The sequence below is a fragment of the Mytilus trossulus genome, unplaced genomic scaffold (assembly GCF_036588685.1).
Source record: "Mytilus trossulus isolate FHL-02 unplaced genomic scaffold, PNRI_Mtr1.1.1.hap1 h1tg000244l__unscaffolded, whole genome shotgun sequence".
NCBI lineage: Eukaryota > Metazoa > Mollusca > Bivalvia > Mytilida > Mytilidae > Mytilus > Mytilus trossulus.
The window spans coordinates 1,355,330-1,421,417 of record NW_026963317.1 but is presented as its reverse complement, the minus strand read 5'-3'; the positions used below and the strand labels follow the sequence as shown (position 1 = coordinate 1,421,417).

Sequence of the window (66,088 nt, the reverse complement as noted above, 5' to 3'; positions counted from 1 at the left end):
ATTGGGTGGTTTCCGTGACAAGAGCAAACTTATGTTCTTGAAAACTAAGACGGATATATTGTTTGGTTTTGTATAATGTACCGTGATAAGGACTATATGGAAAACGCAGAATTCTTTTGACATAAAAGACCTTTCGATTTTGTATGTGAATGATTTGAATTATTTTTTTTGAATTTTAATTTCACAAGCTTCTAATGCAATTATCGCTGTAAAAATAAACTTTAAACATCGTGTCTTTATATATATGTTTCTAATAAAACATTTAAACAAACAATTTCTTTGAAATGTACGACTCTTGTTAAGAAATAACTTTTGATCAGTATCGTCACCGAAATTGTTTTATTGTTTATTTTCTCGACTTTTCCATGAGAAGATTGCATTTCTACTGCTTTCGTTCCCTCATTTAGAGTCTAATTATCAGGTATAAATACAGTTTTAATACATGGGAATGCAGGACGTACTAAACCCTTCAAACATTCAACAAAAACATGCTTTTTTTTCAAACATACATACGCTTATTCCTTTGAGGGCCTTGAATAATTTTTAGGCGAATAAACTATAGAACTTAGTGATTGTTTTCGTTTTTGTTTTTTCTTCCTTGCTATTTAAAAAAAAAACTTTGCACTGGGAACCCTCTTTTCTTTCTACACCTACGCAAGTGTGATTCTATGGTTATTCACAGTTTATCATATTCACGGAAAACAATTAAAAAATAAATTGAATTGCTGAAAGCAACGTTTTGTTTCATTAATCAATATTCTGTACATTTAATCAAATGAATTGTTGAATGCATAATATGTTTCTTGGAAATATTTAGTCGATCTATTTCAAAATCGTCCAAATAAATACGTATTAATGGAAAATAAAGGGGGCGTCGATGGAAGTACAGTTCTTAATCTGATGACGATCAAGGTTAGTGTCGTAGATATGTGTCATTTTCAAAGTGATATGTTAATTATATACGCCAATATTAATGAATTGGCAACCAAATAACACAACGATATTAAAATACTTTGAACAACAAATAACCCAAAGCTAAATAAAACAACTTCTGAAATAAAACTCACACAAACTCAGCAAATTAATCGCAAAAAACTAATATATACAATTATGTAATAACAGACAGTGCAAAATAACCTTTACCTGTTGACTAAATCACGACTATCATCATTTTCATAAAAACACCCACTGTATGGATGGTAACACTTAAAATTGGTCTATAACTAGATAACTTTGAAAATAATAAAGGCAACAGTAGTAATTACCTCTGTTCGAAGTTCATAAATCGATTGAGAAAAAAAAAACAAATCCGGGTTACAAACTAAAATTGAGGGAACCACATCGATTATAAGAGGAGAACAACGACACAGCAGAAACACAAAACTAAATGCGAACAATTATATTGAAACAATATCGAATCATTGATTCCTCTACTGTGGAACATTTAATATTGCATAAACAATTGTATTCTTGATTTTCCTGTAAATATATCGGGTGGCTCCTAGACGTACTAACTGAATTTCTGTGAAAAAATATTCTCAAGTAGTTGGAACTTGTTGACATTGCGTTAACATAACCTTGATTAACGTTGATTGAATATCATAACAATAGATTTACTTTCCACTTCCAAGATTTATCAAATATATGGTTGACTATTGACTTATAAAAGAAGGATTAAATGTTTGTAACGCTGCTCCAGACGAGCGATTGGTCTACATGGATAAGTCAGTGAGGTTCGAAACAAAACTGAAAAAGAATGACTGTTATAAGTTATGGAATGTGTAAGAAGTGGTATATTTGGATACATTAGGTCCGAGAAGAATAATTTATTTCAGGTGTCTGTCAAAAGAGATATTTGACCTACATGGGTATAGGAATACCGAAATCTTGAAAAGGTGAAGCAAACACATAACTGGAAGAAACACTTAAGAAGAACAATTAGAAATTTAATCATTTTTCCATCAGCTTTTATTTTGAGTACCAAAATATATGACGAGACTATTTTATTTTCAAAATTATCAATTTCCCCCAACTTCACCTGCACATGTGATATACATTTCCAAACTCAATCGGTTTTCCAGAACTTGCAGATGTTACTCTGACTAAATTAACTGTTTCCTGAACTATTGAAATACTAAGTTTTTTCTAATTCAGGAATATATTCCCTTATATATTCCCTTTGACTATTTTACTAATTGTGACTGTTTATTTAACGCATCATGTTAATGTAGCGGAATTTGATGAGACTGTTATTAAAGTGAGAGGGTAAGCGCTATAGAACCAGGTTTAATCCACCATTTTCTACATTTGAAAATGCCTGTACCAAGTCAGGAATATGACAGTTCTTGTCCATTCGTTTTTTATGCGTTTTGGTTTTTGATTTTGCCATGTGATTGTGGACTTTCCAAATTGATTTTCCTCTGAGTTCAGTATTTTTGTGATTTTACTTTTTAGCTGTTTTTCGCAAAACTTTTCGGGAATATTTGGTTTCCAATGCTCTTGGACTTCGTTTGGCCATTTAACATTGTTTGATTTGAGCGTCAATGATGAGTCTTTTGTAGGCAAAACTCGCGTCTGGCGCAAGTGCTAAATTTCAATCCTGGTATTTATGATACGTTTATTTGTAAAACTTTACCAGTGTTTTGAGCAGAAAGATGATCAACCAGGGTTATGTAAAAAAAAACGTTTCCTTTCCTAAAATAAGTGCACAAGAAGGTACCGAATATTCTAAGGCATTCGGGAAAGGCAATCATATTCTGCCTAAACATTGGTCCCTGTCTTATTGTCCATTGAAAGCAAAAGTCTGTGACAGTTCACCATATAGGAGCAGAGGAATACCACGGTGGGTATGGTTGTCCTGCGAAAGAACGTACTGTGCTGGTGATTTGGTCCTGACTGGTGCTGGTGGGTCCTGATTCTGTGCTGGTGGGTTTGTTTACATTATATCAGAATTGCAATAAAACGACTGTGTTGTTGCTTAATTTTTTTCTGATGCGTCACAAGTACCATGCAAAGTATATTACAACAATATTATATTGCAAAAGTCGTGCAAGTTCGTTTAACGGAATTGTCCTGACGCGGTGCTGGTGATAAGAAAAACGGTCCTGATTCTGTGCTCCGATGTCCTGGTTATGTGCCTTTATATTTTAGTTAAAAGTGGCATATATTCAAGATCATTGATGCTGTACTGTTATTGACTAATTAACTGTTGTCTGCTTTCTTGAAATTGACATTGTTTTGAATCCGTTTACTGTTATTATGCAAGAAAAAATACCCCTATTTTTTTTTTAAATTAACTGTAATCTTATTTATTGGCCTGTTAATAGAACCCTTCTTGTCCCCTTTTAAGATAAGAAAATATGTTTACGATTTTCGGGATTACGATCATTTTGCAAGATCACCAAAATACGTTGTAATTTATACAATACTTATATAAAGTAGATGATGTGGTATGTTTGTTGTCAATGGACAAGTTTCCTTAAGAAACCAAAGGAAGTATGTGTTAATAACCATACGTCATCGTAATACCTTCAACAATAACCCATTAAATAAAAATGTAAAAGGTTACCGTTTTGCATAAAAATGGAGAGAAAAAATATAGAACAAAAAACTTTCTGAGCGTTTGAATCATATGTCTTTAGCAGCTTAAATCACATTTTTAAGTGAACAATTGAGTGCTGACTATAAGAATGACGATAGTATTGCTGGTTTGGTTGTTTGGATTTTTTTTTTGGGGGGGGGGGATAAGTAAGAGCGAGGTTGCAGTAAAAGTTTTAAGCTTATTATAGTTTCACGTAAGATTAAAAAGTTGTATTTTAAAAGAAAAATGTATCTTATAGCCATTTAGATTCACTTGCTGTATCTGTAAGATTTTTTCAACATAACTTTTTTATCTGAACGGTTATCAGGTTTTTTTTTCGAAAGTTCGATAGAACACTTAAACAAATCACTATTTTATGAAAGGGCAGACTAGAATATATCAGAGAATGAAGACGAGATAACCTAGAGACCACTATAAACAAAACTAAGATTTCTTAGCTTTTTCATTTCAAAATTCCAAAATAAATAAATATTTTTGATAAAGAATTACGGGGGAGGAAGTGAACAATGTGTCCTACTTTACTATATTTAAATATTTTTATGAATAAAAATCAAATGTGCCTTAATTATAATTGAAAATGAGTAAATGGAAAAAATACCTAACTAAAATACACTTTTATTTTAATATTGGTAATATCACTAAGCTTTTAAGTTTTGTGTGTCAAACACACCATCTCTGTAGTAATGACTCCATACTAATTTTTTCACTTCATCCATTTTTTTCTGCATTTTTTTATATTGTGAATTCTTAGTATTATTATATTTAAATGTAGCCTTAATTTATATTTAAAAAAAACGAATCTAAAGCCAGATATATCAAACATTTTTGTTTCCATGTATCCGTTTTCCGGACAGTAACAATCAACGTAAACACGCCTGGAAAGTAAAATGCGTACTCGGCTGTCTGTAATCGACCATTTTTAGACACCCTCATAAAAAACAAACCGGGGTGGGGGTTCAGAGATGCAAATTAAGTACTCAGATGAATATCTTATCTTTTCGTGTATGGTTTATGGCCCCTTCTGTGGCTTGTCAATTACGAAATGTGCAAACTGCAAAAGTATCAAAACAGCACAGACAATGAATAATAGTGACATAATTTTGTACATATATTAAGGGGAAACTTCTTGCAAAGCATTATTATTTATAGTTCATTACTGTTTTTAGCAGAAAAAAGAGAATTTGGTGAAAAGAAAATCACTATTTTTGTAGAAAATTCACAGACGTTTGTTATGTTTAGCATTGGATCAACGCAAGGGTACATTATCCTTAAAAATCTATTTAAAAGTATTTGAAACTAACGTTTGCTTTGTTAATTGTGCAAAATTCCCCAAGGGTTACTGGGAAATAGAGATATGGTCACTTGGTCTTCTCCTGACCGGCAGTAAAACGCTTGCCGAAGTGGGGCGTCCGTTTGGCTGTGCGGGATGTATCAAGTTCGCAGTCGCGTCCGGTCAGAATGGGGACGTTAAATCCGATGTCTCGTGTAAAGAGAGTGCCACGCTCTTTGCACGTTAATAACCCTTGCAGCAACTCTTTGAGGGGTCCGTAGGTGGCCTGCTGCAAGGCAAAATTTCTGTTCCTATCCAATACATCCTCATTTTCCAGTGGCAGTCCAAAATTCCACGACTATTGGCCTCTTTTATGACAAGACCTACCTATTGTATTTATTGTGAACTTGTTCTCATCCTGAATATGCATAAATATTTGCCACTGGACGTTCAGCAACCAACAATCAATCAATCAATAGCTTCATACTTCCAATTGAGTTTAAAAAAGAAATTCTTAGATTAAACACCTACATTTAACTTTAAAAGGTCATAACAGTTTAAAACAATACAAATCTACACACACAAACAAACTGGTTTAATTTCAAATGGTTATCAACCTGAATCGCTATAAGATCATATATAAGCTCACCTGTGTCGAGGGGTCGTGTGAGGTTCAGGTATTGTCTTGGCGTCCGCAATTACAAAAAGATCCTTTTTGAAATTACTTGACCAAATGTTACCAAATAATTTTTCAAGAGTGAATCTAGGAAAAACAATATTCATCAACAAACATGATCACTGTCTGTTAAAATGTATTCCAGTTTTTAGATACAGCCGATTCCATCGAGTATATAGGCAAACATAATATCTTTGGTTAGCTTGCTTGTAAGCTAAACCGTACCCTCCTTTCGAAGTAGCCTGGTCCTACAGACAGAAAGATGTGTCATTTGTCGGACTAGTATACTCTTAAAGTAAGGTAGTTTACATAACCTAACAATGACTTTTCTGTTCATCAAGCAATATAACCAAAGATATTCCCTTTGTCTTCACACTCATTGAAATCGGCTTTGATATTGCAAAAGTTCAAGCAATTAGGGCAAAACTTTCCGAGTAAAAAAAATCAAAATGTCTTTCCACTTTGCACATTTCAGAACATTCAGATCAAATAACGAAACTGGGTCCAGCAAATTTATAAGTAATTTAAGATTTTGACCCTCACAGTTTCCATTCACCTTCCATTCATGATCATTAAATTGAACTGTAAAACATTTCTGTATACCTTCTTAATTCCTTTATAAGTCTTATGTAAACATAATTATGACAATAACTGTTGTGAGCACAAGATTCACTGCACACTTTTAAAGTTCTGCTTCATCAAACATTAAAATGTGAACTTAAGTTTTGAGACTTTTAATCGACACGATTGAGATTTTTGTGTATGAGAACATGGTTTATCTATTAGTTGAAAATGCGGCTTTGAACTAGCTTTCAGTACCTGCGAGCATTCGTTGTTCAATAATGTTGTCTTTATTTAATTATTTAATGTGATAAATTGTTGTGTTGGTACACCACTGTAACAATGGAGGAGGAAATGAGGAGGGTTGGTTGGGTGGAAGTTGGGAGGGGTATGCGGAGCGCTGGAAAACATGTATATGCGGCATGGGCTTTGATCATTGTTGAGGCATCAATGTAAGGGGCATTTAATATCTTAATAAAACCATTCTTATTTTAGATACTATATATTGTTCTCTAATATTGGACGAAAGATGTTGCCCTTTTATGTAATTATGTTATACAAGTTACGATCATTTGAAAACACATATTAAACAGCCAAATGGATGCACAAGAGCTAAATAGGAGTAATAGATCCTATTGTCAACAATTAGCTGCACAATTTTATTGATTTTGTAACATTTGTTTCAAATATGACCAACTTCTAATCCAAAATCACCAGCACCGTATCAGGACCCACCAACACAATGACAGGACCCACCAGCACAGTATCAACATGAGTAAATTGGGAAAATGCTAATTTTTATAAATTGCAATGTTTTTTTACAAAATAGTTTTGTCGTGTGGATTGCGGTATAGAAAGCGGACTCTATGAGCATTTTTGTTTTATTTTTTCAGTTCGAGATTTTCTGAAAATGAGCATTTTTGTGTTACGCTTACTGAAACAGTTTAGAGGGTCAACTTTTCAATGGTTTATATATGAACCCATAAGAAACAAAATTGAAAAATCTCAACTGTTTTCTTCCATTTTTTATTAGTGAAAACGTCAAAAACCGTAATTTTCGTCTTTGTTTACATTTTTTCATTGATCACCAGCACCCGTCAGGACCGAATCACCAGCACAGTACGTTCTCTCGCAGGACAACCATACCCACCGTGAATACAAAAAAATGGAACATGTCTGTTGTCATCTGTGACCAAAACAATCGATTACGGTCAACCAAATCATGATGGTGTCTGTAAAACTTGTCGCTGACTTTTAAGGTTACCTATGTTTAAAAAAACAGAATAACATGATATACTTAAGACTTTTAGTTTTGTAATAAAAGGAAATTACAATAGTCTTTAATCTGACTGAATAGTATCCAGTGAGGCAGTCAAAAAGTCATTTACTTCCTATGAATTTGAAATATTAAGGAAACTTTTTTCCATCACATTGCATTGGAATTCTTATTTTTTGTACAATAAAGACTCACACAAAAAAATATATGTATCTAGAAGACTTTACCAATAGTTGTGTCAAAATTAAAATAAATCACATCTTTCACGTAATCGAATTTTATCTAAACCAGTGTTATCATATTAGCAATAAACATACGAGCAGTTCTTTCAGAGTCTCATTTAAATCTCAAGAGGCCTATTGCTTTACTTTATAAGTATTGATGATGTATTTATCTTCTTTAAGCTTGTCGTGACCATGGTTTATGTATAATAACTCATTTTATACATGGCAAATTTCATATGGATTGAGGCGGTTCAGACTTGTCTCATTTGTCGTCAGAACCACAGGTACATGTACAAGGATACACTTTTAATTAAAAGAACAAGTGTTGTATTGTGATCTGGATAAGTATCCTGGATTTCACAATTGGAATTGACTCATATGACGGCCAAAAAAATGTATCAGCTATTTTATGATTGATTATGTTATGTTATCATATATCAAAGAGTTCTAAGTCATAAATAGAACGTAGCGTGCATACTTTATACATTTTTAATTGTATGTGTTTTTTAAGGACAAACTATAATTCAATTTTGGTTAAGGTCCGTCATAGATAAGGAGCTGTGTCGCATGTATGTCCTCTTCGTTTTATCTGATCTTCGACGTTTTAATTATGTTTTTGTTTTTTTGGTCAGATATTGCAATTTCATCCGTCATTTTAGAATTAAAATAAAAACCTACAATGTGTCCGTTTGAATTGCGGCTTACACTACACATTCGGAATTTTAATAATGATCTTTGATTAGGAACTTTTGTTTTTTTTATTTTCTTCGGAGTTCTGTAGTTTTGTGATTTACCTTTTACAACAGTATTTTCAAATGCTAGTTCTTCCATGTTCAGGAACGAACAGGTGTCACGGGCATTTGTTTATTTATGTAAAGTCCGTATTTATCCATTTCTCTTCTTCTGGATTCATACTGTAAACGTTTTTACACTTAGGTATATCCCGTTATATGCATATTTAGTAAAGTTTCACCAAATTGAAGATTGAAAATTAAGTGAAACAGATGTCTAAAAGAGTAATTGCATGTATGATACTTAATTGACAGAGAGCGTGCTTCACACAAACAGTTCGAATAGAACTCAGCGTCTCCATTCGAACAGGACGTCACTGCGTATATATACATTCAATGCAGTTTAACAAACTTTAAAACAGCGCCGGTATTTTTATGAAATTATCCATGAATCGGTCTATCACGCATAGAAATTGGTCAAAATATCGGAATTTGTGAATCATGAATTTTTATAAATTTCCTGTTTACAAAACTTTAAATTTTTCGAAAAACTAAGGATTTTCTTATCCCAGGCACAGATAACTGTAGCCGTATTTGACGCAACTCTTCAGAATTTTGGATCCTCAATGCTCTTCAATTTTGTATTTGTTTAGCTTTATGAATATTTTGATATGAACTTCACTGATGAGTCTTATAAAGACGAAACGCGCGTCTGGCGTGTTGAATTATAATCCTGGTACCTTTGATAACTATTTACCTGACGATTGGCATATACAAATACTTTGGATATGAAATAATGAGCAACTAAAATTATTTTGGGGAATTGCAGGATTAGTGACGATTATGATGTTGGTGTTATAGAAATGTCATCACTTTAAAATTTCAAATCTAACTTGATTGTGACAAAACAGAATAATACTGCTGCTTATACAAAATACTGTGTAAGTTAAAATTCAGCTCACAAATATTTAAGCCTCATTAATATGAATTGGCTGAATACTTAATGTGTAATTTGTACTCAAATTGTATTGTTATTCAGTGACTGATACCGAAATTTCATGTGGTGCTTGTAGACGATTCTAAGATAACTAACATAATTTTGATTCAAAATATGCACCGACACTATAGTTTGGAGATCTTACATTATCTAAAAAAAGTAATAGTCCTTTATTTTTAAACAAATAATGGCACCATTTCTTATTACAGACACTTAATTGTATTTAAATACTTCTATCGTGGTTGTTATTGAATATTCTTACAATCAATTATCTTATATCAATTTAATTGAATTCAATAAGTGTACTATAATTTTTTTATAACTATTTTGATGGATCATTTGCATATGAACACTACAGATTGGTTTCGAAGCGAATGCAATTAAATTAATATAAAGGATGTGTTACAAATAACGATGGTTAAATAATGTGTTCAAATATAAGATGTCTTATAAAGTTTTTAAATTTAAATTAAAATTTTAATGAATTGGGGACATCATCCGGCAAAACCTGTTCGCCCATTCATAGACAAATATGCCAATTATATAGAGGACAATGATTAACTTCCAGACTATTCAACTTTACACGTGTGTGTGTTCAGACTATGTTTGAGTGAATGTCATTTTCAAACGTGTGCTATTTCAAGCATTAGTAGCTACTTTATCTGAAGTTCAAATAAAGCGGCAGTTATTTCATGCCAAAACTGTACGTTTTGATCTGAGCGTCACTGATGAGACTTATGTAGACAAAACGCGCGTCTGGCGTCTTAAATTATAATCCTGGTACCTTTGATAACTATTGTGTTGAAAAAATCAAACAAACTTCAAATCTGAACAACAGGCCAAAAAAGTGAAGTTACAAAAATACGGCACTCTGAGGAAAATATAATCGGAAAGTCCATAATCAAATGTGCTCTCCTATCATAGTTTCATTAACTTCTTTATTGGTGAAAGAAATCTTTCGACAAGGGTACTACAGTGATCCCAGGCCCCCACGCTTTCCTTTCAAACATAAACTACCTACATATATCCGATATTGACAAAGATACAGCTGTGCATAGAAACTATTTGATTGAAAATATGTAGTACTCTCTTGTATGATCTTTCCGACCGGGCCTGCATTAGTGAGTCCATACCTTAAGGGAGGAGGGTCATAGTTTTGCGTGTTTTATATGGACTTTTTATTATGTAATTGCATTAAAAGTATAGTGTTGTACATTATAGACATTGAAACACACACACTCATAAATTATTGAATGTAGTATCAAGGACGATTCACCAAAATGTTGTGCCATAATGGAAGAAATCTTATCTTTAAAATATTGAAATTTAACACATTAAAATAAGAACATTAATTACCAATAATGTGTAAAGGTCAGTTTATGATATTGATACAACTTCCTGGTTAACTCTGGTCAAATCTTCAAAGTTGCATCCTGACACTTCCGCAAAAGTTTTATAGACCAGCGTTATAAGATTATTTATAATCATACCAGTGGTACTTTAAGAGTCTTATTCAAATCTCAAGTGGCCTTATTTCATTATTTTATAAGTATTGCTGATGCATTTTTCTTCTTTACGCCTGTCGTGGCCATAGTTTATGTATAATAACTCATTTAATACATGGAAACTTTCATATGGATTGAGGCGTTTCAGATTTATCCCTTTTATTGTCTGACCCACAGGTGCAAGGATGCACATTTAATTGAATGGATCTGCTTTGAAATCTGGCTAAGTATCCTGGATTTTACAATTGTAATTGACTCATTTGACGGTTGAAGAATAGCGAACCGTCAAAAAAATCAGCAGCTATTTTATAATTGATTATGTTCTGTTATCATATACCAAGGAGTTCTAAGTCATAAATAGAACGTAATGTGTATGTTCTATACATTTTAAATTTTGCGTGTTTATGAAGAAACCCTATAATTCAATTTTGGTGAAGACCCTTCATAGGTGACGAGATATGTCGTATTTATGTCCTGTTCGTTTTCCCCGCTCTTTAACGTTTTTTCTATGCTAACATTGTGTTGTTTTGTTAGGTTCGAGTATTTCGTCAGTTGCGTCAGAAGAAAAATCATCTAAAATCTGTTGGTGTGAACTGCTGCTCAGACTTCCCATAACGAATTTTGATAATAATCTTGGAATTTGATGAGACTGTCATACAAGTGAGAGGTTAAGCTAGATATAAAGTCAGGTTCAATCCACCATTTTCTACATTAGAAATGGTCTGTACCAAGTAAGGAATACGTGTTTGAGCTTTTGATTTTGACATTTGATAAGGGACGTTCCGTTTTGAATTTTCCTATGAGTTCAGTATTTTTGTGATTTTACTTTTTACAGTAATATTATCAAACGCTCTATTTTCAGATACAGATACGAACATATGTAACAGGTACATATTTATGTATATGAGATCCGTTTGTATCCGTTTCTCTTCTTCTAGATTCATACTGTTAACGTTATTGGACTGCAGTATATCCCGTTATATCCATATTCAGTGAAGTGTCACCACATCCACAAATTGAAGATTGAAAATTACGTGGAAAAGATATCTAATTAGTTTTCCAAAGAACCAGGATTATAATTCAAAACGCCAGACGCGCGTTTCGACTAGATAAGACAAATCAGTGACCCTTTTTTAAATGACCACATAATTGATATTCATGTTTTCACCTAGTTCTGACTACTGGGCTGGTGCTACCCTCGAAGACGAGAAGTCCACCAAAAGTGGCATCGACCCAGTGGTATAAATAGTTATCAAAGGTACCAGGATTATAATTTAATACGCCAGACGCGAGTAAAGAGTAAATGCATTATGGTCTTTAAAAAACAGAGAGCGTGGCTCCACACAAACAGTTTGAATAGAACGTCTTCATTGAAACTGGGCGTCACTGCGTATATATACATTCAATGCAGCTTAACCGACTCCAAAACAGCACCAGTCTTTTTTGTCTGAAAATATCCAATGAATAGGTCTATTGCGCATTGAAATCGGTTAACTATCCGTAATATGTTACCAATAAAACTAATTAAAAGCTTTTCAGTCACCAATTACCTGTTCCATTAAAACCTAGTGTAAATATTTTGAAAGAGTTATTTCTACGAAATACTACAAGTGATTGTTCTCAATTTAATTGAATTAATTGGTAATACTTTGTTTCATACAGAAATTGTTGATTCAGCAAATTATATTTATAACGAAATTAACACACTTTTTCACAATTGTGTTGTTGCACTCTTTGACAAAGTGAGTAAACAGTCCTTTGATATATGAACAATATAAATGCATTATCGGAAAAGATAAGGATTTAATAATGTAACAAACAGAAATAATACCTGTATTCGATTTGCCGATATTTTCTCCTTAAATAAGGGAGAGAAACGATACAGATGGACACTTTAAAACAAGAAGTCGAAGAAAATCGGACAACACCATGATTATAAACTCAGATGAACTGAAATATTGCGAACTAGTCCTGTGCATTGTTCAAACTAATGCGTTTCCGAAATTTTAATTATATGTGTCATTTGATATTAGTAAACGTTGGTAAGGCCGCGAAGTCCAAAGGTGACAATAGAATGCAATTGGGAGGTCAAATTTAAAACATGTGATCATGACATTTGACACATGTTAGGAAATATATTTACATCTCTGCACTTCCATTCAACAATCTGAAGAACGTAAAATAACCCGGCATTTTGCAATGCTAACTATTGTCATTTGCAAGTGTCCGTTCCAGTCTTAACTTTGACGCAAATCATGAATTGTGTTAATAGTTAAATGAGTTGTTATCCAAAATATGCCAACAGAAGACCAATGGTTTTTTATAAAGTTAAGCACATTTGTTAAGTTATTTTCTATGATTAAAAAAAAAAGGAAACCTGGAAATGGTATTTGTATTATAAACAGATGTGATTTTTATTAAATTTGTGCTCAAACACCATAAAATACCACTTCAATTTTTTTTTAAAGTTCTTTTATTTCTTCTTTGGAAAAATTTAAGTTCGCATAGCCATTAACTGTGCTTTTCACTAAATAATTTAAAAGTTGGTGACTATCTTGAATGCATGTTTCCCATCGAACAACAGATAAAGGATACAACTGATACAGTTAAGTCTGTCTCATATATTGACTTACATCTAAAAATTGACAGTGCGGTCGGTTGAAAACAAAAGTTTACGACAAAAGAGATTATTTCAGCCACCCAATTGTAAACTTGCCATTTCTACTACATATCATTTTCAATCAGTGCCTCCATACGGAGTATATATTTCCAAATTGATACGACATTCCCGGGCTTGTATTTGCTATCATGATTTCCTTGATAGATGTTTGCTCCCAATGAAGCTATTAAACTTAAAGTTCGAAATGGGAATTTAAAATCATTCCTTCATCCATTTTATGGACGCCATCACGAGTTGGTTTACCGTTATGGAGTATCTGTTTCTCAGAAATTATCGGATATGTTCCTTATATCGTAACTACAATTTCGTTCCCTTTTCACTATTGTGACCTACTAAATAAGCCTATTTACCGGGTTTGAAATAACACGAGCAATACGATAATTGCAACATTAGGAGCAGGATTTGCTTACCTTTCCGGAATAGATGAAATCATACCCAGTTTTTTGCCGGGTATGCGTTGCTTAGTGTTCAATTTTCTATGTAGTGTCCTGTGTACTAACATTTGTATGTCTTTTTCTTTTTTAGCCATGACGTTGTCAGCTAGTTTTTGATCTATAAGTTTGAATGTCCATCTGGTAACTTTCGCCACTCTCCATTGAATTGTTTATTCATTCGTTCTGTGTTGTTTGGTTTTTTTGGTGTCGGTTATCTAATTGGCAATCATACACCTCTTCTTGTTTTACATATTAGATGTATTTTGCACTCCACAATATATTCACAAAAGCCTTCAACCCATGGCAAGTAGACGAAATGCGCGTCTGGTGTATTAAAGTATAAGCCTGGTATATGCGGTAACTATTTTGACAAACTTATTACTTATCCATTGTTTGATTTTTTTTTGTATATTAACCTATACAGAAAACTGACAATATAAAGTAGAAACCACCTGTTCTACTCAAGAAATTCACTTTTTATAAAAGGAACAATTTTCGATGGCGTTTAATGATAATTTGCATTATACATAATAATTGATTTTGAAATGATGATCTTTGTGCCTTATTTCCCTCTAGAGACTAACTTGTTCGTCACGATTATAATGCCTCGTATGTATAAAAAGAAATGTTATCACTTTAAGATTGGAAATCTAAATTGATTTCAACAAACGAGTTGAATACCGCTGATAATGTAAAATTTGGTTTTAAGACAACAAAAAATAAATTTCCATGAGAATATTGCATTTTCTATTGATCTCGTTCAACTGTTAAACTACTACATACACGTATCCCACACTAGGAGTCTAACTATTAGATTTTATATCCTTTTTTTATTTTTTATTTTTTTGTGTGTCTTTTTTTATTGCTTGTCGCTTAAGTTTGCATTTGAAACCCTCTGCTATTTTAACACCTACGCAACTATAATGCTACGGTTATTCACAGTTTATCATATTCATAGAAAACAATAAAAAAAAATTAAATTGCTGCATGGAACTTTGATAACATTTTGTTTCAGTAATCAATACGCTATACATTTTATCAAATAAATTGTTGAATTTATAAAATGTTACTTGGAAGTATTGTGTTTATCTTAATTTCTTAACAATGGTCCAAATTAATACGTATTGAAAATTAAATGAAGTAGGCGAAGAGGGAAATACAGTCCTTTAAAAAAAATATACCACAAACATTAGGCCTCGGTACACTCTCATCGGTATATTTACCATTGTCCCTCTTTCCCAGCCTATTGTGCATTTTTTAAGAGTTGGACGTCGATATCTGACCATCAATGAATGCATTAAATGGTCATAAACGACAGCTTATGACAAACCAGGTCAAAGTCTTAAAATTTTGGCATAATTAAAATGAGATTTTTAGTACATACATCAATTATTTAGCAATCAATCACAATTCAGATACATTTACTAGAGACAACTCAACGCTCTACCAAAAGAAATCTGAAAATACCGGAATGAAACTAAATACACAAATATAGCACACGGCTTTACGCAATAATGTAATCATAAAAAGATTCAAAATAACCCTGACATATTGACTCAATCACGACTATCATCATTTCCACGAAAACACACACTGTATCAATGGAAAAACTTCAATTGGTCTGTTGTAGCACAACCTTGCATGTAATTCGAACGATTTTCTTCTAACAATATCGTATTATTGATCCCTCTACTGTGGAACATTTAATATTTCATAAACAATTGTATTCTTGATTTCCATGTAAATATATCTAATGGCTCCTAGACGTACTAATTGAATTTCTGTGAAAAAAAGTATTTCCAAGTAGTTAGAACTTGTTGACGTTACGTTGAAATAACATTGATTACCGTTGATTAAACATCATAACAATATATTGTGCTGATTATAATGTTTTTAACATTTATGAGAAGATTATTCCGATATATGGTTGACAAGAACTTATAAAAAACCAGACTTTCACCTTAGCATAAAAATACCAGATGAGCGTTTGATCTACATAGATTCGTCAGTGGCGTTCGAAACAGAACTGGAAAAGAATGACTGTTATAATTTATGGAATGTGTAAGGAGTGGTATACTTGGATACATTAGGTCCAGGGAGAATAATTTATTTCAGGTGTTTGTCAGATGATATATTTGACCTACATGGGTATAGGCATACCGAAATCTTGAAACGGGTGAAGCAAACACATTACTGGACGAAAGACTTAAGAGGAACAATAAGAAATTGAAGATGTTTTCCCCATCAGCTTTCATTTAAATACCCGACTCTCTGACGAACGAGACTATTTTATTTTCGAAATTATCAATTTCCCCCAACTTCACCTGCACATGTGATAAACATTTCCCAACTCAATCGGTATTCCAGAGCTTGCAGCTGTTTCTCAGACTAAATTAACTGTTTACTGAACTATTGAAATACTAAGGTTTTTCTATTTCAGAAATAGCTTATCTTAGATGTATTTGGCAAAAAAATTCAGGAATTTTTGGTTTTCAGTGCTCTTGAACTTCGTATTCATTTGGCCATATTGTTTGATTTGAGCGTCTGGCGCAAGGACTAAATTTCAATCCTGGTATATTTGAGCGTCAACAAGACCACTGTCTCATAGTTTTGAACAGCGGTATACTAATGTTGCCTTTCTTTATATATGATCAACCAGGGTTAAGTAAAAAAACGTTTCCTTTTCAAAAAAAAGTTCATTCGAAGATACGAAATATTCTTAGGTATTCGTAAAGGCAATAATATTCTGTCTAAACAGTGGTCTTGTTGTCTATTGATAGAAACATTCTGTGATAAATCACAATATAGGAACAGAGGAATACAAAAAAAAGGAACATATATGTTGTCATCTGTGATCAAAACAATCCATAACGGTCAACCAAATCATGATGATGTCCATAAAACTTGTCGTTGACTTTTAAGGTTACCTAATGTGTAAAGACAAACAATTGTGTGGTATACTTAAGACTTTTAATCGTGACATCATTACTCTTTTGTAATAACAGGAAATTGCAACGGTCTTAAATCTGACTGAATAATATCCAGTGAGGCAGTCAAAAAGTCATTTACTTCCTATGAATATAAAATATTAAGGAAACTATTTTCCTTCACACGATAACTGTCGATTACATCTTAATATATAATGTTATATTATAAACTGAATACTTTTAATGACAACGGGGCATTACACAACATGAAAAACTTCAAATAATTCTCTTTGAATTTAAACAAAATATAAGCTGGTAGGTATTTTTCTGTAACAGAGAGACGTTTGCACCCCAAATCTTCTTTTCTGTGATCCATTGTGATGGGTTTTTTGGGGGGTTGGCGTGTTTTTAGGAGGGTTGTCATAGTTTTATCAGTTTTTCATAGACGATTTGTTTCAAATTGCAATGGAATTTTTATTTTTTGTACAATAAAGACATACAAAAAAAAATTGGTGTAAGCGACTTTACCAATAGTTGTGGCAAAATCAAAACATCACATCTTTCAAGTAATCGAATCTTATCAAATCAAAATGAGTAGGTAAATTATTAATGCAATAAATTGTTAAGGTCAGCTAATAATATTTATATAACTTCCGGTTAAATCTTTAAATAGTTAAATCCTGATTTGACACTTCCTTCAAAACTTTCTAGACCAGCGTTATCAGATTAGCAGTAAACATACCAGCGGTTCTTTCAGAGTCTAATTTCAATCTCAAGAGGCCTTTTATTATTACTTTATATGTATTGCTGTTATATGCATCTTCTTTAAGCCTGTCGTGACCAAACTTCATGTATAATAACTCATTCTATACATGGTAAATTGCATGTGGGTTGAGGCAGTTCAGATATTATCACTTTGTCGTTAGAACTACAGGTGCTAGAATGCACATTCAAAATTAGAAGTATAAGTTAAGGGATTTTGCTCAGTATCCTGGATTTCACAGTTTTAATTGACTCATATGACGGTTGGTGAATAGTGATAGGCAAACGAATTTATCAACAGCTATTTTACAATTGATTATGTTATGTTCTAAGTCATAACTCGAAGGTAGCGTTTTTATTCTTTACATTTTCAATTGTGAGTGTTTATGAAAAAAACTATAAATCAATTGGTTGGTTAAGATCCGTAAAAGATGAGGAATTATGTCGAGTTTATAATCTGTTCGTTTTTATACATACTTAACGTTTTTATCATATTAACTTTTTTTTTATTTTGGTTTGATATTGCAACATTTGTCAGTCAAGTCAGAAGATACATCATCTACAACTTTACGTGTGAACTGCGGCCCAGACTACCCATTCAGAATTTTGATAATGATCTTTGAGTATGGATTTACATTTTTGGATTTCCTCGAAGTTCTGTATTTTTCTTATTTTTCTTTTTGCAACAGTATTTCAAACGCAAAGATACGAACAGGGGTCTTAGTTATTTATTTAGTTATAAGAGCTTCATATTTATCTGTATCTCTTCTTAAGGATTCATACTGTTAACGTTGTTGAACTACAGTATAACACGTTATTTTAGTGAAGTTTATCCATATACACAAATTGAAGATTGAAAATAACGTGATACAGATATCTGATAGAGAAGTTGCATTATGGTCTCTAACAGACAGAGAGCGTCACACAAACAGTTTGAATAGTACGTCTCCATTCACACCGGACGTCATTGCGTATATATACATTCAACACAGCTTAACTGACTTTTAAACAACACCGATGTTTAGCCTGAAATAATCTAATGACTAGGTCTATCGCGTATGGAAATTGGTTACATTATGGGAATATGTGAATCTTTTTCAGTAACCATTAACCTGTTTCATTAAAACCTTGTGTAAATACTTTGAGAGTGTTATTACTGGTAATACTTCAAGGTATTGCTTTCAATTTAATTGAGTTTCATGGGAAGTTGCATTATATAAACATATTAAAGACTGAAAATTACGTGAAACCGATATCTAAAACAGTAATTGCATGTATAGTCTTTAACCGAGAGAGAGCATGGCTTAACACTAACAGTTTGAATGGAATTGAACGTCTCTATTTAAACTGGACGGCACTGAGTATATGCATTCAATGCAGCTTAACTGACTTCTGAACAGCACCCGTCTGTCTTCTGAAATTATCCAATGAATAGGTCTTTCGCGCATATAAATTGGTAAATAACAGCAATACGTTTCAATGACACTAATTAAAAGCTTTCTCAGTAACCAATTACCTGTTCCATTAAAATATTGTGTAAATAATTTGAAAGTGTTATTACCTTGTAATACGTTTAGGGATTGTTATCAATATAATTGAGTTTCAGGGAATTTTATTGTTTCATACAGAGAGTATTGATACAGCAAATGATCTTTATTCCGAAATAAACATACTGTTTCACAATCGTGTTGTTGCAGTATTTGACAGAATGAGTAAACAGTATTTTCGTAAATGAACAATTTGAATGCATTGCAAAAAAAGATTTATTAACGTAATATACAAAAATATTAGTGGTATTCGATTTGCCGAGATTCTCACTTCAAAAAAAAGGAAAAAGATGTAAAAAGACATGCGAAAATAATAGGACAACACTTTGGCCAAAATAGAAATTGAATACTCGAATTAAAGGTTCACAAAACTAAAAAATGGGCATAACGAATGGAAATTGGGATTAAAACACGGGTGAACTCATGTTTTGCGGATTGATCTTGTGTATTGTTTACAACAATTATTTTCCGAAGTTTATGTGTCATTTCATATTGACAAACGTAACTAAGGACGCAAAGTTTAAGGGCGACATTAGAAGGCAATGTGTACGTCAAATATAAAACATGTGTTCATAACGTGAGATCATGACATGTTAGGAAATATATTCACCTCTCTGAACTTACATATAAGAAACAAAAGGACGTGAAATAATGAAATCATTTTGCGCGCTGTTAAACCTCGCACATCCGACAATTTTCATTTCAAATCGCCCACAAATCATGAGTTGTTTACGTTTTGGTCGTTCAATGACATCTCAATCAAATTATACCAATATATGACTATAGCTTTTTGATAAAGTTCTTTAATTTATCTTTTATGAAAACAAGAATGTGTCCCTAGTACACGGATGCCCCATCCGAACTATCATTTTCTATGTTCAGTGGACCGTGAAAATGGGGTGAAAACTGTAATTTGGCATTAAATTAGAAAGAACATATCATAGGGACATGTGTACTAAGTTTCAAGTTGATTGGACAAAAAACTTCATATAAAAACACCTTGACCAAAAACTTTAGACTGAAGAGGGCCAGAAGGACGAACGGACGAACGAACGGACGCACAGACCAGAAAACATAATGCCCATAAATGGGCATACAATTGTAATTTGATTCTAACTGTTTCCTTAAAAAAGAAACAGGAAACCAGGAAATTGTACCTGTAGTGCGTAGAATACGACAACTCCTGAACTTATTGAATATTGTCATAACATGTTTAAATATTTGAAATGTATGATTTTTTTTTTCTCAAACAGTAAAAATGCCCATTCATTATGTTTTTAAAAGAATTCTTCGACTGCTTTATTAATTGTTTATTTATTCTCTCTGTTTCATTTGGTCTCTTGTGGAGTGTTGTCTCATTGGCAATCATACCTCATCTTCTTTTTTTATATATATAATGCGCTAAAATAATCTATTCATTAAAGCTTTCAAATCAGGCCCGGTAATTATTTCAAACTTTTGACCTATTTATTGTTTGACTTGAACTTGTTTTTGTAAGTTGACCTTTATATAAAACCGACAACACAATAGAGAAACAATGTATGCATGAGAAAATTATACCTTTTTTAATCTGAGGAAAACAATTTACAATAATATCTATAATAATTTGAATAAATAATAATCTCTACGCCTAGTATAACTCGAGAGAATTCAAGGGTTGGTGACAATAGTAATGTAGCTTTCCTCCAAAATATTAATTTTTATCACTTTATGATTTAATAACTATATTAACAAAAATGATGAACTATTATCCGTTTAACTGAAATGAGTTTGTGTGATATACATTTTGTATAACAATTTGATGGATCATTTCTAGATGAATACTTTAAATCATTTCCAAATGTTGTCATTATATTCAAATAAAAGATTTCGCTTTGAAATGATGAGTGATTAAATAACATTATGACGTTATTTTGTCAGAATTCTTATGTTGATGAGACTGTTATTTAAGTGAGAGGGTTAGCGTTATAAAACCAGGCTTAATCCACCATTTTCTACATTTGAAAATGCCTGTACCAAGTAAGGAATATGACAGTTCTTGTCCTTTCGTTTTTGATTGGTTTTGTTATTTGATTTTGACATGTGATTATGGACTTTCCGAATTGATTTTCCTCTAAGTTCAGTAATTTGTGATTTTACTTTTTAGAAATATTTTTTTATCAGTAACCGATATTGTTTTACTGTTGATTTTCTAGATTTTTCAAAAGAATATTTTCTACGTTTATCGTTCATCGGTTTAGCTACTGTATGCTCGTTCTTACATTAAGAGTCTAATTATGAGATATAAATCCTGTTTTTATACAAGGGAATGCAAGACGTACTAAACCCTTCAAACATGCAACAAAAATATGCTTATTATTTTATACATAGATTCCTTTGAGGGTCTTGACTTGATTTCTAGACGAATAAGCTATAGATAGTTATCAAAAGTACCAAGATCATAATTTTATACGCCAGACGCGCGTTTCGTCTACATAAGACTCATCAATGACGCTCAGATCAAAATAGTTAAAAAGCCAAACAAATACAAAGTTGAAGATGTGATTGGTTTTTTTGGGTTTTTTTTTCTTACTTGTTACTTAAAAAATGCATTTGAAAGCCTGTTTTCTTTATACACCTACGCCACTTGGATGCTGTGGTTATTCACAGTTTATCATATTCACGGAAAATAATTAAAAAATAAATTAAATTGCTAAAAGCAACGTTTTGTTTCATTAATCAATATTCTGTATATTTAATCAAATAAATTGTTGAATGAATAATATGATACTTGGAAACATTTAGTTAATCTTAACTATTTCAACATCGTCCAAATAAATACGTATTAATGGAAAATAAAGTGGGAGTCCAGAGAAAAACAGTTCAATAGCTGATGACGACCAAAATCAGTGTCGTAGATATGTGTCATTTTCAAAGTAAGCTGTTTACTATATACGCCAATAAATAAGCATCCGAATGACACAACGAAATCAAATACTTTTAACTACAAGTAACCAAAAGCTAAATAAAAAAAACCTTCTGAAATACCAGTATGGAACTTAACACACAAACATGGCAATTTAATCACAAAAACTGCTATATACAATTATGTAATCCCAGATCGTTTCAAAATAACCTTTACCTATTGACTTAATCAGGACTTTTATCATTTTCACGAAAAAGCCCAATTAATAGTTACACTTCAACTGATCTGTTACTACATGACCTTGAATGTCAATCGAACGATTTTCTGAAAACAATACTGTATCATTGATCCTACTGTGAAACATTTTCAATATTTCATTACACATTTTATTCTTGATTTCCCTGTAAATACATCTAATGGCTCCTAGACGTATTAATTGAATTTCTGTGAAAAAAAGTATTCCCAAGTAGTAAGAACTTGTTGACATTACGTAAAAAATAACATTGATTAACATTGATGAAACATCGTAACAATTGATTGTGCTGATGTTAATGTTTTCGACCTTTATGGGAAGACTTATCAGATATATGGTAGCCAAGACTTTGGTATAATCACGGCAGACCCACTTTTTGTCTACATAGATTCGTCAGTGGTGTTCGAAATCAAACAATTGAAAACAATTTCTGTTATAAGTTATGTAATGTGTACGAAGTGGTTTACTGATATGTATTTGTTCAGTATAAAACAATGTGTTCGAAAAGTCTTTGAAAAGAAGTATTTGACTTTCATATGTATTAGAATACAGAAATCTTAAATGAACGAAATAAAACCATTACTGATAGAAAAACTAAAGAAAACTAATAAAAACCACGTGACAGTGAGTTTAAGTTATGGAATTAATTTAGCTGCATTGTGTTTTGCATGAAAACAAGTTTCCGTCCTCTTTTTGGATTTTATTGTCCATGTTATTGCATTTGATAATTGTGTTATAATTGTTTCAGGAATAGATTATCATAGCTGTATTTGACAAACTTTTCAACATCTTTTGTCCAAAATGCTCTTCAATTTCGTACTATATTTTATTGAAGCGTCACAGATGAGTCTTTTGTTGGGGAAACGCGAATTTGACGAACAAAATATGACATTGTACCTTCGATGACTTATATTTATTTTATTGCGAACGGACAATTGTCACTCGCTTATAAGTGTGCTAGTATTCCCATCCTAATCAATAGTAGGTACATACTGGTATATATATATTTTTTACAAAGATCCATGATAACAACCAATCAAGTAGCTGTGTTGAGCATATTTTTACGCTTCCGTTAGGAAAATATTTCATGTAGGAGAATAAACGTAAATCACAAAAAAAAAAAAAGATTAATGAAAGTAACATATTTTTTTAAATAACTTACCAATTTGAGAGTAAAAATGTATTTTTTAACTTGTGTTTTTCTGTTGCGTTGATTTCAGGTAATTGCGTTTAAGAAATAATAGTTTTATCTGATGAAACCTGACTACTTTTTCTTTTACTAGTTAACCTTTTCCTGAATTGGAAAGCTTTTTCTGTAATCAATATTCATAACCCAGTTTATACTGATGATTATACAATAAGGTCATTCTTCCTTGTTATAACATAGGCACAACAAATACTGCTTAAACAACTGAATTGAATCTTGATTAAATCATGCACTGAATACATACCTTTAGCCATATGAAGATGAATTCTTTGTTTTTAATTAATTGTTTTATTCATCAGTTTGTTCCAGTTTTGTTGAAAATAAACTGTCAGTAGCTTCGAGTTCTCTCCGGTCTGTACTTAGTGTCCTTTTTTTTAATTTGGATGTACAAGAACCCGGCCACATGTTGTTGTTAGATGTATTTCTATATGTATCCATCTGATGAGTTAAACCTTTTTACACTGATTTTTATTGTTCGTTCTTACGTTGTACTGTTTCACCGCTAACATTTTTTATACATCTTCCTATATATATTAATGACTAGTCACACTCTGGATGTTTATGCCTATCCAACTTTAACCTCGGTTGTCTCATTGCTTTCATACAATATCTTTTTTTTTAAATTGACAACGCATGGCTAAAAGAGACAAAAGGAAAGACCAACAGACAAATAAAATAGTACTCAAAGCATAACATTGAAACCTAAAGACATAGCAACACGAATCCCACCAAAACTTGGGTGATTGCATGTGCACCGGAAGGGTATGAATATAATATCCACATGCTCCACATGTGGCACCCGTTGTATGCTTTTGGTCACTTGTGACCAAAATAAATTCTTAAAATCTATTTTGGCAACATCTTTGCAAGGCATATACAATATACACTGCATATTTTTAAAATGTTACTCTTCACAGATCTGTGAAAAAGAAGCAAATGATATCGGAGAGAACATACAAAAACATTCTGTCAGGTTTCACTTAATAGTGGCACATGTCTTATGTAGACGAAACGCGCGTATGGCGTATATACTAAATTTAGTCTTAGTATCTATCTATGATGAGTTTATTTATTGTTCATTTAAAATAAAATATGTGATGAGTCGCAAGATGATGTCACAATATAGGAAAATATAATTACATAAGTGGGAGCATATTGTCATGTGTCCAGTACGGTCAACCAAATCATGATGGTGTCCGAAAAAAATTTCGTGGACTTCGTTTACTGTTGTTTATTTCTGTGTCTGTTAGTCTCTTGTGGAGAGCTGTCTCATTTGCAATCATAGCACATCTTCTTTTTTATATTTTAAGTTTATGCTGTGTTCCTACGCATAATTACATCATCTACTAAATACTTTTAATCTTGACAACATTACTATTATGTATTGACAGGAAATTGCAATGGTCTTAAATCTCGCTAAATAATATCCAGTGAGGCAGTCAAAAAGTCGTTTACTTCCTATGAATTTAAAATATTAAGAAAACTACTTGCTATCACACGATAACTGTCGTTTTCACCTTGATATAAAGCATTTATAATGTTATGTAATACAATGTATACTCATTAACGGCAACAAAGCATTACATAACATGGAAAGATTCAACACATTTTCTTTGAATTTAAACCCAAAAAAAACATCGTAGGTTTTTTTCTTTAACAGAGAAAACTATAGAGATGACATCAATATAAAAACATTCTGATTAATTTTAAAATCAGATGACCAAATCACATCAACTCTGCTTTCTACATGCAGACATTACATTATAAAGAAATGCCATTTGGTCAATCAATCTATTCGGATTGATACAAAATATAAAACTGATCGGCACATAACTATCTTAGCAAAGCAAATTCCAAACGGAAAGTCCCTAGTCTTATGAAAAACCCAAACAATTTCTGACAGTCATTTTATTATGCAGAAAACAGTGGATTGAACCTGGTTTTATAGCTAACTAAACCTCTCTTTTTTATGATAGTCACTAAAAACTACATTGTACAAATTAAGCAAAGAGATATAGTTTGTAAAATGTCCAAAATAGGGATACAACAGTCAACATTGGTCGCTATAAAAACAAACAAATATGTGAATAAAGAAAAACAAAAAGCCATATAGATTAAGCAGATTGAAAAAAAGACAAGAACAAAATAAAAATACCATTGCAAAATACCACAATGACGGAATGCCTTGCCTTATGAATATAACTATAAACAGACTAAACAGTTTAGACCGTTGGTTTTCCTGTTTGAATGGTTTTACACTAGTAGTTTTTGGGCCCTTTATAGCTTGTTGTTCGATGTGAGCCAAGGCTCCGTGTTGAAGGCCATACATTGACCTATAATGGTTTACTCTTTTTTTTTAAATTGTTATTTGGATGGAGAGAACCTATCTTCAGAAGTCAAATGTATGTAGATGTTAACAAATATAGGTTACCGCTATAGAACCAGATTTAATCCACCATTTTCTACATTTGAAAATGCCTGTACCTAGATAGGAATATGACAGCTCTTGTCCGGTCGTTTTTGATGCGTTTTGTTTTTTGTTTTTGCCATATGATTATGGATTTTCCGAATTGATTTTCCTCTAAGTTCAGTATTTTTGTGATTTTACTTTTTACCGATCAGTTTTCGACAAAGCTATTACCGACAAATCCGCTATAAAAATCTCCGAAGTTACAAAGTGTAAAATAATTGAAACATACAAATCTACGACCTTATTGATAAAAAGAAACACTGAACGAAAACACAGATGACAGTCAGAAACCAACGACAACCACCAAGCATATGATGATTTCTAGAACAGTTGCATAACAAATGTTGCGGGGTTGATGTTAAACCTTGTAATCAAGTAACTTTATTGCAATTTATTTGCTCTCTCCAGAAGTAAAATAGCAAAAATACTGAACACCGAGGAAAAATCAAAACGGTAATTCTCTAAACAAATGACAAAATCCCAAGCTCAAACACATCAAACGAAAGCAACTGTCATATTTCAGACCTGGTACATGAATTGTCTTATGGAGCAACTTGAGGAGCTAACCCATTGCTGGCTAGACCTCTCCCTAGTATGACAGTCGCTTAAAATCCCACGATGATGACAATAATGTGTTAAAAAACCAAAAAGACATTGATTTTGTATTTACATTGTATCATATATCAAATTTATTCGTTCAGTGTATGTTCACTTGTATTAATTTTCTTTTGATTGAGTTAAGTCATTTCAATTGATATTTTTTATTGGTTTTTGTTCTAAACTGTGATGTAACACTAATGTTTCAGATAAAGGTTAAGGTTGATACCTATCAAAACATTTAATCCCGCTGCACCTGTTTGCACCTGTCATAAGTAGACTGGGGTAGAGTTCATGACAAAAATATCTATTTTGTTGATCTTATATTGTTTTTAACTTTTTTCTGTTGAAGGTTACTCTCTTTCTTTTTTAGTTTTTGCTTCAAAACTAAGGTGAAACTCTATTGGGTTACTCCTCGCAGGTAGCAGGTGAGTTCATGAATGTCATAATTGACAAGGATTATCTGTTTCCCTACAGAAGGTTGTTGTTTCAATCCGGACACACGGTTTCCTCAAATAAATAAATGAAATAAAACCTGACCGCTACGAAATAGCGAAATAATATTGATAGTGTCATTCAACACCAATGTATTAATCAATCAATCAATCAATATATGATTGCCTCACTTGCAACTGAACATTTCATTATCAATGGACTAAGATTATTTTAAAAACATTTAACTAATCTGGCTTCTTATAGTTTTCTAAAGTACCAGGATTAAAATTTAGTATACCAAACGCACGTTTCGCCTACATGAGACTCATCAGTGACGCTCAAATCGAAATATTTATAAAGCCAAACAAGTGCAAAGTTGAAAAGAATGGAGGATCCAAAATTCCAAAACGTTGTGCCAAATGTTGCTACGGTAATATATGCGTTAGAATGATTAAAATCTAAAAGTGAATTATTATTTCAATATTCCATTTTCATTTATGATTGAATAAAACGGTTAGTATTTTATTTTTCGTAGCTTATCCCACTTTAACAATTCTGTAACTTCTATAAAGTGGAGGCTATTAGAATAGCATTGCATTGGAGACCCTTTGAATATGGTCTTATATTTGATCGAGTTGTTGTCTTCTGGATACATTCTTCATATCCATTCTCAATTTTACTTCTTCGTATAGTTTCCAATAGTCAAAATTGTATACTTTTAGTAATAAAAACATCCAAACGGAACCGTGCTTAACTTGTATTATACTGGTCCTCTTTCGGCAACATACTAGTATCTTGGACACTCTTTTTGTCAAGGGCCACTTACTGGTAGGAGCCTTAAAGTCAGGGAACCAACCTAAATGTATATAATGTTCATGCAAAGTTGACCTAAGTGGATTTAGCTTTTACTGTGAAGTTCTTTTCATCATATGGCTCTTCAACTGTTTCAATTCATAGACATCAATGATTTTGAGCGTATCACAAAAAGAAAACCCAGAAACACATGCATGATATTATTAGAGTGTTGTTTTCAAATTTTGTTTTTGGACATTGACAGATACTGAAACGAAACAGGTGCACTGTCTTTGGGACCTTTATCGAAACTTTATATAAACTACACAGCAACTAAACTTTTCATTTAGTCTATCTCGAGATTATGTTCGGCCTATGCTTTCACTCTAGGACTTCTATTATAGTGATGCCCAACTAGAATATATTAAAGTTTTATTAAGTTAAATTTTTACCGGTCTATGCCACCAGTTTATAATTTATTTAAATATGTGTTCGGGAACAAGATATCATTACAAGTCTCAGTTAAGTGTGACTTCTGGATTATATCACCAATGGTAAATAAAGAAGGTCTAAACTACTCCGAGGGCTAACCAGATCCCAACCTTTGAGCTTGACCGCAGTCCTGCTATCCTAGGACGACATGAACAGCTGAAGTGACAATCTGGACTGTTACCAAATATACCAGGATCTGGAAATACCAGTTTATCTGAGAAATCACAGTCCCAACACTATAGTTATGATAGTACATGTAGTCCAGAAATATACTGCACCTCTATGAGTATGTCTAGGTATTTTTAATGCTCAAATATGGAGTTCATCCCACGCTTATTCCATATTTTCGATTATGTAGGCAACATCTTTTGACAGGGGGAGGATTGAGATCTCATAAATATGTTTAACCCCGCCGCATGTTTGCCTGTCCCAAGTCAGGAGCATCTGGCCTCTGTTAGTTTTGTATTATTTTTAATTTAAATTTCTTGTGTACAATTTGGAGTTAAGCATGGCGTTCATTATCACTGAACTAGTATATATACTTGCTTAGGGGCCAGCTGAAGCACGCCTTCGGGGTGCGGGAAATTCTAGCTGCATTGAACACCTGTTGGTGACCTATTGCCGTTGTCTGTTCTATGGTAAGGTCGTTGTCTTTTTGACACATTCCCCATTTAATTCTCAAATTTCTCATTAACTTACTACAAACAATCGAAAATCATCGTTTTCTTCATGCAGAGATATTTCAATGAAATAATTGTGTGAATATCAATTATGTGGTCATTTTTATAAATTTCGGAATATAAAACTTTGAATTTTCGAAAAACTAAGGATTTCCTTATCCCAGTAATAGATAACCTTAGCAGTATTTGGCACAACTTTTTGGAATTGCTTTTCAACTTCGTACTTGTTTGACTTTATAAATATTTTGATATGAGCGTTACTAATGAGTCTTATGTAGACGAAACGCGCGTCTGGCGTACTAAATTATAATCCTGGTACCTTTGATAACTATTTACACCACTGGGTCGATACCACTGCTGGTGGACGTTTCGTCCCTGAGGGTATCACCAGCCTAGTAGTCAGCACTTCGGTGTTGACATGAATATCAATTATGTAGTAATTTTTATAAATTTCTTGAATATCACACTTAGAATTTTCAAAAAACTAAGGATTTCCTTATCCCAGGAACAGATTACCTTAGCCGTATTTGGCACAACTTTTTGGAATTTTGGATCCTCAATGCTCTTCAACTTCGTACTTTTTCGGCTTCATAAATATTTTGAGTTTGATATGAGCGTCACTGATGAGTCTTATGTAGACGAAACGCGCGTCTGGCGTACTAAATTATAATCCTGGTACCTTTGATAACTATTAACACCACTGGGTCGATGCCACTGCCGGTGGACGTTTCGTCCCCGAGAGTATCACCAGCCCAGTAGTCAGCACTTCGGTGTTGACATGAATATCAATTATAAATTTCCTGAATACAAAACTTTGAATTTTCGAAAAACTAAAAATTTCCTTATCCCAGGAATAGATTACCTTAGCCGTATTTGGCACAACCTTTTGGAATTTTGGATCCTCAATGCTCTTCAACTTCGTACTTGTTTGGCTTTATAAATATTTAAATATGAGCGTCACTGATGAGTCTTATTTAGACGAAACGCGTGTCTGGCGTACTAAATTATAATCTTGGTACCTTTGATAGCTATTTACTACATTTGAATTTACATCCCGGTGTCGTAGTGATTTTGTGATCAATTAAAATAAAAATTATTCGACAAATTCTTAGAACTATTTAAACCCGATTTGCTAATACTATTTTGACAAACTGTTATTTCATAGAACAGATTTTAGGATTGACACTTGAAAGTCCATTGTTTTCATTGATATGAGTTTAATCGTCGGTTATTTTTTTAATGAAACCAAGCGTGTAATGACTAAATGACTGTAATCTATATAACAAAGCTGTCTATTGAATTATTTATTAGATAATTCAATTCTGTAACAATAGAGTATGAAACAACGTTTTGAAATATCAATTCTAGGTAATAATATATAGTTTCCCGCGCGATACTTCAGTATTAGTTATCAAGTCTGTTAATATAACAAAGATTAGTGTACATGTAATGTCCAATTTGGTTTAAAACCTGATACCGACTTCAACTTGCCCATATCATAAAATTGAGAAAGGAAATGGTGAATGTGTCAAAGCGACAACAACCCGACCATAGAGCAGACAACATCGTGTACACTCGAAACTTAATGATCAACTGTTTAAATATTTGAATGCTTAAAAAAAAAATTAAAAATCATCAAAGGAACCAGGCTAAGATTTAGAAGTGATCTTAAAAATTATACATTCTATGGCATGAATAAATGTGCTTTTCATAAATAAATTTCACTGCGTTCATTTTTGTATATCATAAATAACACAGACCTCAGGCACATTATGTACGCAAGAAACTGATAAGCACTTATTATATACTAGCTTGTGTCAATATGTAAATAGGGAGTGTTTTGTTAAAGAAATATTTGGTTACAAAGACAACCAGGAAAGTAAACATCATAAGGTAAACAATTTCATAGATTATATTGAGCTGTAAAAACAAATTACCAGGAAAGAACCAAAGACCTGCGATAGAAATTCTTTATATATTTTGATCTATACATGTATTAAAAAGCTGATTAACGTACTCCTCAACAAAATGCTTTATTTGTTGAAAGAAAATAATAAACTTTGATAGCATATTGTTTTTATTTATTTATTCACATAGAGTATCAGTTTAAATGTTTTCATCAAAACATCTCATCTGAACATTACGCCATTCTCAAAGTGTATAAAGACTCAGTGCTTTGGATTATTGACTTTTATAGTTGACTTTATTTACTTTGGTACTCCTATCTTACAATACTCAACACATCATTTCTGTTTTCAATGCACAATTCAGGTACAGTTGACAAACAAACATTTTCTGGGTCCGTTATCTGCATATTAAGCTTAAACAAGTATTGTTTGTATCATGTTTATGTTCAATATCCAAGTGTCTAATTGCGTAATCGAACGCACTTCGTATGATAGCAATCATATTATGAGTTCAATTATGTTTCTTAATCATATAAGTTGTAAGAACAACAACCATATATTAAGAGTTTTAAGAATCGTAATCTTTTGTAGCCACTAAACAAACAAGACAACAAAAAACAAAACAAGTTTGCTGGTTTACTTATTATAAATACAGCTACCATAGATCCGTTACAATGAAAATCGCATTATTTTTCAATACCAGATAATAATCTTTATAGTCTAAAAAAATATAGTTTGTTACGTTCTTCTAATGCTGAAGTCCAACTTTGTAAAAATTCATCTTTAATACGTGTTTTAACACAATCCGATGATTAATATACTAGGACATCATAAATGAATGAATACTTTACTTGAAAGAAGCATACACATGCTATTACAAACAGAAATATATACGAAATATATGACAACCAAAAGACAGCAGAGAACAGTAGTTACATATTATATAATGAAAATATGACAATGCGTGATCTTATTTCCAAGCGGTTTTAACTAATTGCACATTTTTACTGCGAGAAACTCAAAACGAGCTTGTAATAAAGAATTAAACTTGTACTGATTTGGCCACGATGACCAATAATTAGGTAAACGTTGTATTCGCACACATTAATAGGATGGACAAGATGAAACAAAAAGGCTTTTTCTCTCTCAAACATTCATGTCGCAACATAATTATAAGAGTTGTATTTTCTCTTTGGTCATTTTAACGACCAACTTCAACTTTTAATTTATGTGAGCCGCTACGCAATTTAGATTACATAGATACTGTAAACCGACGTATTTTCGAATTAACTACATTTTGGTAACTAGATAACCTGATTAAAATTGTTAATGTGCTACACGTGTCAAACTTAAAGTCTAAAATAATTGGCACAATACAATTATTATTTTTTTAATTTTAACTGAAGACATTTTCACATCATACTGTGTTCTATAGACGCCAAGATTTAGTAGTCTTCACTGAAATGATAGAATGGATTTAGTCAATAAGAAAAAGTTTCAGTTAATGCCTGTTATACTTAATTATAAAATACTAAATATCAGACAGAATAACTGTCACCGTAAGATATAATATGGGGGCTTTTATACAGAATAGTATAATTGTGATAATATGCGATCTTATTTTCAAAAATATTTTTGTTTGTACTAGCACGTTTAGGCTTCTTTTAAGTAAAGTATTTATTCATAAATACAAAATTTAATCTTGGTTTCTATATTAAGTTAAATTACAACCACTGAGTTGATGCCAATGCTGATGGAGTTTTAATTCCCCAAGGGTATCACCAGCGCAGTAGTCAGTACTTTTGAAGTTTTGAAATACTAAGGCTTTTCTAGCTCAGGAATAGATTACCTTAGCTGTATTTGGCAAAACTTTAAGTTATTTAGGAATGTTGGTTGTAAATGCACCTTAATTGTACTTTATTTTGGCGTTTTAACACTTTTGGATTCGAGCTTCACTGGTGAGTCTTTTGTAGACGAAACGGCCGTCTGGCGTAAATACAAAATTTAATCTTGGTATCTGTGATGAGTTTACTTAAATACATGCTATGGCTACTTACACGCAACAGTTCGATCCACAGCACTCTCCTTCATGAACCCACGCGGGATGACAATCATCAACACAAGCATAAGAACAGTTAGTTACACCTGTAAAGATATAAAGTTCATTTATAGTTCATATTTTCGAAGGAAAAACAAGTACATCATTTTTTTTTTGGTACTTTTTGTCTTTTAATCTTTTATAGATTGTTTCTTCTGATACTTCATTTTTTTAACCCTTTATTGTATTTTTCTCTTTTGAAATGTGTTGTTTAAGGTTGATATTTATCTAAATGCTGTAAATATTTGACGTCATGCTTTTGTCCCTATTGAAACATTTTGACTTATTGTTGATTTTCGTGGTGGTTAATGCAGGTATAGAAGGAGATGCTTATCCTGTCGAAATACCCGGTCTCAATTCTTTTGGTGTTAATCTATTTCCTTGATTTGTCTTCTAGATCCATAAATAAATTTTGAACATCGGTAGGCTATTGTTGCCTTTATTATATTATACCACATCGACTTTTTTTGTAATGTCAAGAATCAAAGTATTTTTTGGAAAATAATTTAATGATTGAATCATTACTTGCAACAAAAAGCAATTGCACTTAAGGGGGGGGGGAATCTATTCAATTTTAAATAAAAAGGAGGAAAAAAGTAAATTCAAACGGAAATAAAATTATGACCAAAATTTTCCAAAAGCTTCCATCAGCACAAAATAATGTGAAAAAAAAGGATTATACGTAAATTGAAAAGTTAAACACAATGACTCAAATATATTGTGACTGTTTGTTTTGTTTACGCATGGTTGTCAGTATAATTAAATTCAATGCAACCTTCGTACAAGTGAAAGGTTTAGCCTGATAAAACCAAGAATATGGCAATGTGTGCCAACTGTCTACTGAAATAATCTGACGGAGTTTATATACTGTTTAATGGTTTTCTTATTAAATGTACTTGTTAAAATTGTGGCGTGTAGGATTTAACAACATTATCTAATCATCCATGCAACCAAATTAGACTATTTACCGGATGTGTAATAACATGAGCAGCACGACGGTTCCTCATGTGGAACAGGATCTGCTTACCCTTCTGGAGCACATAAAATCACCGCCTGTTTGTGATGGGGTTTGTGTTCGCTGTTATACCCCTATTTGTGACATTTTTACCTTTTATGTCTGTTTGTTTTGTTCGCGTATTGTTGTCAGTATATGAAATTCAATGCAACCTTCGTACAAGTGAGAGGTTTAATAAAACCAAGAATATGACAGTTGTTGCCAATTCGTTTGATGTGTTTTATCATTTGATTTTGCCATTTAATTAGGGACTTTCCCTATTGAATTTTCCTCAGAGTTCAGTACTTTTGTTTTAACTTTTAAAAGTCAGTTTGTTTAGTACATACAAGAAGTTTTGATTAATAATGTGTTATAAGCGCTCACATTTTTAAAATTAGACGCATTTTATTTGTGTTCTGAATATTCTTTCGGAATGAATACTTTGTTACAGAAGAAAAGTTGACCTATATGAGTTTGTGCTTCAGGTGTTCTATAGCTATATGATTTTTTTATACTTGTAGTTACCGTTTGGTCATATAGCACTTCACATTTGTCGTTCTTTTAAATCCTTTAGCATTGAGCATGATGAACATTTTTATCCAGACGTATGAAATTTATAAAGTGTTATTTTATTTTGTTATAGCCATCGGTAGATACTATTCCCCAGGAGTTATCAGCAAAGTACTATAACTGCAGTTAGAGATATAATCAATGAGAAATTATTTTGTTGATGAGGTTCGATTTGTTTGATTGGGATTATATTGCCCTATTTTAATCTGTTGAACTTTTATGAGTTGCTTTAATAATTTTGCTAATAGCGTTTGTTGAAGTGACATCTCTAATCTGTTGGAGTTTATATCTTTAAAAAAACTATTTCGTGAAAAACTATATTTTTTTCAAATCTTTTGGCAAATTGCTGTTTCAATTTCTAAATTACTAAATTTATGTTATGGAATAATTCATTTTTTTTTTCATTTTTTTTTGGGCATTCACGATCTTCATTGATTATCAATATAAAGTACTGTTGATTGATAATTATTCGCTGAGACCACATCAATTTGATTCCTTGTTCGACGGATACGCCCGCACCTATATTTTTCAAAACAGATTTTTTTTATATTCCCGCTTCCCGCATCCGGAATTGTAATCATGTCCATTTCCCGCACCGTTTTTTTTTTGCAAATATAATAAAAAGATATCATCATTGTTTTTAAAATCACAGTCTAACCTGTATATAACGATTTTAAACATATAAATATATATATAATTTTATAACAGCGGAAATACCTGTAAAGAACAAAAATTGGTTTCTTTCCCCCTTACTTATATTCCCTATCAAAAAATGTTCGTTGTTAGAATAAAGTACAAAGAATTTCTGAAGTGTTTGCCTTCAACTGCAATTATATTGTATGCTGGCGAAACAAAACTATCCATAGCCGCTGCATGTTTATGCACCTGTCCTGATTGATTCAGGGGCCTGTCGTTCAGCAGTTATCGTTTGTTGATGTTGTTCATTGGTATTTTCCCGTTGGGATATATAAATTACATCGTTGGTTTTCCTGTTCGAATTGTGTATGCGAACAATTTTGGGGTCCTTTATAACTTGGTGTTTGGTCTGTATCAAAGACCTGTGTTAAAGGCTTTACTTGGACCTGTGTTTGTTATTATCAGGTTGAGAACAACCCTTCCTCACACAAGGGGTCATTTTACTGATGTAGAAAAGAAAATAGAAATACCAAGGATTTGTATTGTTCTTCTATACAAAACTTTTGAAAGCTTAAAATTTTGTACTCAAAAAGAGGAGAGTCACATCATATTTTAAACAAATTTTTCTAAAAGAGGGGTTCACTTGTTTTGAATAATATTAAACTGTTAAAATAAATGTGTTAACATGGTTAATGTCCATGAATATTACAAAATTCTTGGACATGTTTTGACCATTTAATACCAGATAGATATATAGTTCTTTGAGAAAATATGAGCCCTTTTGTACAAACAAATATATTATAACTTATATTGATCCTTCATAAAACATGTAAAAGGGATATTTCTAACATTAAGGGATTGCCCCAAACTGATTATGACTTGGATGGATAATTGTCTCATTGTTTGTCACACATACATAGACCAGCTTTAAATCAAGTTTTAATATTGTCAAAAACTACTATTTTATGTTTACCAAAAAAAATATAGTCGCTCGCCTTTACTTTTCAAGCTTCGCCTCAAAAATTTGCAAATTAAATATTTTTTATTAAAATTTTGAAATCGCTCGCTCGCCCCAAATTTTGGGGTCCAAAAATCCGTAGAACAAGAAATTAAATTGGTGTGGCCTGAATACTAATTTTCGTGGGTTTCGTGATAACAAATGAACCACGAATTCAAATGTTTAACGAATACATTATTTTCAATGCACTTTGTTAACAGATTTTTACAAAACCACTAAATCAAATATCCACGAATATGCAAATTTTTAGCAATTCAGGGAAATTGATAACCACGAAAATAAATGAATCCACAGTATATGATTTTGTATGATAATTTTCTAATCAAAGACTCTCAGTCCGGACATTATCTATCATCTTTTCATTTCTAAACAACTTACATGTAGTTGGTGTACAGCACTTCTATCATCTTTTCATTGATAAACAACTTACATGAAGCTGGTGTACAGCACACCCTGTTACCACAACAACCTTTTGTGTCTATTGTTCCATTACATGTATCTTCTTCTCTAATACATGTTGAACCGGCAGGGCATTCATCTTAGAATAAAATGTAGACAGAATTCTCACACGAGATGTTGATCTTTCATGTTGATGTGTGATGTAAGGAATAGTTTACAAAGTCAGGAAAATAGCAGTTTTTATCTTATAGTTCGTTTCGGTGTGTTTTACATTGTCGTTTGATTTTTGTTGCACTTAAATGTTTCTGTTCTTTCGTTGTTTTCCTATTATAGTTGTTGTGTTTCCCCTGGTTTTAGTTTGTAATCCTCACGATTTATGACTTTCGAACAGTGGTATATTACTGATACCTTTATTTTACAGAATTAAGATTCGAATCTACTTATAATAAAGACACAAAGATAATTTGTATATTGATGTTTCATAACTTGTAACATGTCGATTCGTTAAATATCAATGTGTGAAATGTCGGACTGTTAAATGTCATCGACATGTTACAAGTTACAAAACATCAATATACAAATTTACAATTTACCAATATTGAATTTTGAAATCACACAGTTACAAATTCAAATTGATAGTTTACAAATTAAGAATTTTGAAAGTACTTAATTATAAGTTTCAAATTGACTATTTAAGAATCACGAATTTTGAAATTACAAAGATATAAGTTACAAATTGACAATTTACGAATACTTTCCATAAAATCCATGTCATTTGTTCTCTTGTGAAACATTGTCAGATTGGCTTTCATATAAACTTCTTATTATTATTTTTATTCAAAAAGGCGAAGATACCAAAGGGTCATTCAAAACTAGTTAGTAGAATAAAAACTGACAACGCCATGGCAACCACGAAAAACGATGAAAAGACTACCTATTTCTAAATAGTACATTAAACACTTAAGATTTAGCAAACAAGAACCCAACAAAAACCAAGGGTAAACTCCGATGCTCCGTGCGGATAGGCAATTCCTGCAACATATGTGACACCCGTGAACATAGTCAATTAAGTTTGGATTACTAGTATTTAGTAAGAGGACACAATCTATATCTTACTGAGCAGTTTCTATGTAAAGTATGTTGCGAATAAATAAAGGCACAAGCCGGCAAGAAGAGGGATACACCTATTTTCCATAGTAGTGCCGATTGTTTGTTGGAAGACGCATCATCCAAAAGTAACAAATACATGTATGTTGTCAATAGAAAAGTTACATACTTGATTTCAGTTCAGAGAATTATTGTTATAATTCAAATGGTTTTAACAAGGTATTCGTATCCACGTTGTTCATTCCTTTTTTATGAAAGAGATTTGAACTAGTTCTTTAAATCTGTCTAAAAGTTTACAACTGGATATACTAGTGCAAAGGGCATAGAAGTCAATTTTTTTTATGCTATTTCAAGAGGTTAAAGACTTGGGTTTGTATGTATTCTAACAGATCATTCTAATGTTCTAATATCCACATCTTATTAACAACCATAAAAGAGTATGCTCTTGTATGGTAAGTGAATGCTGGCTTTGATTACACATAAAATTGGTGTTGATGGAAAGACGTCCCATTCAGCACAAACCAGATTTACCAATACAATTAACAATTTTTTCAAACAACACCCAGCAAGGGTCGTCTATAATGGTTCTTGGTAATCAGATAAATCATCATCCTGGTATGTATGTTTTGGAATTTTGGGTCCTCAATGCTCTTCAACTTTGTACTTGTTTGGCTTTAAAACTTTTTTTTATCTTAGCGTCATTGATGAGTCTTATGTAGACGAAACGCGCGTCTGGCGTATTAAATTATAATCCTGGTACCTTTGATAACTATTAAGATGCCTTATAAAAACTAAATAGGTGACGAGCATTATGAAATGGCGATTTTAAAAAGTTTCATGTCGTTTGGTATGAAATCCTACGGTGATGTTTGTTAAAATCAGTCAGCTACTTACCAGTACATTTGCAACATGCTTTAGCACATTTACACCTTACAGGCAGTTTCTCTACTTTCCCTCCTAACGAACTGCATGTTTTAGAGTGCGAACAATATCCTCCATAAATCCCAGTACATGCAGTATTAGCTTCACCTGTAAACACAATTAGTGTACAGAAAAATAAAAACCAAATCTGGAAACGTTTACTATTCGCGGTCATAAGCAATCCATACCGATAGACCTTTATTTAACTTCTTTAAATATCTTAAATAGGTAAAAAATCATATTGTTGTTGAAATAGGTAAAATATTGTTGTTGTAATAGTTAAAATATAATATTGTTTTGAAATGCATGGGTAAAATATCATATTGTTGTTGAAATGTGTAAACTATTAAAATGTTTAAAACTATGTATGATTTCTTAATAAATTTCGAGAAAATATTTATGTCAAGAAATTTATAAATTAAAGTGCTTCTAAACCATGTGAGTTTGACCTGTCTGCTATTCATGACTTCCTTTTTAAAATTTCGCTAATAGTAGGAAATAAAATACATTCTTTTGTTTTTGCAAAAATCAAAATTGAAGATAACCAAATGCACGGTAATAAAGTTGGTTCAGAATAGAAAAGTCATCTAACTTTAACAATTGAAGTACCTATTCGTTGAATATATTTGAAAATCTAAAAAAAAGTTTTTTATTCTATTTCATGTTATAATTTCTTTTAAATACAATGAACAAACCATAGAAACAAACCATGTTAGCTGTATTAGTATTTGATTCCAAACCCTCGGTCGGATACGATCCAACTTCTACCAACAATAATATCCATTAGCGAATGCGTTCATTGTTACAGAAAAAGTGAGAAAAAATGAAAATAAATAGTTACCTTTAACCGCAGTGAAAGCCACAAACAACACAAGAATAATAGTTATTTCCATGTTATTCGTCTGAGAAGTATCATAAGAGAATGACTGAAACAAAGTCGGGGGTAGCTTATAATCTCCGAGACGTGGAAATAACACGTAGTCAATGTACAACTTCAGAAATTATGTTGCCGTAAAGAATGTCATTGACTTGTATTTTGATTGGTCCATATGTTCCAATCCGGGGAGTTTTACAATGCTGGGTGTGATTGACGTCTTTGCCAAGATCTTACACGACGATGACCTTGTAACAGAGGCAAAAGGATGAATAATATGCGAAAAACGACAAAAAAGGTCAATTTGCATTATACAGAATGATAAATAGAAAACTAGGCTGAGCCACACTATCTTAATCGAAAACTTGGGGTTGTCAGAACAATACGGATTTGCATAACGTTCGATGAGCGAGACAATTAATCTGACGACGCATCCTTTCACTTCCTTTAAAGTTCATTTGATTCCATCAGAGATATTTTCATATTTTAAAAGGAATTGACAATTGGTTAATATAATTATACTCTTCTTGCCTATCACTTTGTATAATAATCATTTGGAGTTTTTTTCTTCTATTATATTCAATTATTTTCAACCAAACCGAAATTCTTTTATTGTATTAATTGAATTAAAGATGTGATATATCTGTAGAAGTTAAAAAAGAAATACGTGCGGTTTCATGCTGTGAATATAATAAAAACATTTCCTCGTTCTTGTTTTGTTAACACCTGTTGATGCATTTTAAAACAATAAGACTTCGTACATTTTACTAATAATCATATTTTATTTCTTTTTTTCCCTATGTATTTCCTAATTTTTGTAATATTTTGCAATGAGAATTGAACTTCCTTTTGTCTTTTCCTTGTTTGTTATTTGCTTTTTATGTGTAGCTTCTTTGTTATTCATAGCATCTCAAAATATTTTATAGATTCTTGCACAACACAGTTTGACCTCCAAAACTGTGTCTTGCATCAGTTTAAAGTTGTCTGATTGGAAGTGAAAAAATCTTTGTATTGTGCTACCTTAACAATTCAAATTTTACACAAGAATACAAAAAGACAGAGAGTAAAAATAAAATAAGGGGTTTGACTTTGAAGCTTGGAAATAATCACTGTCTGAGTTACTTGAAATTGATTGATTGGCGTTTGCTTGACGTCCAGTGGCAACTATTTGATTTTAATTGTTTTTCAATAGAATAGTTTTCACTACATGTACCACTGCAATGGATTATATGTACTTTTTTATTCGATAATTTGCATTGAATGCATTAGTTAATCAATTTGCAAATGTTTATGTTGTTCAATAACCAGAGTCGATGCGTAACAATATTTATGAGACAGGTTGTTGCTATACACTCTTTAACCTTAGTATTTACAAAACTGTTTAGAAAAAAAAAATATTTATATTTTGTTATGTTATTGTCTCCCAATTCACTTTGCCAATCAATAGTTGTAAAGGTCATGAATTAAACAAAAGATTCTGTTAAAAAAAAAGTTTTTTGAAAATTTCCTATGACGACTTTGCTTAGACCGTCATGCATTTTTTCTTAAATCCCACTTTTACCAAGATTATCACCTAGCACCGGACATGTCTACCTGATGCATATATGTCTTGATTGATATAATAACTGCAAACTATACACTTCATATAAAGGTGTAAATGTTATAGAGCGAAAAGTATTATTATATGAACGTACTTTTTCTTTATAGAAATAAATGAGGGAAAAAAATGTGTTGATGTAGTAACTCATATTGCAGCATTTTCTAGATAAGTTCCGATCGCATGTTTACATAATACACATATCGAAGATATGTCTCGAGATATGAAAATGAACGATTTGTATTTTAAAATATGGAATTGAAAGTGTTGTTTTAAATTGTTCATAGCGTTTACAATACAACAAAAGATGGGATTTGTCCTCTATGAATTGAGACTTGCACATTTTACATAGGCGTTGGTCAAGTGGCACATTCGAAATCTACCCTTATCGATCTAAAAAGGTAAAATTCCCCTTTGCATCCGGACTATCACTGATCTTTGTTGTCTTGATAAGCATTTGTTTCATATATAGTTCTACATTGTTGACAGTTTTAATGTTTTTGTAAGTGCGTAATTGGATACGCTATACATCAATCAAATCAGGAAAATTAACTAAATATCTCACATTCATATTAAAGTTTGAACATGAATAATGACATTTATGTATGTATGATGTGCAATTGTTAATCGTATATTTTTTTTAAATGATGTACGCGTGGCAGGAAATGCATCTGGAATTGTTCTGTTTTGTGTTAATTCAATCTCAAAGAATTTCACTCGCGAGTGTGTGACTGTTTGTAATTGCATTGAATGAAAATTGTACCTAGATAGACGGTCATAAAATAGACCCGTTTAACTGATTGTGGGATACAAAAGATATTTCTGCATTTAAATGAACATACAACGTCACTTTAATGTTTAAATTTGATAAAAGGTCCCTATTTACTTCTTATTATACAATAATCAGCACATCATTTCTGTTTCCAATACACTATACAGTTGACAGACAAACATTTCCTGGAATCAGTTTTCTGCATAAATAAACAAAATAACTATTGTTCTTATAATACCAATACTTTGGTATTGGTTGTTATACCATGTTTATGTTCAAAAGGCCACTGTTTAATTGCTTAATTGAACGCACTCAATATGATAACAATCATAACATTTAACTTATTTTTTAGTTAATAAAAATAAGTTCATTTATGTGTGTTAAACATAGAATATCGTTATACAAATGTAACTTTTGGCAGTTGTTTGCACGATGCTTCTGGTGCAATCATATCTGACCAAATTCAATGAAACCATTTGTAGCGTGAAAAAAATCGCATTCTATAGAAGAGGGACGAAAGATACCAAAGGGATAGTCAAACTCATAAATCTAAAACAAACTGGCAACGCCATGGCTAAAGATGAAAAAGACAAACAGAAAAACAATAGTAAACATGACACAACATAGAAAACTAAAGAATAAGCAACACGAACCCCACCAAAAACTAGGGATGATCTCAGGTGCTCCGGAAGGGTAAGCAGATCCTGCTCCACATGTGGCACCCGTCGTGTTGCTTATGTGATTACAAATCCGGTAAGTGGTCTAATTCGGTAGGTCACATTCATGAAATGGAAGGGGATTGTAGTTACGACGTAAGGAACATATCCGATATCATTTGTGAAACGGTTATTCCATAACGGTCAACCAACTCGTGATGGCGTCCGTAAAATTTACGAAGGGATGATTTCAACTTCACCATTTGGAACTCTTGGTTTAATAGCTTCCTTGTGAGCAGCAACCCTCTATCAAAAAATCATGATAGGAAATGCAAGCACGGGAATATCGTATCAATTGGGAGATATATACCCCGTATGCAGGTGCTGCTGGAATGTTGCTACTTAGAAATGGAAAGTTCACAATTGGAAAGCTGATATCATCTCTTTTGTCGCAAAGTTTTGTTTTCAACCGACCCTCATTGTCAATTTCTAGATGTAAGTCAAGATATGAAGCCGACTTAACTGTATCTGTAGTATCTCTAGTTCGATGGGATAGATGCGTTCCACATAGTCACCAAATTTTGAATTGTTTAGTGAAAGAACATCATCTATATAGCGGAAAGTAGAGTTAAAGGATATTGCTAACTTCTTATCTTTCTTCCTCAGAAGTTCCTGCATGAAGTCAGCCTCATAATAATAAAGAAACGAGTCGGCAAGTAGAGGGGCACAGTTTGTTCCCATTGGAAGTATTGACAGTATGTTGAAAAACACGTCCTCCGAACGTAACAAATATGTTGTCAATCAAGAAATCAAGCATCTTGATAATATCAGTTTCAGAGAATTTTTTGTTTGAATCAGAGTGATTCTTTACAAAGTAGGATTTATCCCTCCCTAAGACAAGATACTTGTATCTACGTTGGCCATTCTTTTTTATGAAGCAAAGTAATACCAACTCTTTCAATTTGTCTCTTAGTTTGGAATGTGGAATACTTGTGTAAAGAGTAGGAAAGTCAAATGTTTTAATACTGTTACAAGATGAAAGAGAGTTAGATTGTATGTACTCTAAAAGATCTTTGAAATTTTTAAGTATCCACATCTGATTCACGCCACCTCTAGAATAGGCAGTTTCACAATAACTTTGAAGCCCGTCTTTGATTGCTGATAAAATAGATGTTAATAATTTAGAAAGAGGTTTCGTGGAGCACTTGGAAGACCCAGCAATAGACCGTTGTTTGTAAGGACACTTATGTAGTTTAGGTATCCTATACAGTGATGGAAGATCCAGTTCTTCATTTGGTTAAAATTCCAAAGGAACATAGAACAGACCAATGATTATCCAGGATTTCCTCTTTGGTAAGTGTCGTGAGGGTATATGTTGAGTTTCCAAGCGAATTGTCAATACCTCATTCGTTTATCAAGCAGTTAATGTAATAACTTTTACACACAAAAACGATGTTATTTGGGGCTTTATCTATAGAAGACACTAAAGAAATGTTTAAAACTGGGGATAGTAGGTGTTCCTAAAGAGCAGGCATATCCTGCTGCACATACAATTGAGTTTATGTTTTCTAGAGGTCTAAGTTGATGCTTTTATAACTGAGGTTTAAAAACAAACTTATCTATGAGGCATACAATTCTGGCTGCAGAAGAATACAAGAAGTGTACAATTTGGAGTTTAGTATGGCGTTCATTATCACTTAACAAGTATATATATTTGTTAAGGGGTTAGGTGACGGACGCCTCAGGGTGAGGGAATTTCTGTCTGTATTAATGAAGACCCATTGGTGACTTTCTGCTGTTGTCTTTTCTATGGTCGGGTTGTTGTCTCTTTGACACATTCCCTATTTCCATTCTCAATTTTAATGTTTATGACAATTATTATTAAGTTAAAAAATGATGACATGAAAGTTATTGAAATGAGCCGCGTCGGATAGAAATCGACCTTATGCAAAAAAAATCTCAATTTGAGTTTTGTTCATATTAATTTTGCTGATATTCATACAATTTGAATACAAAAAACTGTTTTACTCTAACTTTCTTTTTAAAAAAAAGTTTCGCCATTTCAAAGTTTTGACGGATACATATATTTAACATCAAATCTCACGACAACGTCGTGAAATTAACGTTATCGTGCATTAATTTTATTCTGTATCGGTCCTTTTCTCGTAATAAAGAGAGACATGAAAACATACATTTGTATACAATATTTAATTTGATTTATAAGATTGTTATAATGAAGCAATACATGATTCTCAAGTTTTCAATCCAACTTTAACCAGTATATGTAAAAGGTTACTCCTCTGAAGCACGAGGACAAAATTCGTCACGGAAATTAAACTGGACAAAAGGACGGACTTTATTGTACAGATAACGCCTTCTCTCCTCTGTCAGCCCAGCTGGCTGAATAACTTCTGGAAGTGTCGTGAGCAACTCCGGTAGGTTTGCGCTTTCCTTTAGGAGGACCAGTCTTTTCTCCGGTTGATCAAGAGTTTCTCTCGCAAATACGACTCCTACTTCGTCACTGGTAAATCTGAAGTGATGGAATTTTCCTATACCTCTGAGTGGTTTAAAATATATAGTGAAGAAATTATCCCATCTGTACCACTTTAAGCTGTTTTCGTCATCGTTATTTTCATTGTAAACTTCTGACCTATTGCATTTGGCAGAATTGTCAACAATTTTAACCAGTTGCGATACAGTGTTTACGTCCGACTTTCTAAAAAATAAATTCATCATGCCAAAACATGCGTCACATAAACATTGTGTGTGCCCAGCAATCATAAAATGCAAATTAATAGTTTTGTGCAAACCCTTTGCGCACCTCCAGAACAGATAATGTAAAGTAGTTTTATTTTTGTTTTGTCCCACGGCATTATCAGCATGATAATGACACGCCTTTTCACCGTAAGTATTACCATGCAGATAATGGTGGAGCATACTTAAAACAGCATTGGGTCCATGTGTCCGACTTCCATTTTCTCCGATTGTTTGTTGCTCATCAATCAAATAATTAGTTTGCATTGGAAAGTTTTCATCGCAAACTCCAAATATTTGAACCTTTCGAGGTGTTAAAAAGTAAAGAGCTCCAACTTATTGAGACGAATGTGGCAAGTTTACATATTGTGAAAAGTCAAAAGTGTAATGAATTTTTTGAACATTGAGTGTTATACTTTCCTATTGGAGACTCAGCTAACTTTAATTCATCACGTGATCTTTGTGTACATAATTTATAATACTTACGCTCCGTCCGCGCAGACTGTATATGGTCGATTAATTTTTGAGTTGTCACTAATTTCGCGTCTTCTGAAATAGATCCGGAAATATCCTCCCTCAACTGAAAACACGTTTTACACAGATCCGTCTTTGGTTTCATAAATTGAATATGAGGGACACATGCATTCCAAACTTCTTTAAATACGGTTAGTTCAACATATTGTTGTTCTGAGTTAACGCATGAACTAACATATTTGGAGTGTACATATTTCTTGCTCTCGCTACAAGGTAGAAGAATAGGAGGGGTATTGTCAGTTGCCCGAGGCGCAGCCGGGAGAGGGAGAGCAAATTCATCAGCATACCGCTTGATAAATTTTATTGTATTTTCAATCACTTCAAATGAATGTCCGTGATTCGATTTTCTTCCACTAAGACCATGGGATCGAGGGGTTACGCCATTTGCATTTAAGTGCTGTTTTAAACTTTTAAATTCGCTCCTCCCAATGTTATAAATATTTCTCCATGTGAACCCGCATATCTCAACTCCTTGAAAAGAATATCGGTATCGTTTTCGTTCTCTCTTTCCTCCTCTGAAAACCGAGTCTGTTATTTCTAAGTTTTCTAATTTTGAAAGCAAGTATATGTCACGCTCTGCTTTTGTAAATTCACAAACAGATAACGATACATCATAGGCCTGTTCTCTGAATGTGGAAAGCTTTGTAAAACTTTTTTTTGTACAATTACAGTCGTTAGCATATAGAGCATTTATTCGAAGTCGGGAAGGATCCTCTAATTCATCATTTTGATTAAGAACAAATGTATCTTCCGATTGATCTTGAATGACGGAAGTGGAATAAAATTCCCGGGCCCTAGCTTGAATTGTGTCACATGTATTTTCAATATCAGATTCGTCATTTTCAATATCGGAATTGCTGTTATCAGACACATTCAGTTCATTATTGCTTGATGCCAAAACCTCTGGTATTGACCCTATATATTGTTCAAAATAGGCAACTTCTTCATTTTCTAGTCCTTCGCATCCTATGTTATTGAACCAGTCCATTTCAGAAATTTACTACAACATTTAAAAAAAGGAATGCAATTAAAGACAAATTGAACCAAGAGCATTTTTCTATACGACTGGTAGTCGCGCTTTGCGCCATTATAATTCACCAGTGATTTGTGACAGGTAGATCAAAATCTCAAATACTATCTTTTTAAATTATAGTAGTTCAAATTTCAAAATAAACGGTTTTTTTAGATGAAATTTTGGTTTATTATTTATTAATCCGACATCATACTTTACATCTTGTTTACAAATTGTTACCTTAATCACGCAGACGGACGGACGGACGGACGCAAAATTGTAAGACCCACGGATGCATAGATCGTGAATTTTATTGCCAGAATACTAATTTTAAAGTTGTCGGGACATGTAAAAGGAGGTTTAAAGGGTTTTATTTTGAAAGTTATTAGTTTTTGAAATACATGTACACATGTATTATGCAAATGTTTCCCTCTTTCTTTCAATTTCTAAATCAGAAATGCCATTGAACATAAATTAAACGCAAAACATTTCCAAATTTCTGAATAGATAAGAACAGATAAATTGCACGCAAATAGTACAAAAAATCCACCTAGAGCACGTCTTGGTCTTTGTTTAATATTGTATATTTGTGTTGTTGTTTCTTTTTAGATTTTCCAAAATGCAACGGTACAATGATATGAATAACTTTTGATTTAATTTTGTTTTTGCGTGTGTCACTGCAAAGTTTTGCAATACAGCACAAATTTCGTTTTAAACTACCAGAAATAGTTTTTTTTCAGAATGTTACTTTAGTTTAGTTAAGCTTAAGAATTGAATACAATTATTTTTTAAGACAGGTGTTATGCCACTGAACGAAATGAAAACAAATTTTACTAAAATAGATAGTACTTTCACTTTGTATAAAATGTAAAAAAAAGATCGTGAACGTAAAAATAGTTCAATATATAGAACGTATTAGGAAATACATACCTTAGCAAAACAATGTATTCCTGTTAGCCAAAACTGATACTAATGTTGAGAAATATGCTATTTAGAAAAAGACAGGATTCAGGAACAATTTTTTTTTATTAAAAGCAGACGACACGCGACACGCAGGTGACGGTTCCCAGATAATTTGGAAATGTTCATGTCGGACCGGATAAAGCGGTTTCCGTGAAAGACTATTGGCATTTTTTACTAAACTTATTAGAAATAATATACTACTTTTGTCCTATATGCATGGAATACGTTAGCTAAAGGCCCGATTTAATCAGATAAACATTGTATGGTTTCCCCGTATATTTTTTTTTTCAAATTTCATATAAAACCCCACTAAAAAAAAATTGTGAAGGCATATATTATGTTGGATTTTACACAAATACGGAGTTAAAAGACGCAGAATCGTCTAAAGTATACTAGTTTAATTTGTCATAGTTTTGTCGTCCATTACTTTTGTTTTTTCATGTTATGAACATGTATAACAGTATTTACAATTTAATTTCGTTGAAATACATAAGAAATTTCCGAACAAAAACAATACTGGTTATATTACCAAAAATTGAAAACGTTTTACAACAAAAATTTATCCAAATAAACAAATATAACTGTGACAAATCTGCTTCTATTGGTACCTAGTACATTAAAATCCGACCAGAAATGTCCCCACAATATTTTTTTGAAAAACGTAGTTTTTAAGATAGCGACATGGTTTTTTTATAACGTCAGAAACTATCTGTATGAAAACTTGTGAAACTTGTGAAACTTTATCGTAACGTTACTCGGTTTGACGTCGAATTGCATAAGGTCGATTTCTATCCGACGCGGCTCAAATTATATATGCAATAGTTTTGCTTTAAAAAAAATACTTTTTCAAATATCATGTTGTTGATTTATCTTTTAAGATATTTAAAAAGAAACCAATTTTAGTGTTATTTCATATAACTATATTATCAATATTCAAGGAAACATTTTATCGCGAATTGAAATATGTTTAAGGGAAGAATAAATTAGCCATGAACCGAAGAAGTTCTTTGGTATAAAGTAAAATAACAAAAATACCGATCTCCAAGGAAAATTCAAATCCGAAAGTCATTAATCAATGGTAAATTTAAACGCTCAAACACATCAAACGAATGACAAATAAACTGTTAGAAGTTAGATGAAAGAATTCTATAACATTTAGACATTTTTTTCAGTAATTTGTTTATTCTAAGGGTTGGGGCAACAAGTTTAGTAGACAAATTATAACACAAAACCTATAGATGTATGTATTCTATTTCTTTTGAGAAGTACAATTATTAAGTTTGACAATTTTTTTTTTCAAATTTAGAAAATGAAAAAAACATTTATGGCATACAACAAGCAAAGAAAACTAATGTTATACAGGGACCTGACTTGTGACAGGTGCACAAATGATGAAGTGGTTTTTAACACGTTTGTGAGTGTTAAACACTATATGAAAGACCTAAATCGGTGAGAAAAGGCTTGACTCGTCAGTTCAAATGAACAAACAAAACACTGTGTTACTCTGAAATAAAAAAAATCATTATATTTACTTTGTAACCCTTGAAAAAGAATTACTTTGGTATCCTGAATGCTTTATATCCCGAAAAATATGTAAATTTCTTTGTACCTTTTAAATAAAAGTTGCTCTGTATACTCCTAAAATACGAATTTCTTTGTAACCCTCAAATTTGAATTGCTTTGTAGTATGAAATAAAAGTTGCTTGTTAGTAGTTATCAAAGGTACCAGGCTTATAATTTAGTACGTCAGACGCGCGTTTCAAACAAAAATGCCAAAAATAGAAGAGAGGATACCTTAACTAAGATGATGAAGTGTGTGAGATCATGGTTTGCTATCCAGACAATCAAAAATAGTTCCGAACTTTAAGTAAACTCCAAGACCTTTTTGAAAATGGTTAGCTTTTGCTCTAAAGAAAGAAGACAACGACCCGAGGTTAGTAGTTCTATGTTAATTTTTTACAATCCTAAAATATAAGTTGCTTTGTAAACCTGAAATAAAAGTTACTGAAGTGACTCGGGCCTATTCAAAGTTTCTATCCGAAGTGCCGTATTTTTTGTTATTTTATCTTTTACAGAAAGTGAATCAATTTGGTCGAATAAAAATTGGGGTCACGGACCATTCAAGCTCAAAATTTTATTTTTAATTAGGTATTTAAAAGGGACCATTTTTCAATGAAATGATAGGGAAAATAGAGGTGTTGACCTATTTTAATCGGAATATCAAAAAAACGTTCTATGAAACTTGGTCCAAAACTGTAATATAAAAAGCTGAAATATAGCTTCAAAGAATGAGCAAATAAAAAACATAGGTCACCGATAAGGAAAACAATATATTTTGCTTAAAACCCACATTTTGGCGGGAAAATTGTGAAATTGGGTAAAATGTAATTTTGAGCCTTTCACAGATACAAATAATAACGATAATATTTTTTTAGTGACAATTAGTAACTACAATGATTTAACATTTCTTATCAATCAAAATATTCAATATCGAATTTACGACACATACTTTTCGTTTGCATTGTAATTCATGCGTGAAATTAAGTGCAGTCGAATAGACCCGATTCACCATAATAAATCTTAAATCCCTATAATAAGAAATCAGCAAAAATATGAATCTGTTTTTCATAGAATCATGCAGTTAAACTGTTTCACTTTAGAAGTTGGTGATATCTAGATACTAAATAATTAGTTGGTTTTCATTTTGCTTTTCATAGTGTGATACATTAGATGAGGTTTTCAGATTGATCTTCTTGTTGTGAATAAACGATTCAAATTCTACATGAAAACAGAAAACGAGAGATAGATAGTGAAATAAATTTGAGTTTGAGTTGCTCCGCTTGGAAGCTAAATAATAATTGAGATTAACTTTTCAACTATTTCATGAAAATCAAGTTCATTACAAAAATAACTTACTAAAATATGAGTTACTAGTACTGTATAACCCTGAAACATAAGTAGCTTTTTTTCTAACCTGAAATATTTCATTGGTGTAATTGTTTTGTAACACTAAAATAAGAATAACTTTGTCATCCTAGAATATTAATTGCTTTTTTACCTTGAAAAATAACTATTTCGTAACCTTAAAGCAAGAATCACTGTGTAACACTAGAATATGAGTTACTTTGTAGCCCGCAAATATGAAATGTTTTGTAATCTTAGATAAGAGTTACTTAAATAATAATTGAGAAAAATATGAATAATAATCTGCATCGGAACATTGCAGTTAAAATATTTTGCCTGAGGAGGTTTTTTTTTCTCTGGCTATCGAAATATTTTTTTAATTTAACATTTTGCTATTATCATGTGAATCAGTAGAGATACAATATCAAATATTACACATTTATACAAGCAGACAAATAATCAAAAACGGAGTTGATCTACATTAAAGCTTGGAAACAATAACTGATAAACAAATGATTGAATTACTGAAGATTGATTGATTGATTGGTGCTCGCTGAATGATCAGTGGCAACTATTTCATAAAAATTCGGAACGATGAACAATTTAAGCATTTTTGTTGCAAGATGAATTACGGAACATAAAAGAGATTAATTATAGAATAATAAATTAAGACATGGATTTTAAAAATAGTTTGTTGATCAGAAGCAAAAGTTTAACAATGGCGGTTTGCGAGTTCAAACATCGGATTTACATTTCCTTTATTTGACTTCTTTGAATTTAAGTTTTAGAACTTTACTTTACAAAACTGCTAATGGAACACTAAACCAACGTGTTATATCAATATTATAATTACTCTATGGAAGTAACTCGGTGGGTAAAAGGGGGTAGAGTATTTTTAATTGTTTAGCTTTTGAAAAAGATATGTACGGAACCAATTATTTTTTCAAAATACATTTTATCCTCTACACTTGATTTGTCTTTTAAGTTTGCCTGTTTATGTTTAACGCCAATTGCATTGCCCTTCGCTATATCACAACGTTCAATTAAGTTGGTAAAGGTAGACGAAATGCACAGATATAAACATCGACACGAAATTTTAAGATGAAGAGATGTTAAGTTATAATGTTTTCGTAGGTAAATCCGATAAATGTATTCCTTCTTTGAGCAATTGTCAGGTACTGAGTGTTGTTAAAGACTCCTATACATAATGCAGATACGGAGACGTGGTACGATAACCAATGACCAACGAGTTTAATTGACGAAGATATAAGCAATTATACGACATCGTACGTTTCGCGTTGAACATAGTTAAACTTTCAAGTGAAAATAACTAAAACAAAACCCACTTTTTTTTTGTTGTTCTTTAAGAAATTTATCAATAAAAAGCATATTTAACATTTCAAACAGACATTCAAGGGCATTACTTAAAGTTTACTATAAGTTTATGAAACATTGTATCCGTGAGTGCTAACGATACCATTTTTCCTAATTTGATATTTCCTAGGGAATTCACTCTTTTTTTAAACTTGTATGATATATTTCTGATATCAACCCCAATAACGTAAGTTTTATAAGAAATATGGCAAGAATTGTACCCGTGAAAGCACTAACGAGGCCAATTTCCATAAATCTAAAAATTCCATGGGGGCTTACTCTTTTGAACCAGAATGTGTCCATATTACACGAATGCCCAACTCGCACAATCATTTTCTATGTTAAGTGGACCGTGAAATTGGGGTATGAACTCTAATTTGAAATTAACTTTAGGCAAATTATATCATAGGAAACATGTGTACTACGTTTAAAGTTGATTCTACTTCTACTTCATCAGAAACTACATCGACCAAAAACTTTAACCTGAAGGTGGACAGACGGACTGTCAAACAAACCGACGAACAAACGGACGGACGGACAGACGAACGAACGGGAGAACAGAATATCGTAGGTGGGGCATAAAGTCAATCATCAACCATTGTAGAAACTATTCAAGCTATTGGTAATATTAACCTATAGTATACGTTTTATTAAGATCTGACAAGAGGTTTACCTGTGAGATCGCTAACAAGATATGACAGGCGGACGTACGCCCGGTATTTACATAATAACAAACACCAACACAGTAAAGTCTTCTTTAAAAAACCAGACATGGGAATAAATTAGAATGTTGACACCAACATCAACTGAATAACAGGTTCATGATTCAGTAAAGGTGCATAATGAATGTGGCAGTGTTGAACATAGTTGTTAACGCTCAAACATGTTAACCTAGGACATTGGGGTTACAATATTCTTGAAATCTAGAATAAGAAGGGGCAAAACTCCTTGAAAAAATATGGAATCATGATGCACATTCACATAGTATGCCCTAATTATTAACGAAGTTCTATGAAATTCAGTTGTATGGTAGAAGGGTTGAGCTTAGTTGCAGTAGTTAAGGCCAAATGTTATTCTAAGGGTCATAACTACTACAAAAAATTGTAATCATTATTGGTTGTTGATATGATCAACATGGCAACAATCTGCATTTATTTTCTTAAAAATATCGAAAAAAAGGGGAAAAAATGTCATATATTTCCCAAACATTTGGCTAAAAGTTGAATTTCAATCGCTTAAAGTAATACCTTTTCTGCAGCTGTTTAGATGCAGCTTTCAGTTAATCCAGTTTTAATGTCTTTCATCTTTTTTTTTTTGTAAAATTGCGTCAAAAACCTCGTGACAAAAAAATTGTTCGTAAAAATTACATAAATATCTGGACCGATGGCTGTTCTAACTATGAAAATACGTAGAGTTAAACATAAAATAGCCAATAAAACATGTGAAAATAATTATGATGTTCTTATAAACCATCCTAGAAGGCTAAATAACTACTCAGCTGTCTAAAAGGGAATTTTGTAACCCAATAACTTTCATATTTGAAAAATTCCCCGGGTTCAAAATGCGAAACTAAACTCCTTACTGTGAATTGCTACCTCAGACGAGCTGCGATGGGAAGAATATTACTGACGGACAGAGAGACTTACGGACGTACGGACGGATTAAAACATTATACCCTACGCAAAATGACCTTTAAAACATTTGTACACGTTTTCTCAAATATCCAGTTCTAACTTCGTATTCTGTAAGAAACATACAATTTCGCTTGGGTGCAGTTATAATATGAAAGATAATTACATAAACAATTCCATTTTCTCAAAATTAAAACAAAAATCTACATCAATTCCGTAACGACATCATCGTTATTCTAAATATCATAACATCATCATGTGACCTTGCGCCAAAGTCAAGTGCTAAAGTCAAACCAGTAGCAGCAAGGACACAACCACAGATCGTCAAGATTTTAAGTTCAAAACACAACGATAGTTCCACGCATCTAGTTCGAAGCAATCGCAGTGTACTGTTTACGGATCTTTTTGCAGTTGACTGTCCAAATTTGGTAATTTTTTTCTATCTTTTTCTGTTTTGCCTTTAGTTTTTTGTGATAATGGTTTCAGTTGGTACAGTTGTATCGAAACTTATCTCAGGAACAGGTTATTCTGAAAATACTCTACTTAAGATATGACTCAATCCTTCATACAAGATTATGGGTTAAGGAGGGCTTTTGACTTCTAGTGTAAGGCTGAGGACATGAAAACATTGATTTACTACTACACTGAGATATCTTTAGTATATACATTTTTGTACAAATGGTGGAACTTTTTAAGGAAATGATGTATCTTAGAGTAACGTTTTTCATATTGTTACATGTATGTCTGTATCTAATTACTTAAAAACGAAAACAAAACTGAATATTTAACATGTTATTTTTTATATATATATATATTATGCTGAAGAAATAACTACCTGAGATGTATGCTCTTTCCCCAACGCGCCATGTTTTATCGTACTCAAAAGTGACCAACGATCATAAAATTCTAGGCGAAACCACTGTAGCGCTGTAATATATTCAGGTCAAAATTCTAAGTTCAACTCCTAGAAAAAAAAATTAACCATACTTTGCTGTTGATAGGACATCTACATATCATGTCCTTATTCTCTACAGTTTCATTAATTTCAGTACCGTGATTTCAGTCAAGTTGTAACGACAAGAACAATACTGACGGACGAAGAGGCTGACGGACGGATGGTTGGGTAAAAACATTAAACCCAACGCAAAAATGACTTCCATGTTTTGTCTTACACAAAAGTGACTAAAGATCTTAAATTTCGAGATGAAACCACCGTGTAATGGCAGTGTGAAAATGACAAAATACAAAGGAAGACCCAACCTCCATATGGAAAATGTTAAATGGCAAATATAACCATTACGAGATTAACCGTTTTGGCTTGTTTCGTTTGGATTTTAAGGCTCCAAAGTAGTTACTAACATTTTGGTATCTAGATAACCTGATTAGAATTGGTTATGTGCTTCATGTGTCATACTTAAAATTAGAAATAATCGATACAATACAATTATATAATTTATTATAACTGTAGACATTTTCACATAAAATTGTATTCTGTAGACATTTTAACATAACATTGTATTCTGTAGACATTTTCACATAACATTGTATTCTGTAGACATTTTCACATAACATTGTGTTCTGTAGACATTTTCACATAAATTTGTATTCTGTAGACATTTTCATATAACATTGTATTCTGTAGACATTTTCACATAACATTGTGTTCTGTAGACATTTTCACATAACATTGTGTTCTGTAGACATTTTTCCATAACATTGTGTTCTGTAGACATTTTCACATAACATTGTATTCTGTAGACATTTTCGCATAACATTGTATTCTGTAGACATTTTCCAATAACATTGTGTTCTGTAGACATTTTCCCATAACATTATGTTCTGTAGACATTTTCACATTTATTGTGTTCTGTAGACTTCCAGGATCATTTACCTGAACTAAAACGATTAAGTTAAAATTTATTTAAAACGGGTTTAGTTAATGTATGTAATATAAAGTTTCAAAATACTTATTATCAAAATCTTTTTAATTCAAACTAAAACAGTATTGCATATTTGGTTGAAAACCCTTTTTTTGCACATACTATACGAATATACATATCATAAGATGTTTATAAATATTTATGTATTTATAAACAGTTGTAATTTGGCAATGTGCATATTCTCCCGTTATAAAACCGTCGACAAAAGAAAGGAAAATCAGGAAATTTTATTGAAAAAAGTTTTAAAAAAAATATTAACGGCTAAATGACATTCTAACTCGTCGCATGTTAATGTTCTTTATATTTAAACTGATTACCTATAAAATTGATAATGATCATTTAAATTAAAGAGCGTTTGTGTTCAACTTTAGAATCTATGCGAAATTTTATGCGAAATACCTGATAAAACTATTTATCTAGAGAAATGGGGAATACTCTACTTTAATATAGAGTAAAGGACACTGTAAAACTCTTAAATAATTACTAAAAAAAAGTTCGTTTGACCAGTCTAGCATTTTCCACAGTATTCCGAAAGTAACAAGATGTGGAAGATTAAACAATATTACCTGTATTCATATTAAAGAATAAACAACATTCAAATTCTAAAATGGAATAACATTCACCATAAATGAGAAATATGATGTTGGTGGTTCTTATAGAATATATATATATATATATCTAACTATTAAAACATCTTCACAAAAAGAAACATATGTTTTCTATTTTTTCTTTCTTAATCTAACAATAGTCGGTCAGACAGTATGAACCTAATTCCAAAAACATGTGTTGTGTGGTCAAAAGGTCACATTATTTGGTTTATTATTTTGAACTTACAAGGAACATGTCGTTCCTCCGCAGCACTCTCCTTCTCTTACATTAATGGGAAGACAAGTATCCCGACAATGATGTTCACAGTGAGTTTTACCTGTAAAATTATTAAGTTGATTTATTGTTCATATTTTCAAAGTACAATCATTTGTTAGTCAATTTTGTTTGTACTTTTGTCTTTTAATCTTTTATATATTGTTCCTTCAGAGACTTTGTTTTTTAACCCGTTATTGTAGTTTTCTCTTTTGGAATGTTTTGTTTAAGGTTGATATTGATCTAAATACTGTCAATATCTGGCGTCATGTTTTTGTCCCGATTGAAACATTTTGACTTAGTGTTGATTATCGTGGCGGTTGATGCAGGTATAAGAGGAGACGCTTATCCTGTCGAAATACCCGGTCTCAACCCTTTTGATGTTAATTTATTTCCTTGATTTGTCTTCTAAATCCATATATAAATTTTTAACTTCGGTAGGCTACTGTTGCCTTATTTATGTTTAACCATATCCACTTATTCGTGTCCCACACATGGACGGTACTAATTTACTATGCAGATGTACAGTTTAACAATTAAAAAAATCTCATCATAGACACCAGGCTTGTCGTTTTGAATGCGTGTTTTTTAATGATTGAATCCTTCCTTGCAACAAAAAGCAACTACCCTAAAGGAAAATATTTCTATTCGATTTTTAATAGAAAAAGTTGGGAAAGTAGATTAAGACGTATGTAAAAGTATGGAAAAATGAGGAGTATACATCAATTGAACAGTTAACAAATGCCTAAAAAACGCGTGTGTCCATTATCGACTGAACTGATCTGACGACGTTTATATCCTGACAGACTTAAGAAATGCAACACTCGATTATTTTTTCATTTTAAAATAAATATGACGCATGCAATACACATTAGAATATACAGTTGATTCATTTCTTCGTCGTCTAAGGTAAGTTTGAAATACGAAAGTTGAATTGATTACGCCACGCTTAGAGTTTAAATTATGGTGTATGCACTAAAATCCTGGTTTTCTCTTTATTGTGGCCGTGCCTATCGTCTAAGGCAGAGACAGCTGTTAAGAATCCCTTAATCATTGACAGAAAGGTTAATCAATTCTGTTAGGAATGTTTTCAGTTAAATTGTCTTCTTTCTGATTTTACTCATTCCTACCCATTTCAGTCTGTATTAGCACGAATGCGGAGTACACTGAAACCTTTAAAAACAATTATACAGGGGATTATGTGGTATTTCAGAATATGATAAACATTGCTGATGTGAATCTGCCTGTCATGACATTCAACGTTTGTGTTACAAATGACATCGCCTAATTTGATTACAATGGCGTGAGGTTAAGCTACAGGTTGACCGGGTCCATAGGTGGTCACTAACGAGTTATTACTACCTGCTCTGATGTTTCATGGACTTAAAGTAATTGTATGGCTCAAAATTATTCTCAAATTGACCGTGCACTAAATTCTGTCTGTAAATTTCAAATGGCTTAATTTCAATATTCGTTCCATAGTCGTGACAAAAAGGAAAATCAACAACTTTTTCACTAATTAAAATTTGGAAATGGATTCAAGGATATGTTCAACAAAGAAAAACTTCTCAAAACAATCATGTATGCGCTTCTAATTTCTCGTCAAGAAATTCCATCGACGTCAAAATTCCGCCATGTTTGATTTTCTGAGGGAATTCAGGTATTGATTTTCAAAAACGAGTACGAGAAGCATCATAAGCAATGAAATGAATAGAAGTCATGATTTGATGAAAAAAATAAACAAAATATATGTTGCGTTTTTAAAGTCCGTCCGTATATATTGTTTAATGGTTTTCTATTCAAATGTAATTGTTAACATTGTGGTGTGTAGAATTTAACAACTATATCTAAGCATCAATGCTGTTTAATGACTGTCGGGTTTGTAAAACAGCAAGTTGAGAATTTTAATGTATTATGGGCGCTTTTAAAATCTGTTCAATTAAGACGCATTTAATTTGTGTTCTGAACTTTCTTTAGGAATGAATATTTGGTTACAGAAGAAAAGTTGTCTTAAATGAGTGTGTGCTTGATGTGTTCTATGGCTATATGATTTGCGTTATCCTTGTAAGTCCCGTTTGGTCATATAGCACTTCACATTTTTCAGTACTTTAATATCCTTTAACGTAGAACATTCCTGATAAAAGTGTATATCCAAAAAAGCTCTTCGGACTCATAAAATTTATTAAGTGTTATTTTTATTTTGTCATAGCCATCGGTAGATACCATAACTAGTTGTCTGTTATTCCCCGGAGACTATCAGCAAAGTGCTGTTGCAGTTAGAGATATAATCAGTGAGAAATTGTTTTGTTAATGAGGTTCGATTTGTTGGAATGATATTATGTATCCCTATTTTAATCTATTGAACTTTTATGAACTGCTTTAACAATTTAGGTAATAGCGTTTGTTGAAGTGACATCATGACTCTCTTATCTGTTGGAGTTTCAATCTTAACAAAAATAAATTTATTTCGTATAAAACTATATTTTTTCTTATCTTTTGGCACATTTCTATTTAAATTACTAAATTTATGTTATGGAAGAATTCATATATTTTTTTGTTTTTGCATTTATGTTTTGCATAGATTATCATTATGAAGTACTTAGTATATGATTGTATATGGTTATTTTCTAATCAGTTAAACTCAATCAAAGACTCTCATACCGGACATTCTCTATCATTCTCTTTTCATTTCTAAACAACTTACATCGAGGTGTACAGCAGACCATGTTGCCACAACATCCTTTTGTGTCTATTATTCCATTACATATATCTTCTTCTCTAATACATGTTGAACCGGCAGGGCATTGATCTGAGAATAAAATGTAGACATAATTCTCACACGAGATGTTGATATGTCATGTTGATGTGTGATGTATAAGGGATAGTTTACCAAGTCAGGAAAATAGCAGTTTTTATCTTATAGTTCGTTTCGGGGTGTTTTGATTGTCGTTTGATTTTTGTTGCACTTAAGTGTTTCTGTTCTTTCGTTGTTTTCCTATTATAGTTGTTGTGTTTCCCCTGGTTTTAGTTTGTAACCCGGTGTTGTTTCCTCACGATTTATAACTTTCGAACAGTGGTATACTACTGATACCTTTATTTTACAGAATTAAAATTCGACTCTAGTTAAAATAAAGACACAAAGATAATTTGGATATTGATGTTTTATAACTTGTAACATGTCGATTTGTTAAATGTCAATGTGTTAAATGTCGGAGTGTTAAATGTCATCAACATGTTACAAGTAACAAAACATCAATATACAAATGTACAATTTTCCAATAAAGAATTTAAAATCACACATTAACAAATTCAAATTGATATTTAGAAATTAAGAATTTTGAAATTACAAAGATACAAGTAACAAATTGACTATTTACGAATATTTTCTTTAAAATCCATGCATGTCATGTGTTCTCTTGTTAAAAATTGTCACACTGGCTTTCATATAAACTTCTTCTAATTTTTTTTATTCAAATAGGCGAAGATACCAAAGGGTCATTCAAAACTAGTAAGTTGAATAAAAACTGACAACGCCATGGCAAATACGAAAAACGATGAAAAGACTACCAAATTCTAAATAGTACATAAAAAACCTAAGATTTAGCAAACAAGAACCCAACAAAAAACAAGGGTAAACTCCGATGCTCCGGGTAGGTAATCAGTTCCTGCAACACATGTGACACCCGTTAAAAGTGTCAATTAAATTTTGATTACTAGTATCTAGTAAGAGGACAATATCTTTATCTTACTGAGCAGTTTCTATGTAAAGTATGTTGCGAATGAATAAAGGCACAAGCCGGTAAGAAGAGGGACACACTTATTTGCCATAGTAGTGCCGATAATTGTTTGTTGGAAGACACATCATTCAAAATTAACAACTACATCTATGTTGATTTCAGTTCAAAGAATTCTTGTTATAATCCAAATGGTTTTAACAAGTTACTTGTATTCACGTTGGTCATTCTTTTTTATAGATATAGGAATATGTGGTATGAGTGCAAACGAGACAACTCTCCATCCACAAAACTATTTATAAAAGTAAACCATGATAGGTCAAGGTACGGCCTTCAACAAGGAGTATTGGCTCACAATGAACAACAAGCTATAAAGAGCCCCAAAAATTAGTAATATAAAACCATCCAAACGGGAAAACCAACGGTCTAATCTATAAAATTTTTGTATGAAAGAGATGTACTAGTTCATGAATATAGTATTAATGTATGGACTTTTTCATATTGGCCCTGTAACATGCCCGAGGTGTTAATAATGGCCAATGATGGTTGTAATGGCCCTGAGGAAACGCCGAGGGCCATTACAACTGTCCGAGGCCATTATTAATACCAAGGGTATGTTACAGGGCCAATATGAAAAAGTCCATATATTGATACATTTATTAACCAACTTCATTCGAGAACAGTCTGAGTCCATAATCAATATTAATAATATATGTATCAGGGCCATTATAGACATATGCACTTTCATGCTTCTGTTGACAAATTTGATAAGAAATATGTCTTTGTTCATAAAATATGGCATTATTTTTTAGATGGAATTGGTTTTTGTGTGTGTTCACTAGTACTTTTGCTTTGAATTTTTTTTTTTAGAACTGGAAAAGATCATATATCAATCATTATTTTTTGTATTGACTGTAAACAGTTGTCTGTTGTGTTTGTATTCACAATGCTGGAAGCCTTGTAGTGAACTCTAAAGTGTAAAATGATGCATTGGCTTTCTGTGCCCATAGACATGGTGCCAGTCAGAATATAAGGAAGAAAAATACCATTGATTTTTTTAATCAAGATGAACAAATAAATCAACATAACAATGTGTCACTGAATTGTAATTTTCATACATGTATAATGGAATATTAGGTTCCATTTATTCTTGTGAACTATCTAGTTCATAATACTTCCTTTCCCAGAGTAAATATTCAAGTTTATAACACCACCTGTGATTGTTGCCCCACACAATACACTAAACGGATTGCTTTCTTTCCTTGTAGCTGTTGATATCATTTTCGAATTCATACTACTGATTTGTGAAAATATTGGATTTGGTATGTTCTCTTATAACAGTTTCTAATTCCTTGTTTATGTTATCATCATTGTTGTCATTGGGTCCAGTGTCAAAGCTGTGTTCAGGTTCATTTACTATAACTTTGTCAAAGCTGTGTTCAGGTTCATTCATTAAGTTGACAGCATCCAATTCATTTGATCTTTCTGGAGTGGTCATTTTAGTTAAGATTTCAGATGCTTTACATTGCTGTTTGATTGAAGGAATGTTATAGTGTGTTAGTGTGGAAATGCTTTTCCAGCCTTCCAATTGAGCTATCTCTGTTACTGGACGCTCAGATTGAAGCTAGGTAGTGGCAAATGTTTTACGGGTTGAATAATTCACCTTTCTGCCGAAAAGTTCAGCAGTCTCAGCCATTGTTTTCATCATCATACCTAGCTTGTTCTTCCTTAAAGGCTGACGACAGTACCAAACACCATCTTTATCAGGGTTAGGCAAGGGCCGTAGATAAAATCTTGACTCTGGGTCACTCCTGAGGTCTTCTGGACGTTTTGAAACATACAACTTAAACAATTTAACTGGACAATAGTCACTGTTAGGTTGAGCAAACATTTTTGGAGTGACATCTCTGACATCTCCTGATTTTGCCCCAGTTCTTGGTTTCGTGGTGCGTTCTAAAATATAAAAAAGCAAAGTTATTCATGGACATGTAGGGTTAAGGGTAGCTATTAAAAGAGTTATAAAGTGATTTTTTTTTTTAATTAGTCTAAATTACAATTAAAATGCATTTAAGAAACATATTCGTTTTTTGTTTATTGTTTGCACTAATTTTTTAAATACAACTTGGAAAATATTTATTAATAAATGACACTTTGGCCCTAAAAAACACAACTTTTTGGCAAATATTTATTTTTGACTCTCATAAATGATCTTATGTTGTTGACAGTGTTAATATGTTATGTTTTGTGTTTTTATCTGTAGTAGTAATTTTGTAAAATAGAAATTTGGGTTGCATTGAGTTGTTTTTAACTCTTTTAATAGGTTGCTGTCTTTGACACATTCACCACGGACCAGGTTGCTGTTTTCGACACATATATCATTTCAGAACAGTTTAAAAAATCATATTAAGTTGTGCACATTGTTACTTTGTAAAATGAATTTTTATGAGAAAAGTATTTATGAAAATCAATTATGTCTTGATATGTGTTTTAAATTATCATGATCATCATTAATTTACTGCATGTTCCATTAAAATCATATATTTTTCTTTATTGGTCTTCTTTAATGGCATAAAGTTTAAAATACATACAACGTAATTAAACATACCATAGAACTCAACATACTCTGTTCCAGAACAATCTTTAAGCAACTTTAAATCTCCTAATCTTAAGTTTGTGTGTTCTTGTCTTCCTCTGAAGCCATAATGCACTCCATTATTTAGCCACACTGTGTTCAGTAACGCATTTGGATTGGCTAGAAAGAAAAAAAATCATAAGCATACATGAACATATAATTACATTGTAGTACGAAAATTTGAAGTATGAAATATTCATGTTCCCATTTCACTAAAACATATTTTCATGTTTGATGGTTAAAGGGAAACAACTCCTACACATTAAATAATTTGATGTTTTTCCAATTCCTAGTACTGGTAGTACTGTTAAGTATACTCGGACGCTTTAAAGTTAATCACACAAAAATTTGTTAAGACATGCAGGCAAGACACAACTTAGACTTACGGATGTAGGACTGGCACAAAATTTTAAATTATGAACCTTTAAGTTTTAATGTTAATCATGTTACTAATATACATACCTGCACCTATAATTTGTTTTTCGTACAATTTTTGAATTTCATCAGAATCCAATGGTTCAGCCCTGTTTTTTTTGTTTCCTTTTCCTTGAGATTTTAGATCTTTCCTTTTAGCTTCTAGAACTCTCCTAGAGTGACTAAATGCTTCATGTTTTTTAATATCGACATTTATTTTTAAGTCTTTTAGGTGGCGATCAATGCTGTTCTGAACTCCTGACAATGTATCAGGTTCATATTCTTTTCCATCACGTCGTCGTACACCTGAAATTTACAAAAAGTATTGTGTAATTCAAAAATTTGAACAATCAGATTAACAAGTTGACATGTACATTCACAAGTAACAATTGAAAATTTATATTTTAGATTCATTATTCGCAGACTTACAATGTATACATATTTGAAGGGTTGCAAATCAATTATGTAAATAAATATAAAATTAGTTAACTGGAGCAAAACCTATCTAAATGAACACGATGAATAATAATGATTCTGAATTATAATTGAAATAAATCAAATTTGATTTGTTTTTTTTAATTTATTACAAGGGTTAGCCTGATGTCAACATGGTCAATTGGCATACACATTTTACAACCTCATTTTATACTAAATGGGTTACATAAGAAATTTACAGGATAGCAGGTTGTTGTTAATACATATTATGACAGTAGGAATGCCCTTTGTTGTCGTTTTTTATACTACCGTTAAATTGAACAATATTTGTTTACGTCATATGTCAAATTGTAAGTATCAAAAGGAGTAAACGGTTTATTTAATTTTATTACTGACCCCTATGTTACTAAATATTGTCATTCATCATGGGGAGTGCCCCGTCCTTACCCTTAGGCCTTACACAGTTACATTGTAGAGGGGGGGCTAGGAGGGGTCCTGATCCCAAAATCCCGGGCTTAAATACACGAAATCACGGGCTTTAAACTCTGAAATTCTAAGTTACCGAAATTTGAAAAAAAGAATTCCCAGATCCTGAAAAGGTCAATCCCGAACTACAGAGCTTAAAAACACCCGATCCCATATTTCCCGATAAAGGTCCCATCCCCTCTCACTGTACATGTACTACTTATTTTTTTATTACAATGTAAAGCATAGATTAGAATATTAGATTAAGTAATGTGCAAACGTACCTAGATAAAATCTTGCGAGCAGCCTGTCAAGCTCTGGAAAAGGTACGTCTTCAACCATCCGCATCTCGCCATTGGATAGAGCCCACTCATAAAACATTTTCAAATCTGATTTAGTTTTGGTGCGAGTATTAGCATTTCTGTTAGCAAGAATAAATTGTTCAGTGTCACTAATCGTAACAGCTTTATATCTACCATCATTCACCTCATTTGAATTATTTTGGAGTAAATCTTCAGAGTTTTGTACATGTATGGCGGCATCACATTGCTCAAGATTGACCACAGAGTCAACATGGTCAAGGGGGACCTCCTCGAGAATAACACCTCTACCGGCTAGAGCGCTGGCTAATGCCAACAACTCTTCTCTATTACTTAATTGTTCATAGCGGTCTATGTCATTGACAAGTACTTCAAGCATATCCTCCCCGTTTTTCGCAAATCTGTCTGAAACTCTCTTCGGACTGCTCCACGGCAAACCTTCATCTTCCATTTTCACGCAGGGTAGTCTGCTCAAACAAATAAACAGTACAGGTGGCGCTTTAAGTGTAGAGTAATGCTAAAGTGTGTATTTACGAATATTAAACACAACTTTTAAATTTTTTGATTCTCAACCCTCATAAATTCAAAAAAATGAAAGAAATAAACGACATTTTGATTTAATCGATGTCCCGTTTGATCTGTTCATAATGCATGGCTGTGATTTCGTAATGCACGGGTGTGATTTCGTAATGCATGGCTGAGATTTCGTAATGACTGGCTGTAGCAATTTCTCCGTTCATAATGACCAGATGTCGAAATCTTCCTTTTATAAAGCATAGGCATTTCTATACATATTGTAGTAAGTTGGTTAATAAATCTGTCTAAAAGTTTACAACTGGATATACTAATGCAAAGGGCATACAAGTCAAATGTTGTTATGCTATTTAAAGAGGTTAAAGACTTGAATTTGTATGTATTCTAACATATCATTCTAATGTTCTTTTATCCACATCTTATTCACAACCCTCAAAGAGTATGCTCTTGTATGATAAGTGAATGCTGGCTTTGATTGCACATAAAATTCGTGTTGATGAAAAGACGTCCCATTCAGCACCAACCAGATTCACCAATACAATCAACATTTTTTTCAAACAACACCCAGAAAGGGTCGTCTAGTCCTGGTATCTATGATGAATTTATCTATAATGGTTCTTGAACGGTAATCAAATATATAATCATCCCGGTATGTATGTTTTGGAATTTTGGGTCCTCAATGCTTTCAACTTTGTACTTGTTTGGCTTTATAACTTTTTTTTATCTTAGCGTCATTGATGAGTCTTACGTAGACGAAACGCGCGTCTCGCACATTATAATCCTGATAACTATTAAATAAAAAGATGCCTTACAAAAACTAAATAGGTGACGAGCATTATGAAATTGCGATTTTGAAATGTTTCATGTCCTTTGGTATGAAATCCTACGGTGAATATGGTTAAAATCAGTCAGTTACTTACCAGTACATTTGCAACATGCTTTACCACATTTACACCTTACAGGCAGTTCCTCTACTTTCCCTCCTAACGAACTACATGTTTTAGAGTGCG

General features: G+C 32.2%; 1 protein-coding gene and 1 pseudogene across 1 annotated transcript; both read right to left on the bottom strand.

Annotated features, from left to right (window-relative positions):
* Window positions 1-32,374: 32,374 nt before the first annotated feature.
* On the bottom strand, window positions 32,375-39,595 carry LOC134701505 (keratin-associated protein 5-4-like). The gene is made up of 5 exons (XM_063562655.1): window positions 39,514-39,595; window positions 38,646-38,780; window positions 36,676-36,783; window positions 32,987-33,074; window positions 32,375-32,387 (listed from the first exon to the last, which is right to left on the bottom strand). The coding sequence occupies exons 1-5, from the start codon at window positions 39,563-39,565 to the stop codon at window positions 32,375-32,377; spliced, it is 396 nt and encodes a 131-aa protein (XP_063418725.1). The 5' UTR covers window positions 39,566-39,595.
* A 5,268-nt stretch (window positions 39,596-44,863) lies between these two features.
* LOC134701503 (uncharacterized) lies at window positions 44,864-46,847 on the bottom strand (annotated as a pseudogene).
* Between the last annotated feature and the right edge of the window lie 19,241 nt (window positions 46,848-66,088).

Excerpts from the sequence above, each read along its gene's own strand:
- LOC134701505 (XM_063562655.1), bottom strand. The coding sequence starts at position 39,565 with ATGGAAATAACTATTATTCTTGTGTTGTTTGTGGCTTTCACTGCGGTT. Across the intron at positions 36,784-38,645 it reads AGCATGTTGCAAATGTACTG|ATGAATGCCCTGCCGGTTCA; the intron begins GTAAGTAGCTGA and ends TTTTATTCTAAG. Across the intron at positions 33,075-36,675 it reads GTGCTGTACACCAGCTTCAT|GTGTAACTAACTGTTCTTAT; the intron begins GTAAGTTGTTTA and ends ATATCTTTACAG.